General features: G+C 39.5%; 8 long non-coding RNA genes across 9 annotated transcripts in view; 5 read left to right on the top strand and 3 right to left on the bottom strand.

Moving 5' to 3' along the window:
• LOC141547173 (uncharacterized) overlaps positions 1-824 on the top strand; it is a 4,590-nt gene extending 3,766 nt beyond the window's left edge. The window contains exon 3 of the long non-coding RNA XR_012483531.1: positions 1-824. This exon is cut by the window's left edge and continues 6 nt beyond it. This is a non-coding gene — a long non-coding RNA (uncharacterized LOC141547173).
• A 1,536-nt stretch (positions 825-2,360) lies between these two features.
• Positions 2,361-6,688, top strand: LOC141547168 (uncharacterized). 2 transcript variants are annotated; one of them, XR_012483527.1, is made up of 3 exons: positions 2,361-2,383; positions 5,327-5,434; positions 6,120-6,688. It is a non-coding gene; the product is annotated as an uncharacterized LOC141547168 (long non-coding RNA). The 2 variants fall into 2 exon arrangements; XR_012483526.1 differs by having other exon boundaries at positions 2,375-2,427; positions 6,147-6,688.
• Positions 6,689-8,484: 1,796 nt separating this feature from the next.
• LOC141547167 (uncharacterized) lies at positions 8,485-12,812 on the top strand. The gene is made up of 3 exons (XR_012483525.1): positions 8,485-8,507; positions 11,451-11,558; positions 12,244-12,812. It is a non-coding gene; the product is annotated as an uncharacterized LOC141547167 (long non-coding RNA).
• A 1,796-nt stretch (positions 12,813-14,608) lies between these two features.
• Positions 14,609-19,201, top strand: LOC141547169 (uncharacterized). Its single transcript, XR_012483528.1, has 3 exons — positions 14,609-14,631; positions 17,578-17,685; positions 18,370-19,201. It is a non-coding gene; the product is annotated as an uncharacterized LOC141547169 (long non-coding RNA).
• On the bottom strand, positions 16,788-40,361 carry LOC141547166 (uncharacterized). The gene is made up of 4 exons (XR_012483524.1): positions 39,832-40,361; positions 39,505-39,628; positions 18,360-18,520; positions 16,788-17,100 (listed from the first exon to the last, which is right to left on the bottom strand). It is a non-coding gene; the product is annotated as an uncharacterized LOC141547166 (long non-coding RNA).
• Positions 40,362-42,611: 2,250 nt separating this feature from the next.
• LOC141547171 (uncharacterized) lies at positions 42,612-46,484 on the bottom strand. Its single transcript, XR_012483529.1, has 4 exons — positions 45,955-46,484; positions 45,628-45,751; positions 44,188-44,348; positions 42,612-42,929 (listed from the first exon to the last, which is right to left on the bottom strand). It is a non-coding gene; the product is annotated as an uncharacterized LOC141547171 (long non-coding RNA).
• A 2,250-nt stretch (positions 46,485-48,734) lies between these two features.
• LOC141547172 (uncharacterized) lies at positions 48,735-52,607 on the bottom strand. The gene is made up of 4 exons (XR_012483530.1): positions 52,078-52,607; positions 51,751-51,874; positions 50,311-50,471; positions 48,735-49,052 (listed from the first exon to the last, which is right to left on the bottom strand). It is a non-coding gene; the product is annotated as an uncharacterized LOC141547172 (long non-coding RNA).
• Positions 52,608-52,680: 73 nt separating this feature from the next.
• LOC141547165 (uncharacterized) lies at positions 52,681-56,924 on the top strand. Its single transcript, XR_012483523.1, has 3 exons — positions 52,681-52,706; positions 55,569-55,676; positions 56,356-56,924. It is a non-coding gene; the product is annotated as an uncharacterized LOC141547165 (long non-coding RNA).
• The last annotated feature ends 15,165 nt before the right edge of the window (positions 56,925-72,089 follow it).

Genomic DNA, 72,089 nt, shown 5'->3' with positions numbered 1-72,089 from the left:
ACCATCTCCCGAATTCTATAGATCATCTCCTCAAATGCTACCCCTAAGGCTCAGACCAAGTCTTGTGGGAACAGCCAGACTCTCCCATCCTTGGGCCAGGGAGATGCATGTCCTGTTATTTCGGGTTCGGTACCTGTGTTCCAGGCTTCAGGGAAGAAACGAGATCTTTCAACATTTTGGCTTCTGATATTGTCACCCCACCAACCACAAAGAGGATCTGGAGTGGATGGTCACCGGGATGAGGGCGGCCCACCTCTAACAGTCACCACAACAAGGATGGGGTCAGCCCTCAGAAGGGAATGCCAGGTTAATGTTGCTACAAATGAACTATATAAAATCCAAGAGAAAATATATGACTCATTAATGATCAAATACAGATCTTACATTAGGACACAATGTTGCTAGATTTTCACTGTGGAATCACAATTTTAGAACTGGAAATGTAGTTTCCTAGTGGTCATGGAGCTCAACTATCTCATTTAACATGTGAGAAAACTGAGGCTCAGGGAGTTTAAAGTGATAATATAAAGTCATGAAAGTAAGAAATAAACAGCAGAGCAAAATACCACTTGTTTAATGTTACTTTATTACAGTGTCTTTCCCCTACCCCATCCCACCACTTTTTTTTTTTTAAGAGTAAATATGTTTAGTTATAGGTTAGAAGATTGGAGTATGGAAATATACACACACATATATGGACACCCATACACCCATATATAATGAACACTTAGAGGTAACACGATAGTATTAACAGGATCTGTTTGAATCTTGTCTCTGCCACTTACAACTTGTATGCGCTTGAACAATATATTAACTATACTAAACCTCCTTGTGTCTCAGTGACTTTCTTTGTAAAATATGGAAGTAGAAACCCTGCAATATTGCTGCCAGCTCAAAATCCACGATGCTGTGACTCTACTTGAAAACAAATAGTTCTCAGAGGCTTATCCTCTGTGGAGCAAACATGATTGTATCATTCCCAATTTACAGAGGAGGAAATTGAGGCAAACACAGATTAAGTGACTTGCCCAGAGTCCTACAGCTGGTGTTTGAAATCAGTTGCTGATTCAAGGGAGGTCCAACAGTGTTATCCACTGAACCAGCCAGCTGCCTATAATTTTAGAAAAAGTCTTCATCTATATGTAATTGAATTTAACAAGCATTTATGAAACCTCTAATATGAGCAAGTCATCTTTTTTCTGGGAACCAGCCATAGGATGAGGAAAAAGAAAATAGTTTCCGAACTAAAAGAATTTGCTTTTGTTTGTTTGTTTGCTTTTAAGTGTAGGCTCTCTATTTCCCAGATTATTTGTACTTCTAGTATATATATAGTGCTAGTCAGCAACCAGGCCCTACCTTGATCTCCTATTAACACTGACTGCAGGAGGGAAGCTGCAGGTACATTATCTCTATGTAGATGCTTTACCTTCATGAACAGGTTAAATCCCGTTTTAAGTCGATCCCGAGGCTTAAGATGCGTTCAATATCGCCAGCATCTGGTCACAACTGGTTCAGTATCTGCTCTGCTTCAGCAGTGGCTTATAGGATGCCTGAAAAGGTAAAATGTTACAGCATAAGTGAAAGATATGTGTCCAATTGATCTACTAGAATAACCATCCACAAAATGCAATTTTGGGGGGGCGTGGGGGAAGAGGGGAAGAAAGAGAAGTCAACAATTTCCCAAGCCAGATAGAAAGCAACCATTTTAGCTTCTATAATATTGAAGAATAAAATATAATAGTTTAATACTGACGTGAAGGCAGTCTCAATCTATGACAGCAGCCCTTGGTATCATGCTGATGAGGGCCCAAATGGATCTCTCTCTCCAGTAATTTATTTACTGATTTACCTAACCCTCCATTGACTCCTTCATTATCTATGTATAATTTAAGGCAGCTATTCATTCTCTTCTGCCTATAAATCTCTTTTCTACCTATAAATCTCGTTTCTTCTCCTAAATCACTTTTTTAACTATATATATCTCTTTTCTACCTATGTATCGCTTTTTTCATATAAATCTCTTTTCTAACTATAAATAACTTTTTTTTCCCTATAAATATCTTTTCTACCTATAAACTTTTCTACTATAAATCTATCTTTTCACTTATCTACCCATCATTATCTATTTAACTATGCATCAAGTGTATCTATTGAATCTATTTGTTTACCCTATCTATCCCATCTATCTATCAGCACTTATCTATGTATCTAGTCTATTAGTCTATTTGTCCACTCATCCATTCTTCTATTCACATACTACTCCCTTGGCTGTCAGGATCCAACTGGGTTGTTGGGGAGAGAACATCCCCTTTAAGTCAGAAAACCTTGGGTGTTCTCAGGCGTGTCACAATGGGCATGACACAATGAGGTTTCCATGGAGAAGGTAAGCAAAGCAAATGCTCATCAGATGAGGGTAGTGCTCACCTGGTATGTGGGTTTTTTTTCTTTTTAAAATTGTTTGAGGAAAGCTTTTTATTTACAAAACATATGAAGGGGTAAGTTTTTAACACTGACCCTTGCAAAACCTTCTCTTCCAACTTTTCCCCTCCTTCCTTCCACCTCTTCCCCTAGATGACAGGGAAGATGACAGGGGATTCACATGTTAAATATATGAAAATATATGCTTAATCCAATGTATGTAAAAATATTTATACAATTATCTTGCTTATGCATAGATTGTCTTCCTAGTTCTTTTTGTTGACATCATTTTCCCCAATAGAATATAAACTTTGCGGGCAAGACCATTTTGTTTTTACCTTTATGTCTCCAGGGTCTAGTGAAATATACGACCCCTAGTAAGTATGTAATATATGTTTGCTCCTTGTTTAATTGAGCTTTGCTGATTGAGTAGTCTAAGGAAGATGGATGAGGTGGGCTACCAGATGAATGATATGGTCACAAAGGACACAGGGACCAGAAACTGGGGACATGAGTAGAAGCACCAGCGGGAAAGGGAGCCAAGCCCACATATTGCTCTTGGGATGGAGCCTAGGGTTTGGCTGCAAAGCAGAAGGAGCTAGGGCCACGGTTAAGACCCCAGACCGCTTCATCCGGTACCTTTCATCATGTAGAATTTGGAAAACACCCCATTGAACGCTGCAGATCTAGAATCCCCTTGTTAATTAGGCCAGGGTTGTCTGTACAAGACAAGATCTGTTTCAATCTCGCCTCTATTTTGCTGACCTGTTGCCTCAGTTTCTTTAACTGAGAGAGTGGATATTAGCACCTACCTCCCAGTGATGTTCAGGAGAGAATATGTGTAAAGTGCTTAGCACAGTGCTTGGTACATAGGAGTTTAATAAATGCTTGTTTCCTTAATAAATATTGGTAAATCGGAAGTGATTCGAAGTGGAAAAATGGCAGAGCTACCAAGGAAAAACTCCAACAGTTCTTGCCCTCAAGAAGGTGGTTTTCTGTAGATGAGACCCTCCAAGCCCAAGCCCAGAAGTGGAAAGCCCAAGATGGAGGATGAGAAGGTGCTGTCAGAGAGCAATCCAGACCTCCTCCTCTTCCACCCCCTGGGAGGATTCCCAAGGCCAAGCTAAGGACTAGCTCTGGAAGCCGGCTTGACTGGCTTGTCCAGGGTCTTCTGGGGCCCTTCAGCCAATTAAGGCTGCATCCTGCTTGGGAGTTAGTTTGGTTTCATTTTCTTGCCAGAGCCTGTACATCAATTCCCAAGAGGTATTGTTCCAGCTTTATCAATCAGTGCAAACATCTTTTGTGGCTAACCTGACCTTTGCCACTATCTATGGAATCAAATCAGACGGGGTTTTCCCATCTCCAATCTTGCCGTCTCCAGAGCACCCATTTGCTTTTCTAGCACTCTTACTATCCCCCTTCTTCATCCAGGGGATTTAGGTTCCCAGCTTCTGAAGAAAGGTTAGATTTTCAGAAACAGAAGTTTGACATTTCAGTCATATAGATTATAATGAGCACAAGTCAGGCAGAAGAAACTTCAAAGGGGGAATGGGGGGCTCTAGCACAAGCCTGTGGGGACACCAATTATTTTCTGGCTCAGCCTTCCCCTAGAGCTGAGGGGAAGCACCTGGATGCAAATCTCTAAGCCAGTCCCTTGTCATTCTGAATTGCCCTTCTGGTGTAGAATGGCTGCTCTGCTCCTCCAGGAAGATCCAAAAGACTTCAGCAGGGCCAGTTCCGAGCTTCTCTGGAACTTCTCTGGCTAGAACACAACAGCCCTGCTGCTTGTTAACCCCCACTACCTCTTTGCTCCCAGATTTTCAGACGGTCCCCAGCCTCTGATGGCAAAGGGCCTGCTTACAGTTTTTTCACAATCTCAAAGAAGAACAAATCTGCCTCCCTCTCTTATTCCCAAACCCAGATAGGATAGCCAGCTTTACCCATCAGCAGTATGGGCTAGCTGCAAATAAGGGAAAAATGTTGTTTACCCAATAAGTTTGCCAACAAGTATTTCTTTAGGATTAACCAGCTGGCAAATATAATCATCAGATAGTAAAGAAGAAACTGGGAAATATCACTAATCATGTGGGAGCTGAAAGAATGACAACTTGAAACTTTTGGAAACAGAAAAAAAACATTTTTTATTTTTAAAAACACATCAAACTCAGAAACATCATCTCTCCCCTTCCCCCCACCAGTACAATAAACTCCAAAGTATAGATATCAAAACTCCCCAACAATCAAACTCAGAAACATCCTCTCTCCCCTTCCCCCCACCAGTGCAATAAACTCCAAAGTATAGATCAAAACTCCCCAACAACAATCTAAATCCCGTTTCAAGTAGATTTCCAAAGACATGTTTTCAATATCGCCAGAATCTGGTCACTCTGGCTTCAGTATCTCCTTTGCTTCAGTACTGGCTTATAGGTTGCCTGAAAAGATAAAATGTTAAAGCATAAGTGAAAGATATGTGTCCATTTGATATACTGGAAAAACCATCCACAAACTGCAATATTTTGGGTGGGGGTTGTATGTATATTTTAATCCAGCTATTCATTCTCTTCTGCCTATAAATCTCTTTTCTACTTCTAAATCCCTTTTTTTAATCTAAAAATCTCTTTTCTACCTATAAATGGCTTTTCTTCCTATAGAGCTGTTTGCTACCTATAAATCACTTTTCTTCCTATAAATCACTTTTCTACCTATAAACTTTTCTACTATAAATCTATCTTTTCACTTATCTATCCATCATTATCTTTTTAACTATGCATTAAGTGTATCTATTCAATCTATTTGCTTATCTTCTCTATCCCATTCATCCATCACCAGGAATCTATGTATCTAGTCTATCAGTCTATTAGTCCACTCATGCATTCTTCTATTCACATACTACTCCCTTTGCTGTCAGGATCCAACTGGGTTGTTGGGAAGAGAACATCACCTTGAAGTCAGAAAACTTTGGGTGTTCTCCGGCATGTCACAATGAGCATCACACAATGAGGTCTCCATGGCCAAGGTAAGCAAGTCAACTGCTCATCTGATGAGGATTGTGCTCAGGCTTTATGCGCAAGTCTTCTTTTAACAATATTTTTTAGGAAACCTCTTTATTTAGAAAACATATGGACTTCCGGACAAAGGAGTAGTGGCAGTAGTAGGAGGTGGAGGCGTAGAAGAAGTAGGAGTAGTATGAGTAGTAACAGTAATAGGAAGAGGAATAAAAGTAGTGATAGAAGTAGTAAAAAGAGTAGTAATGATAAAAGTAATAGTAATGGTAGTAGTACTAATAATAATAGGAGTAGGAATAATAGTAGTAGAAGAAGTAGTAATAGCAACAGTAATAATGATAGGAATAGGAGTGACACTAGTAGGAGTAGGAGTAGCAGTAGCAGTAGGAGTAATAGTAATAGAAATAGTAAAAGTGGTAGTAGAAATAATAGTAGTAGTGGTAGTAAAAGGAGTATTAATAGGAATAGGAGCAATGATAGTACTAGTAGCAGGAGGAAGAGATCTAGAAGGAATAATAACAATAATAAGAGTGGCAGTAATTGTAGTAGTGGGTGGAAGAGTAATAGTAGTAATCGTAGGAGTAATACTAATAGGAGTAGGAAGAGGAGTAATAGTAGAAATAGTAGTAATAATAATAGGCGTAAGAGTACAAGTAATAATAGTAGTAGTAAGAGAATTATCTGACCTTTACACAGTGCTTCACCATCTCCCGAATTCTATAGATCATCTCCTCAAATGCTACCCCTAAGGCTCAGACCAAGTCTTGTGGGAACAGCCAGACTCTCCCATCCTTGGGCCAGGGAGATGCATGTCCTGTTATTTCGGGTTCGGTACCTGTGTTCCAGGCTTCAGGGAAGAAACGAGATCTTTCAACATTTTGGCTTCTGATATTGTCACCCCACCAACCACAAAGAGGATCTGGAGTGGATGGTCACCGGGATGAGGGCGGCCCACCTCTAACAGTCACCACAACAAGGATGGGGTCAGCCCTCAGAAGGGAATGCCAGGTTAATGTTGCTACAAATGAACTATATAAAATCCAAGAGAAAATATATGACTCATTAATGATCAAATACAGATCTTACATTAGGACACAATGTTGCTAGATTTTCACTGTGGAATCACAATTTTAGAACTGGAAATGTAGTTTCCTAGTGGTCATGGAGCTCAACTATCTCATTTAACATGTGAGAAAACTGAGGCTCAGGGAGTTTAAAGTGATAATATAAAGTCATGAAAGTAAGAAATAAACAGCAGAGCAAAATACCACTTGTTTAATGTTACTTTATTACAGTGTCTTTCCCCTACCCCATCCCACCACTTTTTTTTTTTTAAGAGTAAATATGTTTAGTTATAGGTTAGAAGATTGGAGTATGGAAATATACACACACATATATGGACACCCATACACCCATATATAATGAACACTTAGAGGTAACACGATAGTATTAACAGGATCTGTTTGAATCTTGTCTCTGCCACTTACAACTTGTATGCGCTTGAACAATATATTAACTATACTAAACCTCCTTGTGTCTCAGTGACTTTCTTTGTAAAATATGGAAGTAGAAACCCTGAAATATTGCTGCCAGCTCAAAATCCACGATGCTGTGACTCTACTTGAAAACAAATAGTTCTCAGAGCCTTATCCTCTGTGGAGCAAACATGATTGTATCATTCCCAATTTACAGAGGAGGAAATTGAGGCAAACACAGATTAAGTGACTTGCCCAGAGTCCTACAGCTGGTGTTTGAAATCAGTTGCTGATTCAAGGGAGGTCCAACAGTGTTATCCACTGAACCAGCCAGCTGCCTATAATTTTAGAAAAAGTCTTCATCTATATGTAATTGAATTTAACAAGCATTTATGAAACCTCTAATATGAGCAAGTCATCTTTTTTCTGGGAACCAGCCATAGGATGAGGAAAAAGAAAATAGTTTCCGAACTAAAAGAATTTGCTTTTGTTTGTTTGTTTGCTTTTAAGTGTAGGCTCTCTATTTCCCAGATTATTTGTACTTCTAGTATATATATAGGGCTAGTCAGCAACCAGGCCCTACCTTGATCTCCTATTAACACTGACTGCAGGAGGGAAGCTGCAGGTACATTATCTCTATGTAGATGCTTTACCTTCATGAACAGGTTAAATCCCGTTTTAAGTCGATCCCGAGGCTTAAGATGCGTTCAATATCGCCAGCATCTGGTCACAACTGGTTCAGTATCTGCTCTGCTTCAGCAGTGGCTTATAGGATGCCTGAAAAGGTAAAATGTTACAGCATAAGTGAAAGATATGTGTCCAATTGATCTACTAGAATAACCATCCACAAAATGCAATTTTGGGGGGGCGTGGGGGAAGAGGGGAAGAAAGAGAAGTCAACAATTTCCCAAGCCAGATAGAAAGCAACCATTTTAGCTTCTATAATATTGAAGAATAAAATATAATAGTTTAATACTGACGTGAAGGCAGTCTCAATCTATGACAGCAGCCCTTGGTATCATGCTGATGAGGGCCCAAATGGATCTCTCTCTCCAGTAATTTATTTACTGATTTACCTAACCCTCCATTGACTCCTTCATTATCTATGTATAATTTAAGGCAGCTATTCATTCTCTTCTGCCTATAAATCTCTTTTCTACCTATAAATCTCGTTTCTTCTCCTAAATCACTTTTTTTACTATATATATCTCTTTTCTACCTATGTATCGCTTTTTTCATATAAATCTCTTTTCTAACTATAAATCACTTTTTTTTCCCATAAATATCTTTGATAGCTATAAACTTTTCTACTATAAATCTATCTTTTCACTTATCTACCGATCATTATCTATTTAACTATGCATCAAGTGTATCTATTGAATCTATTTGTTTACCCTATCTATCCCATCTATCTATCAGCACTTATCTATGTATCTAGTCTATTAGTCTATTTGTCCACTCATCTATTCTTCTATTCACATACTACTCCCTTGGCTGTCAGGATCCAACTGGGTTGTTGGGGAGAGAACATCCCCTTTAAGTCAGAAAACCTTGGGTGTTCTCAGGCGTGTCACAATGGGCATGACACAATGAGGTCTCCATGGAGAAGGTAAGCAAAGCAAATGCTCATCAGATGAGGGTAGTGCTCACCTGGTATGTGGGTTTTTTTCTTTTTAAAAATTGTTTGAGTAAAGCTTTTTATTTACAAAACATATGAAGGGGTAAGTTTTTAACACTGACCCTTGCAAAACCTTCTCTTCCAACTTTTCCCCTCCTTCCTTCCACCTCTTCCCCTAGATGACAGGGAAGATGACAGGGGATTCACATGTTAAATATATGAAAATATATGCTTAATCCAATGTATGTAAAAATATTTATACAATTATCTTGCTTATGCATAGATTGTCTTCCTAGTTCTTTTTGTTGACATCATTTTCCCCAATAGAATATAAACTTTGCGGGCAAGACCATTTTGTTTTTACCTTTATGTCTCCAGGGTCTAGTGAAATATACGACCCCTAGTAAGTATGTAATATATGTTTGCTCCTTGTTTAATTGAGCTTTGCTGATTGAGTAGTCTAAGGAAGATGGATGAGGTGGGCTACCAGATGAATGATATGGTCACAAAGGACACAGGGACCAGAAACTGGGGACATGAGTAGAAGCACCAGCGGGAAAGGGAGCCAAGCCCACATATTGCTCTTGGGATGGAGCCTAGGGTTTGGCTGCAAAGCAGAAGGAGCTAGGGCCACGGTTAAGACCCCAGACCGCTTCATCCGGTACCTTTCATCATGTAGAATTTGGAAAACACCCCATTGAACGCTGCAGATCTAGAATCCCCTTGTTAATTAGGCCAGGGTTGTCTGTACAAGACAAGATCTGTTTCAATCTCGCCTCTATTTTGCTGACCTGTTGCCTCAGTTTCTTTAACTGAGAGAGTGGATATTAGCACCTACCTCCCAGTGATGTTCAGGAGAGAATATGTGTAAAGTGCTTAGCACAGTGCTTGGTACATAGGAGTTTAATAAATGCTTGTTTCCTTAATAAATATTGGTAAATCGGAAGTGATTCGAAGTGGAAAAATGGCAGAGCTACCAAGGAAAAACTCCAACAGTTCTTGCCCTCAAGAAGGTGGTTTTCTGTAGATGAGACCCTCCAAGCCCAAGCCCAGAAGTGGAAAGCCCAAGATGGAGGATGAGAAGGTGCTGTCAGAGAGCAATCCAGACCTCCTCCTCTTCCACCCCCTGGGAGGATTCCCAAGGCCAAGCTAAGGACTAGCTCTGGAAGCCGGCTTGACTGGCTTGTCCAGGGTCTTCTGGGGCCCTTCAGCCAATTAAGGCTGCATCCTGCTTGGGAGTTAGTTTGGTTTCATTTTCTTGCCAGAGCCTGTACATCAATTCCCAAGAGGTATTGTTCCAGCTTTATCAATCAGTGCAAACATCTTTTGTGGCTAACCTGACCTTTGCCACTATCTATGGAATCAAATCAGACGGGGTTTTCCCATCTCCAATCTTGCCGTCTCCAGAGCACCCATTTGCTTTTCTAGCACTCTTACTATCCCCCTTCTTCATCCAGGGGATTTAGGTTCCCAGCTTCTGAAGAAAGGTTAGATTTTCAGAAACAGAAGTTTGACATTTCAGTCATATAGATTATAATGAGCACAAGTCAGGCAGAAGAAACTTCAAAGGGGGAATGGGGGGCTCTAGCACAAGCCTGTGGGGACACCAATTATTTTCTGGCTCAGCCTTCCCCTAGAGCTGAGGGGAAGCACCTGGATGCAAATCTCTAAGCCAGTCCCTTGTCATTCTGAATTGCCCTTCTGGTGTAGAATGGCTGCTCTGCTCCTCCAGGAAGATCCAAAAGACTTCAGCAGGGCCAGTTCCGAGCTTCTCTGGAACTTCTCTGGCTAGAACACAACAGCCCTGCTGCTTGTTAACCCCCACTACCTCTTTGCTCCCAGATTTTCAGACGGTCCCCAGCCTCTGATGGCAAAGGGCCTGCTTACAGTTTTTTCACAATCTCAAAGAAGAACAAATCTGCCTCCCTCTCTTATTCCCAAACCCAGATAGGATAGCCAGCTTTACCCATCAGCAGTATGGGCTAGCTGCAAATAAGGGAAAAATGTTGTTTACCCAATAAGTTTGCCAACAAGTATTTCTTTAGGATTAACCAGCTGGCAAATATAATCATCAGATAGTAAAGAAGAAACTGGGAAATATCACTAATCATGTGGGAGCTGAAAGAATGACAACTTGAAACTTTTGGAAACAGAAAAAAAACATTTTTTATTTTTAAAAACACATCAAACTCAGAAACATCATCTCTCCCCTTCCCCCCACCAGTACAATAAACTCCAAAGTATAGATATCAAAACTCCCCAACAATCAAACTCAGAAACATCCTCTCTCCCCTTCCCCCCACCAGTGCAATAAACTCCAAAGTATAGATCAAAACTCCCCAACAACAATCTAAATCCCGTTTCAAGTAGATTTCCAAAGACATGTTTTCAATATCGCCAGAATCTGGTCACTCTGGCTTCAGTATCTCCTTTGCTTCAGTACTGGCTTATAGGTTGCCTGAAAAGATAAAATGTTAAAGCATAAGTGAAAGATATGTGTCCATTTGATATACTGGAAAAACCATCCACAAACTGCAATATTTTGGGTGGGGGTTGTATGTATATTTTAATCCAGCTATTCATTCTCTTCTGCCTATAAATCTCTTTTCTACTTCTAAATCCCTTTTTTTAATCTAAAAATCTCTTTTCTACCTATAAATGGCTTTTCTTCCTATAGAGCTGTTTGCTACCTATAAATCACTTTTCTTCCTATAAATCACTTTTCTACCTATAAACTTTTCTACTATAAATCTATCTTTTCACTTATCTATCCATCATTATCTTTTTAACTATGCATTAAGTGTATCTATTCAATCTATTTGCTTATCTTCTCTATCCCATTCATCCATCACCAGGAATCTATGTATCTAGTCTATCAGTCTATTAGTCCACTCATGCATTCTTCTATTCACATACTACTCCCTTTGCTGTCAGGATCCAACTGGGTTGTTGGGAAGAGAACATCACCTTGAAGTCAGAAAACTTTGGGTGTTCTCCGGCATGTCACAATGAGCATCACACAATGAGGTCTCCATGGCCAAGGTAAGCAAGTCAACTGCTCATCTGATGAGGATTGTGCTCAGGCTTTATGCGCAAGTCTTCTTTTAACAATATTTTTTAGGAAACCTCTTTATTTAGAAAACATATGGACTTCCGGACAAAGGAGTAGTGGCAGTAGTAGGAGGTGGAGGCGTAGAAGAAGTAGGAGTAGTATGAGTAGTAACAGTAATAGGAAGAGGAATAAAAGTAGTGATAGAAGTAGTAAAAAGAGTAGTAATGATAAAAGTAATAGTAATGGTAGTAGTACTAATAATAATAGGAGTAGGAATAATAGTAGTAGAAGAAGTAGTAATAGCAACAGTAATAATGATAGGAATAGGAGTGACACTAGTAGGAGTAGGAGTAGCAGTAGCAGTAGGAGTAATAGTAATAGAAATAGTAAAAGTGGTAGTAGAAATAATAGTAGTAGTGGTAGTAAAAGGAGTATTAATAGGAATAGGAGCAATGATAGTACTAGTAGCAGGAGGAAGAGATCTAGAAGGAATAATAACAATAATAAGAGTGGCAGTAATTGTAGTAGTGGGTGGAAGAGTAATAGTAGTAATCGTAGGAGTAATACTAATAGGAGTAGGAAGAGGAGTAATAGTAGAAATAGTAGTAATAATAATAGGCGTAAGAGTACAAGTAATAATAGTAGTAGTAAGAGAATTATCTGACCTTTACACAGTGCTTCACCATCTCCCGAATTCTATAGATCATCTCCTCAAATGCTACCCCTAAGGCTCAGACCAAGTCTTGTGGGAACAGCCAGACTCTCCCATCCTTGGGCCAGGGAGATGCATGTCCTGTTATTTCGGGTTCGGTACCTGTGTTCCAGGCTTCAGGGAAGAAACGAGATCTTTCAACATTTTGGCTTCTGATATTGTCACCCCACCAACCACAAAGAGGATCTGGAGTGGATGGTCACCGGGATGAGGGCGGCCCACCTCTAACAGTCACCACAACAAGGATGGGGTCAGCCCTCAGAAGGGAATGCCAGGTTAATGTTGCTACAAATGAACTATATAAAATCCAAGAGAAAATATATGACTCATTAATGATCAAATACAGATCTTACATTAGGACACAATGTTGCTAGATTTTCACTGTGGAATCACAATTTTAGAACTGGAAATGTAGTTTCCTAGTGGTCATGGAGCTCAACTATCTCATTTAACATGTGAGAAAACTGAGGCTCAGGGAGTTTAAAGTGATAATATAAAGTCATGAAAGTAAGAAATAAACAGCAGAGCAAAATACCACTTGTTTAATGTTACTTTATTACAGTGTCTTTCCCCTACCCCATCCCACCACTTTTTTTTTTTTAAGAGTAAATATGTTTAGTTATAGGTTAGAAGATTGGAGTATGGAAATATACACACACATATATGGACACCCATACACCCATATATAATGAACACTTAGAGGTAACACGATAGTATTAACAGGATCTGTTTGAATCTTGTCTCTGCCACTTACAACTTGTATGCGCTTGAACAATATATTAACTATACTAAACCTCCTTGTGTCTCAGTGACTTTCTTTGTAAAATATGGAAGTAGAAACCCTGAAATATTGCTGCCAGCTCAAAATCCACGATGCTGTGACTCTACTTGAAAACAAATAGTTCTCAGAGCCTTATCCTCTGTGGAGCAAACATGATTGTATCATTCCCAATTTACAGAGGAGGAAATTGAGGCAAACACAGATTAAGTGACTTGCCCAGAGTCCTACAGCTGGTGTTTGAAATCAGTTGCTGATTCAAGGGAGGTCCAACAGTGTTATCCACTGAACCAGCCAGCTGCCTATAATTTTAGAAAAAGTCTTCATCTATATGTAATTGAATTTAACAAGCATTTATGAAACCTCTAATATGAGCAAGTCATCTTTTTTCTGGGAACCAGCCATAGGATGAGGAAAAAGAAAATAGTTTCCGAACTAAAAGAATTTGCTTTTGTTTGTTTGTTTGCTTTTAAGTGTAGGCTCTCTATTTCCCAGATTATTTGTACTTCCAGTATATATATAGTGCTAGTCAGCAACCAGGCCCTACCTTGATCTCCTATTAACACTGACTGCAGGAGGGAAGCTGCAGGTACATTATCTCTATGTAGATGCTTTACCTTCATGAACAGGTTAAATCCCGTTTTAAGTCGATCCCGAGGCTTAAGATGCGTTCAATATCGCCAGCATCTGGTCACAACTGGTTCAGTATCTGCTCTGCTTCAGCAGTGGCTTATAGGATGCCTGAAAAGGTAAAATGTTACAGCATAAGTGAAAGATATGTGTCCAATTGATCTACTAGAATAACCATCCACAAAATGCAATTTTGGGGGGGCGTGGGGGAAGAGGGGAAGAAAGAGAAGTCAACAATTTCCCAAGCCAGATAGAAAGCAACCATTTTAGCTTCTATAATATTGAAGAATAAAATATAATAGTTTAATACTGACGTGAAGGCAGTCTCAATCTATGACAGCAGCCCTTGGTATCATGCTGATGAGGGCCCAAATGGATCTCTCTCTCCAGTAATTTATTTACTGATTTACCTAACCCTCCATTGACTCCTTCATTATCTATGTATAATTTAAGGCAGCTATTCATTCTCTTCTGCCTATAAATCTCTTTTCTACCTATAAATCTCGTTTCTTCTCCTAAATCACTTTTTTTACTATATATATCTCTTTTCTACCTATGTATCGCTTTTTTCATATAAATCTCTTTTCTAACTATAAATCACTTTTTTTTCCCATAAATATCTTTGATAGCTATAAACTTTTCTACTATAAATCTATCTTTTCACTTATCTACCGATCATTATCTATTTAACTATGCATCAAGTGTATCTATTGAATCTATTTGTTTACCCTATCTATCCCATCTATCTATCAGCACTTATCTATGTATCTAGTCTATTAGTCTATTTGTCCACTCATCTATTCTTCTATTCACATACTACTCCCTTGGCTGTCAGGATCCAACTGGGTTGTTGGGGAGAGAACATCCCCTTTAAGTCAGAAAACCTTGGGTGTTCTCAGGCGTGTCACAATGGGCATGACACAATGAGGTCTCCATGGAGAAGGTAAGCAAAGCAAATGCTCATCAGATGAGGGTAGTGCTCACCTGGTATGTGGGTTTTTTTCTTTTTAAAAATTGTTTGAGTAAAGCTTTTTATTTACAAAACATATGAAGGGGTAAGTTTTTAACACTGACCCTTGCAAAACCTTCTCTTCCAACTTTTCCCCTCCTTCCTTCCACCTCTTCCCCTAGATGACAGGGAAGATGACAGGGGATTCACATGTTAAATATATGAAAATATATGCATAATCCAATGTATGTAAAAATATTTATACAATTATCTTGCTTATGCATAGATTGTCTTCCTAGTTCTTTTTGTTGACATCATTTTCCCCAATAGAATATAAACTTTGCGGGCAAGACCATTTTGTTTTTACCTTTATGTCTCCAGGGTCTAGTGAAATATACGACCCCTAGTGAGTATGTAATATATGTTTGCTCCTTGTTTAATTGAGCTTTGCTGATTGAGTAGTCTAAGGAAGATGGATGAGGTGGGCTACCAGATGAATGATATGGTCACAAAGGACACAGGGACCAGAAACTGGGGACATGAGTAGAAGCACCAGCGGGAAAGGGAGCCAAGCCCACATATTGCTCTTAGGATGGAGCCTAGGGTTTGGCTGCAAAGCAGAAGGAGCTAGGGCCACGGTTAAGACCCCAGACCGCTTCATCCGGTACCTTTCATCATGTAGAATTTGGAAAACACCCCATTGAACGCTGCAGATCTAGAATCCCCTTGTTAATTAGGCCAGGGTTGTCTGTACAAGACAAGATCTGTTTCAATCTCGCCTCTATTTTGCTGACCTGTTGCCTCAGTTTCTTTAACTGAGAGAGTGGATATTAGCACCTACCTCCCAGTGATGTTCAGGAGAGAATATGTGTAAAGTGCTTAGCACAGTGCTTGGTACATAGGAGTTTAATAAATGCTTGTTTCCTTAATAAATATTGGTAAATCGGAAGTGATTCGAAGTGGAAAAATGGCAGAGCTACCAAGGAAAAACTCCAACAGTTCTTGCCCTCAAGAAGGTGGTTTTCTGTAGATGAGACCCTCCAAGCCCAAGCCCAGAAGTGGAAAGCCCAAGATGGAGGATGAGAAGGTGCTGTCAGAGAGCAATCCAGACCTCCTCCTCTTCCACCCCCTGGGAGGATTCCCAAGGCCAAGCTAAGGACTAGCTCTGGAAGCCGGCTTGACTGGCTTGTCCAGGGTCTTCTGGGGCCCTTCAGCCAATTAAGGCTGCATCCTGCTTGGGAGTTAGTTTGGTTTCATTTTCTTGCCAGAGCCTGTACATCAATTCCCAAGAGGTATTGTTCCAGCTTTATCAATCAGTGCAAACATCTTTTGTGGCTAACCTGACCTTTGCCACTATCTATGGAATCAAATCAGACGGGGTTTTCCCATCTCCAATCTTGCTGTCTCCAGAGCACCCATTTGCTTTTCTAGCACTCTTACTATCCCCCTTCTTCATCCAGGGGATTTAGGTTCCCAGCTTCTGAAGAAAGGTTAGATTTTCAGAAACAGAAGTTTGACATTTCAGTCATATAGATTATAATGAGCACAAGTCAGGCAGAAGAAACTTCAAAGGGGGAATGGGGGGCTCTAGCACAAGCCTGTGGGGACACCAATTATTTTCTGGCTCAGCCTTCCCCTAGAGCTGAGGGGAAGCACCTGGATGCAAATCTCTAAGCCAGTCCCTTGTCATTCTGAATTGCCCTTCTGGTGTAGAATGGCTGCTCTGCTCCTCCAGGAAGATCCAAAAGACTTCAGCAGGGCCAGTTCCGAGCTTCTCTGGAACTTCTCTGGCTAGAACACAACAGCCCTGCTGCTTGTTAACCCCCACTACCTCTTTGCTCCCAGATTTTCAGACGGTCCCCAGCCTCTGATGGCAAAGGGCCTGCTTACAGTTTTTTCACAATCTCAAAGAAGAACAAATCTGCCTCCCTCTCTTATTCCCAAACCTAGATAGGATAGCCAGCTTTACCCATCAGCAGTATGGGCTAGCTGCAAATAAGGGAAAAATGTTGTTTACCCAATAAGTTTGCCAACAAGTATTTCTTTAGGATTAACCAGCTGGCAAATATAATCATCAGATAGTAAAGAAGAAACTGGGAAATATCACTAATCATGTGGGAGCTGAAAGAATGACAACTTGAAACTTTTGGAAACAGAAAAAAAAAACATTTTTTATTTTTAAAAACACATCAAACTCAGAAACATCATCTCTCCCCTTCCCCCCACCAGTACAATAAACTCCAAAGTATAGATATCAAAACTCCCCAACAATCAAACTCAGAAACATCCTCTCTCCCCTTCCCCCCACCAGTGCAATAAACTCCAAAGTATAGATCAAAACTCCCCAACAACAATCTAAATCCCGTTTCAAGTAGATTTCCAAAGACATGTTTTCAATATCGCCAGAATCTGGTCACTCTGGCTTCAGTATCTCCTTTGCTTCAGTATTGGCTTATAGGTTGCCTGAAAAGATAAAATGTGAAAGCATAAGTGAAAGATATGTGTCCATTTGATATACTGGAAAAACCATCCACGAACTGCAATATTTTGGGGGGGGGGTTGTATGTATATTTTAATCCATCTATTCATTCTCTTCTGCCTATAAATCTCTTTTCTACTTCTAAATCCCTTTTTTTAATCTAAATATCTCTTTTCTACCTATAAATGGCTTTTCTTCCTATAGAGCTGTTTGCTACCTATAAATCACTTTTCTTCCTATAAATCACTTTTCTACCTATAAACTTTTCTACTATAAATCTATCTTTTCACTTATCTATCCATCATTATCTTTTTAACTATGCATTAAGTGTATCTATTCAATCTATTTGTTTATCTTCTCTATCCCATTCATCCATCACCAGGAATCTATGTATCTAGTCTACCAGTCTATTAGTCCACTCATCCATTCTTCTATTCACATACTACTCCCTTTGCTGTCAGGATCCAACTGGGTTGTTGGGAAGAGAACATCACCTTTAAGTCAGAAAACTTTGGGTGTTCTCCGGCATGTCACAATGAGCATCACACAATGAGGTCTCCATGGCCAAGGTAAGCAAGTCAACTGCTCATCTGATGAGGATTGTGCTCAGGCTTTATGCGCAAGTCTTCTTTTAACAATATTTTTTAGGAAACCTCTTTATTTAGAAAACATATGGACTTCCGGACAAAGGAGTAGTGGCAGTAGTAGGAGGTGGAGGCGTAGAAGAAGTAGGAGTAGTATGAGTAGTAACAGTAATAGGAAGAGGAATAAAAGTAGTGATAGAAGTAGTAAAAAGAGTAGTAATGATAAAAGTAATAGTAATGGTAGTAGTATTAATAATAATAGGAGTAGGAATAATAGTAGTAGAAGAAGTAGTAATAGCAACAGTAATAATGATAGGAATAGGAGTGACACTAGTAGGAGTAGGAGTAGGAGTAGCAGTACTAGTAGGAGTAATAGAAATAGTAAAAGTGGTAGTAGAAATAATAGTAGTAGTGGTAGTAAAAGGAGTATTAATAGGAATAGGAGCAATGATAGTACTAGTAGCAGGAGGAAGAGATCTAGAAGGAATAATAACAATAATAAGAGTGGCAGTAATTGTAGTAGTTGGTGGAAGAGTAATAGTAGTAATCGTAGGAGTAATACTAATAGGAGTAGGAAGAGGAGTAATAGTAGAAATAGTAGTAATAATAATAGGGTAAGAGTACAAGTAATAATGGTAGTAGTAAGAGAATTATCTGACCTTTACACAGTGCTTCACCATCTCCCGAATTCTATAGATCATCTCCTCAAATGCTACCCCTAAGGCTCAGACCAAGTCTTGTGGGAACAGCCAGACTCTCCCATCCTTGGGCCAGGGAGATGCATGTCCTGTTATTTCGGGTTCGGTACCTGTGTTCCAGGCTTCAGGGAAGAAACGAGATCTTTCAACATTTTGGCTTCTGATATTGTCACCCCACCAACCACAAAGAGGATCTGGAGTGGATGGTCACCGGGATGAGGGCGGCCCACCTCTAACAGTCACCACAACAAGGATGGGGTCAGCCCTCAGAAGGGAATGCCAGGTTAATGTTGCTACAAATGAACTATATAAAATCCAAGAGAAAATATATGACTCATTAATGATCAAATACAGATCTTACATTAGGACACAATGTTGCTAGATTTTCACTGTGGAATCACAATTTTAGAACTGGAAATGTAGTTTCCTAGTGGTCATGGAGCTCAACTATCTCATTTAACATGTGAGGAAACTGAGGCTCAGGGAGTTTAAAGTGATAATATAAAGTCATGAAAGTAAGAAATAAACAGCAGAGCAAAATACCACTTGTTTAATGTTACTTTATTACAGTGTCTTTCCCCTACCCCATCCCACCACTTTTTTTTTTTTTTAAGAGTAAATATGTTTAGTTATAGGTTAGAAGATTGGAGTATGGAAATATACACACACATATATGGACACCCATACACCCATATATAATGAACACTTAGAGGTAACACGATAGTATTAACAGGATCTGTTTGAATCTTGTCTCTGCCACTTACAACTTGTATGCGCTTGAACAATATATTAACTATACTAAACCTCCTTGTGTCTCAGTGACTTTCTTTGTAAAATATGGAAGTAGAAACCCTGAAATATTGCTGCCAGCTCAAAATCCACGATGCTGTGACTCTACTTGAAAACAAATAGTTCTCAGAGCCTTATCCTCTGTGGAGCAAACATGATTGTATCATTCCCAATTTACAGAGGAGGAAATTGAGGCAAACACAGATTAAGTGACTTGCCCAGAGTCCTACAGCTGGTGTTTGAAATCAGTTGCTGATTCAAGGGAGGTCCAACAGTGTTATCCACTGAACCAGCCAGCTGCCTATAATTTTAGAAAAAGTCTTCATCTATATGTAATTGAATTTAACAAGCATTTATGAAACCTCTAATATGAGCAAGTCATCTTTTTTCTGGGAACCAGCCATAGGATGAGGAAAAAGAAAATAGTTTCCGAACTAAAAGAATTTGCTTTTGTTTGTTTGTTTGCTTTTAAGTGTAGGCTCTCTATTTCCCAGATTATTTGTACTTCTAGTTTATATATAGGGCTAGTCAGCAACTAGGCCCTACCTTGATCTCCTATTAACACTGACTGCAGGAGGGAAGCTGCAGGTACATTATCTCTATGTAGATGCTTTACCTTCATGAACAGGTTAAATCCCGTTTTAAGTCGATCCCGTGGCTTAAGATGCGTTCAATATCGCCAGCATCTGGTCACAACTGGTTCAGTATCTCCTCTGCTTCAGCAGTGGCTTATAGGATGCCTGAAAAGGTAAAATGTTACAGCATAAGTGAAAGATATGTGTCCAATTGATCTACTAGAATAACCATCCACAAAATGCAATTTTGGGGGGGCGTGGGGGAAGAGGGGAAGAAAGAGAAGTCAACAATTTCCCAAGCCAGATAGAAAGCAACCATTTTAGCTTCTATAATATTGAAGAATAAAATACTGACGTGAAGGCAGTCTCAATCTATGACAGCAGCCCTTGGTATCATGCTGATGAGGGCCCAAATGGATCTCTCTCTCCAGTAATTTATTTACTGATTTACCTAACCCTCCATTGACTCCTTCATTATCTATGTATAATTTAAGGCAGCTATTCATTCTCTTCTGCCTATAAATCTCTTTTCTACCTATAAATCTTGTTTCTTCTTCTAAATCACTTTTTTAGCTATATATCTCTTTTCTACCTATGTATCGCTTTTTTCATATAAATCTCTTTTCTAACTATAAATCACTTTTTTTTCCTATAAATATCTTTTCTACCTATAAACTTTTCTACTATAAATCTATCTTTTCACTTATCTACCCATCATTATCTATTTAACTATGCATCGAGTGTATCTATTGGATCTATTTGTTTACCCTATCTATCCCATCTATCTATCAGCACTTATCTATGTATCTAGTCTATTAGTCTATTTGTCCACTCATCCATTCTTCTATTCACATACTACTCCCTTGGCTGTCAGGATCCAACTGGGTTGTTGGGGAGAGAACCTCACCTTTAAGTCAGAAAACCTTGGGTGTTCTCAGGCGTGTCACAATGGGCATGACACAATGAGGTCTCCATGGAGAAGGTAAGCAAAGCAAATGCTTATCAGATGAGGATAGTGCTCACCTGGTATTGTTAGGATTACTAGGTGAGAACTCACGTTGTCTGGACAGTGACAAGGTGAGAATTCAGGTTGTCTGGACAATTACAAGGTGAGAACTCAGGTTTACTTTATAGAAGGAGCAAGCTCATTGGATGAAGTGGTTCTTCCGAGAAGCCCTTGCATTATCCCACGCCCATTCTCTGGGAGGATAAAGGAGGCAACAGTGGGCCTGGAAAGTCAGTCTGCCTGGAGAAGGATAAGAGCTGCAGGAGATTCAGAGCCAGGATTCAAGGAGAAGACTCTGCACTACATCTGGCTTGATGCAGCTCTCTGCAGGAAGGGAAGTCACTTCTCTGGACAAGAGTTAACAGCAACTCCCTGGAGACAACAGTTCACTACAGGAAGAAGAATCTGTCTGAGAGATTTGAGTAGACACAGCAGATCTCTTCCCAGAGAGCGATCCAGCAGCTTCTGGAGACGACAGCACGCTACATTTGGCGTCCACACGTGGGGCAAGGACTTTTGCTTATCCTGACAAGAGGAGCTAGACCAGACCTTCGCAATTTGGCGCCCGAACAGGGACAGACAGGGTCCTGATTCCAGTGGAAATGCCTCCCATCCAGATCTCAGTCTCTCTGAGCCAGAACTGTGAGTAACGAGGAAACTTTGTTAAAGATTAAGTGAGCGTGCTAATAGATAAATAAGGAACTTAACTTGTTAAGGGCTAAACCAGGAATCTCTTATAGCTGAAATGGGGCAGATGTTAGCTATATTCAATCCCTGGACCTCAGCCGACTCATCCCCAGCCCCAGAAGCAACCTCAGCTCCACCCCCATTCAGGAGTGGTACTATAGAGAGTATAATCAAGATAATTGAGGAGCAGAGTTTACTTGTAACATGAGTACAGATTGCTAAACTCTTGGCTGCATTAAGACGCACATCCCCTTGGTTCTTAGAGGAAGAAAAGATAGATGTAGATAAATGGAAGCTAGTGGGATTTGAAATGAAAGAATTTTATGCAAAAAATGGGCCTCGTTCAATTTCTGCAGAAGTATTTTATATCTACAACATAGTTCAATTAACCTTAAACTATCAAGCAAGTTGTTGGAGAAGGAAAAGTTTTAAAAAGGAACAGAGGAGGAAGTGTGAGGAAAAAAGGAAAGATCAAGATCTTGCCCTAGAGCAAGAGGATTTAAATGAGGAATTATGGTATGATTCTCTTGAAGAAGCTTCAACCCTGCCTAGAGAACAGATTATTGGCAGGCCCACATCCACCCCACCTTCAGAGGTGGAGGAAGAAGGAGGGGAAGAGGCAGAAACACAAACAGAATTGCCTGTGAAGCAGCCTAAGCCTATGACAAGATTAGAAAAAGCATTGGTTAAAGCTAAGAGAGAAGGACAGGATATAAGTGATTTTATACATGCATATCCTGTGATTGAAAATATTGACTCTGTAGGTCAAAAAAGGAGAAGATATGCACCTTTAGATTTGAATAAAATTAAAGATTTGAAAAAAGGTTGTACCCTTTATGGGGCTACATCAGCTTATGTTAAAATGTTACTAGATGGTTTGTCTTATGAAGTCCTAACCCCAAATGATTGGAAATCCATAGCAAGGACATGCCTGGAACCTGGAGAAAATTTATTATGGCTTGTGGAATTTCATGAATTATGTAAAATTCAAGACAGATGCAATTTGGAAATAGGAGTTAACACACAATTCACTTTTGAGCACTTGGCTGGTGAAGGTTGGTATGGAGAGAATTCAGAACAGATTAATTATACCATGATAATATATGAGCAAATTGCTAAGGCTGCAATAAAAGCTTGGGGTGTCCTTCCTGGACAGAAAGATCGTGGAGAGGCTTTCACTAAAATACAGCAAGGTCCCAATGAACCTTTTGCAGATTTTGTGGGACATTTGCAAACTGCTGTCAAAAGAACTATTGGAGAAAATTCAGCTACAGAAATAATGACCAGACATCTGGCTAAGGAAAATGCCAATGAGATTTGCAAAAGAATTATATGGGGATTAGACAAAGATGCTCCTTTAGAGGAGATCATAAGACGCTGTGCTACAGTGGGAACAAATGCTTTTTACACCCGGACAATGATGAACGTGGAAAGACAGGGTCCCTCCTGGCAAGGGCCTTCTAGAGAAACTCGGCGATGTTTTCAATGTGGAAAAATTGGGCATCTAAGAGCTCAGTGTAGATATGGAGATACAGTGAGAAGACAGGGTGAGAGAAGACCTAAAACTCCATGTCCAAAATGTCACAAGGGCCTCCACTGGGCCTCCGAATGTAGATTGACACAGGGAAATGACAGGTGGGGCCCAGCTTCAGCCCCCGAAGTGGGGCATGATGGCAGCCGAGGTTACATCCAGAGAATTTTAAGACATGATCAATCAGCCAAAAGGCAATCAGATGGAAGAAAGGGATTGAAATTAGGAAAAATAGAGTTGTGTGCAGTAGAGACTACCGAGATACTCCCTGGAGAAGTGAAATCTGTTCCTGTTGAGCCTATGGATCCTTTGCCTCCAGGCACAGTAGGCTTGACCATTTCACCTTCTGAGAGTGCCTACAAAACAGTGTCCATCCATACACTGATGTGGGAAACTGGAGAACGTGTATCTAATATCCCAGTCACTAACACAGGCAGACAACGTGTGATTTATCAACCAGGAGAAGTAGTAGCATCAGGCATATTGTTACGTACCCCTAATAAGCAACCTCGTGATAGTCGCCTAGATTTTGACTCCAATGAACAAAATCCAGGAATATATTGGACAGCAGCTGTGACAGCTGACCGACCTATGCTTACTATTTATATAAACGGAATACCATTTGAAGGATCGGTAGACACGGGTGCAGATCGTACAGTTATTAGAGGTGCCAATTGGCCCGGTCACTGGCCAAAGATTAAAGCAGACATGTCTGCTATATGTCTGGGGTGGGAGGATCAATAGCCCCAGAAGTTAGTGCTAGGCCTTTGAGATAGGTATTTGAAGGAGAAACAGGAGCTTTTACTCCTTTTGTGGTTGAAAAAATCCCCATCAATCTGTGGGGAAGAGACATTTTACAGCAGATAGGATTACAAATAAGCACTTCAGCTTTTTAGGCAGGGCTGCTGTTGAAGGCCTACCTGCACTTTCACCAGTTCCTATTCAGTGGAAGACTGATTCACCAGTGTGGGTAGAACAGTGGCCCTTAAGAAGTGATAAAATTCAGGCCTTATTAGACATAGTGCAAGAACAACTTGACCAAGGACACTTGCGGCCTTCTCTAAGTCCTTGGAATTCCCCAGTATTTGTGGTGAAAAAGAAATCTGGAAAATGGAGGATGTTAACTGATCTAAGAAGAGTAAATGAACAGATGGAAACTATGGGAACTCTTCAGCCTGGACTTCCATCTCCTACTCAGTTGCCAAGAGAATGGCCTCTATGGGTTATAGACATTAAGGATTGTTTCTATTCTATCCCTCTAGATAAGGAGGGTATGAAAAGATGTGCTTTTTCAGTGCCTAGTGTTAATTTGGCCGAGCCTTATAAAAGATATGAATGGACAGTTTTGCCACAGGGAATGAAAAACAGCCCTACTATGTGCCAAATGTATGTTGCTGCTGCTCTTGCTCCAGTAAGAAAAGCCTTTCCAAAAGTAATATTGTTACATTATATGGATGATATTTTGGGATGTGTACCTGAGGAACAAATGTTAGAAGCATGTCTACAAAGGACCATGGAAACATTAAAGTACTACAAACTGCATATAGCTACAGAAAAAATTCAAAGACAGGCTCCTTTTCAATATTTAGGATATCAAGTATATCCTAAGACACTCACAGTACAAAAGCTTTCTTTAAGAACAGAGAAGTTGAACACCTTAAATGACTTTCAAAAATCAATAGGAGATATCCAATGGATGCGTCCAGTGTTAGGCTTAACTACCAATCAACTACAACCTCTATATGACATTTTAAGGGGAGACAGTGCTTTAAATTCACCACGCCAGCTTACAAAAGAAGCACAAAATGTGGTTGAAAGAGTCACTCAAAAACCCTTGGAAATATCAGTTTTTGCTACAAAAGAGGCACCCACAGCAGTCCTTCATCAAGGAGACAGAGTGATTGAGTGAATGAACCTCCCAGCACAACCAGAACAAAGCCTTACACCTTACCCAGTGCTTGTGGCTAGGATTTTATTAAAGGCTATTAAGAGAGTAACACAATTATCTGGAATAAGTCCTGAAAAAATATACACATTCTATACTAACGCACAAATTAATGTATGCTGTGAGACCATCCCAGAATGGAAAATTTTATTGGCCACCGCTCCAAATTTTGCACATGGATCTCCATTAAAGATTACCCGGCTACTACATAATTGGCGATGGATCTTTGAAGAAAAGGTTTCCAAGGTTCCTCTTAAAGGACCAACAATCTTTACAGACGCCTCCAAAGAAAATATTTGTGCTGTATACTCTCATGATTTAACCATAAAGAGAGTAATCAGGACTCCTTTTCAATCCACTCAACAGAATGAATTATTTGCTATCATGCTAGCTCTTACTTATTACCCAGGAGACGTAAATATAATTACTGATTCAGCTTATTCTGTAGGTGTAGTACAAAGAATTGCCACAGCCCAAATAAAATTTGCAGCCTCTAATATTTATCAGCTCTTTAAGGAACTTCAAGAGCAAGTGAGAAAACATCCAGGCAAGATTTATATCTTGCATGTCCACTCACATAGTGGACTTCCAGGTCCCATTTTTGTTGGAAATTCAAAGGCAGATAGCCTTCTAACGATGTTAGCCAGTAGTCCTTTATTTCAGGAAGCACAAGAATCTCATTCTAAATATCATCAGGCTGCTCGAGCTTTACGTTTACAATTTGGAATCACAAGAGAGGAAGCTAGGAGCATAGTAAAAAGCTGTACAGCTTGTCTTCCTTGCCATGCTCCTACACTCCCTCCAGTGAAGAATCCTCGTGGTTTGAGACCCAATGAAATCTGGCAAATGGATGTGACCCATTATAAATCTTTTGGTCGTCTATCTTTTATCCATGTCGTGGTAGACACCTTTTCAGGATTCACATTTGCAGTGCCAGCAGCAAAAGAGACAGCCCGAGTGGTCACTGAATTCCTTATACAAGCATTTGCAATTATGGGTGTGCCACAAGCAATAAAAACAGACAATGGACCTGCATATACGTCCAAACATTTTACACACTTTTGTGCACAGTATAAGATTTTACATACCACGGGCATACCCTTTAATCCTCAAGGGCAGGCAAGAGTAGAGAGAAGAAACAGAGATATTAAGACACTCCTCCAAAAACGAAAGGGGGAGCCACAGGTAACCCTAGAGAACTTCTAAATTTAGTTCTCTATACCATTAATTTTCTAATTTTTGACAAAGATGCACTGGCTGCGGCAGACAGGTTTTATAACCCACCAGAAGGGCAGTGTCCAGTGCGAGCAGCTCCACTGTCCTTAGATAATCGCCAGGTGATGTGGAGAGATCCAGAAAGTGGTGAATGGAAGGGACCAGGTAGGTTAACTGCCTGGGGGAGAGGGTTTGCTTGTATTTCTTCAGCAGGAGAAGGAATCAGATGGGTGCCAACGAGTCATATTCGCCTTGTCCATCAGAGAGAGACAGAAAAAGAGAAAGACCTCAAAATAAAGGAGAAGATCTAAGAAACATCTTACACCGAAAGAGCATGGCTAATAAAAAGACTGTTAAAGAAGTTTAAAACCAGCAGGAATCATTGGACTTCCTCACACAAGATGAGACTAATGGACAATGGATTTATGGACATTTATAAATTTTCAATTTATGATTATTTGATTATGTTATATACTTCTAGCATGTGTTATGTTACAATGTTACTATGTGCTTATGTAATTTATGTAATTATCTGTAATACTTCCCATATTGATGGCTTTAGGTTTCAAGGTCATGACTGTCCTATGTTCTAAATCAAAAGAAAGGGGGAGATGTTAGGATTACTAGGTGAGAACTCACGTTGTCTGGACAGTGACAAGGTGAGAATTCAGGTTGTCTAGACAATTACAAGGTGAGAACTCAGGATGCCTTGATAGAAGGAGCAAGCTCATTGGCTAAAGTGGTTCTTCCCAGAAGCCCTTGCATTATGCCACGCCCTTTCTCTGGGAGGATAAAAGAGGCAACAGTGGGCCTGGAAAGTCAGTCTGCCTGGAGAAGGATAAGAGCTGGAAGAGATTCAGAGCCAGGATTCAAGGAGAAGACTCTGCACTAAGTCTGGCTTGATGCAGCTCTCTGCAGGAAGGGGAGTCACTTCTCTGGACAAGAGTTAACAGCAACTACCTGGAGACAACAGTTCACTACAGGAAGAAGAATCTGTCTGAGAGATGTGAGTAGACACAGCAGATCTCTTCCCAGAGAGTGATCCAGCAGCTTCTGGAGACGACAACACGCTACATGGTATTATGGAGTTTTTTCTTTTAAAAAATTATTTGAGGAAAGCTTTTTATTTACAAAACATATGAAGGGGTAAGTTTTTAACACTGACCCTTGCAAAACCTTCTCTTCCAACTTTTCCCCTCTTTCCTTCCACCTCTTCCCCTAGATGACAGGTAATTACATGTTAAATATGTGAAAATATATGTTTAATCCAATGTATGTAAAAATATTTGTACAATTATCTTGCTTATGCATAGATTGTCTTCCTAGTTCTTTTTGTTGACATCATTTTCCCCAATAGAATATAAACTTTGCGGGCAAGACCATTTTGTTTTTACCTTTATGTCTCCAGGGTCTAGTGAAATATATGACCCCTAGTAAGTATGTAATGTATGTTTGCTCCTTGTTTAATTGAGCTTTGCTGATTGAGTAGTCTAAGGAAGATGGATGAGGTGAGCTACCAGATGAATGATATGGTCACAAAAGACACAGGGACCAGAAACTGGGGACATGAATAGAAGCGCCAGCGGGAAAGGGAGCCAAGCCCACATATTGCTCTTGGGATGGAGCCTAGGGTTTGGCTGAAAAGCAGAAGGAGCTAGGGCCACGGTTAAGGCCCCAGACCGCTTCATCAGGTACCTTTCATCATGTAGAATTTGGAAAACACCCCATTGAACGCTGCAGATCTAGAATCCCCTTGTTAATTAGGCCAGGGTTGTCTGTACAAGACAAGATCTGTTTCAATCTCGCCTCTATTTTGCTGACCTGTTGCCTCAGTTAGCACCTACCTCCCAGTGATGTTAAGGAGAGAATATGTGTAAAGTGCTTAGCACAGTGCTTAGTACAAAAGAGTTTAATAAATGCTTGTTTCCTTAATAAATATTGGTAAATCGGAAGTGATTCGAAGTGGAAAAATGGCAGAGCTACCAAGGAAAAACTCCAACAGTTCTTGCCCTCAAGAAGGTGGTTTTCTGTAGATGAGACCCTCCAAGCCCAAGCCCAGAAGTGGAAAGCCCAAGATGGAGGATGAGAAGGTGCTGTCAGAGAGCAATCCAGACCTCCTCCTCTTCCACCCCCTGGGAGGATTCCCAAGGCCAAGCTAAGGACTAGCTCTGGAAGCCGGCTTGACTGGCTTGTCCAGGGTCTTCTGGGGTCCTTCAGCCAATTAAGGCTGCATCCTGCTTGGGAGTTAGTTTGGTTTCATTTTCTTGCCAGGGCCTGTACATCAATTCCCAAGAGGTATTGTTCCAGCTTTATCAATCAGTGCAAACATCCTTTGTGGCTAACCTGACGTTTGCCACTATCTATGGAATCAAATCAGATGGGGTTTTCCCATCTCCAATCTAGCTGTCTCCAGAGCACCCATTTGCTTTTCTAGCACTCTTACTATCCCTCTTCTTCATCCAGGGGATTTAGGTTCCCAGCTTCTGTAGAAAGGTTATTTTCAGAAACAGAAGTTTGACATTTCACTCATATAGATTATAATGAGCACAAGTCAGGCAGAAGAAACTTCAAAGGGGGAATGGGGGGCTCTAGCACAAGCCTGTGGGGACACCAATTATTTTCTGGCTCAGCCTTCCCCTAGAGCTGAGGGGAAGCACCTGGATGCAAATCTCTAAGCCAGTCCCTTGTCATTCTGAATTGCCCTCCTGGTGGAGAATGGCTGCTCTGCTCCTCCAGGAAGATCCAAAAGACTTCAGCAGGGCCAGTTCCGAGCTTCTCTGGAACTTCTCTGGCTAGAACACAACAGCCCTGCTGCTTGTTAACCCTCACTACCTCTTTGTTCCCAGACTTTCAGATGGTCCCCAGCCTCTGATGGCAAAGGTCCTACTTACAGTTTTTTCACAATCTCAAAGAAGAACAAATCTGCCTGCCTCTCTTATTCCCAAACCCAGATAGGATAGCCAGCTTAGCCCATAGCTTTACCCATCAGCAGTATGGGCTAGCTGGAAATAAGGGAAAAAGGTAGTTTACCCAATAAGTTTGCCAAGAAGTATTTCTTTAGGATTAACGAGCTGGCAAATGTAATCACCAGATAGTACAGAAGAAACTGGGAAATATCACTAATCATGTTGGAGCTGAAAGAATGACAACTTGACACTTTTGGAAACAGAAAAAAAAAAAAAAACATTTTTTATTTTTAAAACCACATCAAACTCAGAAACATCATCTCTCCCCTTCTGCCCACCAGTACAATAAACTCCAAAGTATAGATATCAAAACTCCCCAACAATCAAACTCAGAAACATCATCTCTTCCCTTCCCCCCACCAGTGCAATAAACTCCAAAGTGTAGATCAAAACTCCCCAACAACAATCTAAATCCCATTTTAAGTAGATCGTAGCAATATCGCCAGAATCTGGTCACTCTGACTTCAGTATATCCTTTGCTTCAGTATTGGCTTATAGGTTGCCTGAAAAGGTAAAATGTTACAGCATAAGTGAAAGATATGTGTCCATTTCATATACTGGAAAAACCATCCACAAACTGCAATATTTTGGGGGGGGGGTGTATGTATATTTTAATCCAGCTATTCATTCTCTTCTGCCTATAAATCTCTTTTCTACTTCTAAATCCCTTTTTTTAATCTAAAAATTTCTTTTCTACCTATAAATCACTTTTCTACCTATAAACTTTTCTACTATAAATCTATCTTTTCACTTATCTATCCATCATTATCTTTTTAACTATGCATTAAGTGTATCTATTCAATCTATTTGTTTATCTTCTCTATCCCATCCATCCATCACCAATAATCTATGTATCTAGTCTATCAGTCTATTAGTCCACTCATCCATTCTTCTATTCACGTACTACTTCCTTTGCTGTCAGGATCCAACTGGGTGGTTGGGGAGAGAACATCACCTTTAAGTCAGAAAACCTTGGGTGTTCTCAGGCGTGTCACAATGGGCATGACACAATGAGGTCTCCATGGCCAAGGTAAGCAAGTCAACTGCTCATCTGATGAGGATTGTGCTCAGGCTTTATGCGGAAGTTTTCTTTTAACAATATTTTTTAGGAAACCTCTTTATGTAGAAAACATATGAAGGGGCAAGTTTACAACACTGAGCCTTGCGAAACCTCATGTTCCAACATTCCCCCTCCTTCCTTCCACCTCCTTCCCTAAATGACCAGTCATTACATGTTATATATGTGAAAATATAGGATAAATCCAATGTATATGAAAATATTTATGCAATTATCTTGCTTATGCAATGATTTTCTTCCTACTTTTTTTTTGTTGACATCATTTTCCGCAATAATATATAAACTTTGAGGGCAAGACCATTTTGTTTTTATCTTTATGTCTCCAGGGTCTAGTGTAATATCTGACCCCTAGTAAGTATATGTAATATATGTTTGCTCCTTGTTTAATTGTGCTTTGCTTATTGAGTAGTCTAAGGCCTGATGGATGAGGTGGACTACCAAAGAATGATACAGTCACAAAAGACACAGGGACCAGAATCTGGGGACATGAGTAGAAGCAGCCAGCGGGAAAGGGAGCTAAGCCCACATATTGCTCTTGGGATGGAGCCTAGGGCCAAGTTTATGTCCCCGGACCTCTTCATCAGGTACCTTTCATCTTGGACAATTTGAACACTGCAGATCTTGGATCCTTTTGTTAATTAGGCCAGGGTTGTCTGTACAAGACACATCCAATCTTAGGCCAAGGTTATCATGTTAGATCCATAGGATAGTAAGTCTGGAAGAGGTCACGAGCAACATGCCCTGAGAACAACATCTGCTTAATACACCAATAAATCTAATGTTGCAACAACTGGGGGAAGAGATTGAAGCTCACATTAAACAGAAGCATTTGCTTTGAGAAATTGTAGGGTAAAGACCCTTTTCAATGAAATAAAACGATGTGTTCCAATCGTCAAGCAGCCGAGTTCCCTGAATAAATCCAACCAATTTAAATCCAAGGCTAGGAACAGGCCAGGATGTCTGCTAAACTTTGCATGTATCCCAATTGGATCCTCCTCTCAAACCTGGAAGTGGAGGTATTCTTTTTTTCCCCCTTTCAAAAATGAGCTAGCTGGGCCCCCTCTCCCTTGGTGACAAGGCCAGTGAGCCTGAGGCCACATCTGGCTTCAGGCCTGGGATCTGTCTGCTGCACTGGGCATTTGATGAATGCTTGGTGACTAAAACCCAAGAACATTACCATTGCCTCACTGGCTCAGACCTCCAACTTACCCCTCCCCTCAGTAACCTGTCTCTGCCCCGTGAAGCCCAAGAGTGTGCCATGAACACTGGAGCGGCTACATCTCCTGGTAAGCAATGCACAATGAAGGAAAAGCACTCAGCGCCTTCCCATGCTAGTATCCCGGCAGCCGGGGAGCTCCTTCTCTGATCAGTGAGCATGGGTAAGATTTAGAGCCTTCCAGGTTGAGGAAGGGGCTCTAAGCTGTTTGCAGATACCCTCCTTAAAGGGTGCCAGAGTGACTCCCTACAATTATTGACCATTCTTCTATGCTTCATGATTGTCCTGAGTAATGGAATTTTTGAGTTTGCAGACTAAGAGGGATTAGAGCTTGGTGCTGTGGGATGCAAGGCCTCCCTTTGTTTGTCTGTGTGTGCCTTACATCCCAGGGAGTGCATTCGGTGGATCTATGAGAAATTATTCTGTCTGTATTAATAAATACACCCAGGCTTTTAAAGAAGTAATTGGCAACAGAGAAGCAACAAGTGCCTCTGGCATTGCCCACAGAAATAGAACTGGTTCTTCACCAGCTCCAAGGTGGAGGCTGATAGTTCTGTATGGGTTCCTCACAGAACCACAGTTCAAGTAACCAAGGAGTAGGCCTGGGGAGACTCAGCCAGGTCTATTCCTCCTTCAGTTTCCCAAGGAATTCAGAGCAACTTCAGCTTGGAACAGAGTGTCCTCATAAAGAATGGAGACATTTCCAGGAGTGGAGAGAGGGGGAAAATTCCAAGTTCCTAGTGCACAGGTTCTCAACCTGGGATATATCACGTTTATTTTCAAAACTAATTTTAATAATGAATGTCGAAAACTGTCTTTACCTGTATTTGGAAAAAATAAAATACTATTGAGAAAAAAACATTTTAAAACAGCATTTCAGTAATAGTGATTCCCTCGTTATCCTGTTCCTTTGTTTTAAGCATTTAAAAACGTCTATTCCTAGAAGAGGCATTCAGCAGTAAGTCAAAAAAGTCCATGATCCAAAAAAGTTAAGAAAGAAAAGATGATTAAAAGAAGTCAGGACTCGACTTTAGACTCTGTCTACTACTGTGTGCCTGTAGTTGTCTGTATTTGAAACAAAAATTGTTAGTCTTAAAAATGAAAAGGGAGAACTCACCCCTAATGAAGAGGAAATTAGAACAATAGTTAGGAGCTACTTTGCCCAACTTTACGGCAATAAATTCGATAACTTAAATGAAGTGGAAGAATACCTTCAAAAATAAGCTTGCCCAGACTAACAGAGGAAGAAGGAAATAGTCTGAATAGTCCCATTTCAGAAAAAGCAATAGAAGAAGCTATTAACCAACTCCCTAAGAAAAAATAATCCCCAGCACCAGATGGATTTACATGTGAATTCTACCAAAAATTTAAAAAACAACTCCAATGTTATAGAAACTATTTGAAAAAATAGGGATTGAAGGAGTCCTACCAAATTCCTTTTATGACACAGACATGGTACTGATACCTAAACCAGGTAGGCTGAAAACAGAGAAACAAAATTATAGACCAATCTCCCTAATGATGCTAAAATCTTAAATAAAATATTATCCAAAAGACTACAGAAAACCCTCCCCAGGATGATAAACTATGGCCAAGTGGGATTTATACCAGGAATGCAGGGCTGGTTCAATATTAGGAACACTATTTGTATAATCAACTATATCAATAACCAAATTAACAAAAACCATATGATCATCTCAATAGATGAAGAAAAAGCATTTCATAAAATCCAACATCCATTCCTACTACAAACCTTTGAGAGTACAGGAATAAATGGACTATTCCTTAAAATCATGATTATATATTTAAAACTGTCAGTAAACATCATATGTAATGGTGATACACTGGAACCTTTCCCAGTAAGATAAGGAGTGAAACAAAGGTTGCTCACTATCACCATTACTATTCCATATTGTATTAGAAATGCTAGCCTGGGCAATAAGAGCCCAGAGAGATTCCAGGAATTAGAGTAGCTAATGAGGAAATCAAACTATCACTCTTTGCAGATGACATGATGGTATACTTAGAGAACCCCTAAGACTCTGCTAAAAAGCTATTAGAATTAATTCAGAACTTTAGCAAAGTTTCAAGATACAAAATAAATCCACCTAAATCCTCAGCATTTTTACATATTACCAACACAATCCAACAGCAAGAGATACAAAGAGAAATTCCATTCCAAACAAATGTTGAGAGTATAAAGTATTTGGGAATCCATCTACCAAAGAATAGTCAGGAATTATATGAGAAAAATTACAAAACACTTGCCACAAAAATGAAGTCAGATTTAAATAATTGGAAAGACATTCAGTGCTCTTGGATAAGCAGAGCGAATATTATCAAGATGACAATACTCTCTAAATTAATCTATTTATTTAGTGCTACACCAATCAGAAACTATTTTAATGACCTAGAAAAAATAACAACAACATTCATAGGAAAGAACAAAAGGTTGAGAATTGCAAGGGAAGTAATGAGAAAAAAAAATAATCAAATGAAGGTAGCCTAGCTGTACCTGATCTAAAGTATATTATAAAGCAGCAGTCACCAAAACCATTGGGTGTTGGCTAATAAATAGACTAGTTGATCAGTGGAATAGGTTAGCTTCACAGGGCAAGATATTGAATAAAAATAGCAATCTAGTTTTTGACAAACCCAAAGATCCCAGATTTTGGAATACGTATTCATTATTTGACAGAAACTGCTGGGAAAACTGGAAATTATTATGGTAGAAACTAGGCATGGACCCACACTTAACAGCAAATAGGGAGAAAAGATCAAAATGGGTCCATGAGTTAGGAATAAAGAATGAGATCATAAATAAATTAGAGGAACAAAGGATAGTTTATCTCTCAGACTTGTGGAGGAAATATAACTTGCGCAGATTAACAGAGGAAGAAGTAAGAAGTCTAAATAGTCCCATTTCGGAAAAAGAAATAGAACAATTTATCAACCAACACCCTAAGAAAAAATCCTCAGGAAGAGATGGATTGACATATGAATTCTACCAAACATTTAAAGAACAACTAACTCTAATACTATATAAACTATTTGAAAAAAAAATGAATTGAAGGAGGCCTACCAAATTCCTTTTATGCCCCAGACATGGTACTGATACCTAAAACCAGGTAGATTGTAAACAGAGAAAGAAAACTAAAGACCATTTTCCTTCTTGAATATTGATGCTAAAATCTTAAATAAGATATTAGCAAAAAGACTTCAGAGAATCATCCCCAGGATAATACACTACGATCAAGCAGGATTTATACCAGCAGTGCTGGGTTGGTTTAATATTGGGAAAACTATTAGTATAATTGTCCATATTAATAATCAAATTACTAAAAACCATATGATCTTCTCAATAGATGCAGAAAAAGCATTTGATCAAATCCAACATCCATTCCTACAAAAAAAGACTTGAGAGTATAGGAATAAATGAACTATTCCTTAAAATGATAAGGAACCTATATTTAAAACCGTCAGCAAATATCTTAGGAACTTTTCCCTGTAAGATAAGGAGTGAAACAAGGTTTCCCACTATCACCATTACTATTCAATATAGTACTACAAACGCTAGCCTCGGCAAAAAGAGCCGAGAAAGAGATTCAAAAATTAAGAGTAGGAAATGAGGAAATAAAACTATCAATCTTTGCAGATGACATTATGGTATACTTAGAGAACCCCAAAGACTCTGCTAAAAAAGCTATTATAAACAATTCAGAACTTTAGCAAAATTGCAGGATACAAAATAAATCCACAGAAATCCTCAGCATTTTTATACATTAGCAACACAATCCAACAGCAAGAGACACAAAGAGAAATTCCATTCAAAATAACTGTCGATAGTACAAAATATTTGGGAATATATCTAACAAAGGAAAGTCAGGAGCAAAATTACGAAACACTTGCCAGAAAAATGAAGTCAGATTTAAATAATTAGAAAGACGTTCAATGCTTTTGGATAGGCCGAGAGAATATAATGAAGATGACAATACTCCCTAAACTAATCTATTTATTCAGTGCTATACCAATCTGACTCCCAAGGAACTTTTTTAAAGACCTAGAAAAAATAACAACAGAATTCATATGGAACAACAGAAGTTCAAGAATTTCAAGGTAAGTAATGAAAAAAAAAAGGAAGGTGGTCTAGCTGTCTAGCTGTACCTGATATAGAACTATATTATAAAGCAACAGTCACCAAAACCATTTGGTATTGCTTAAGAAATAGACTAGTTGTTCAGTGGAGTAGCATAGGTTCACAGGGCAAGATAGTGAATAAAAATAGCAATCTAGTGTTTGACAAACCCAGAGATCCCAACTTTTGGCATAAGAATTCATTATTTGACAAAAACTGCTGGAAAAACTGGAAATTAGTATGGGAGAAACTAGGCATGGACCCACACTTAAGATCAAAATGGGTCCATGATTTAGGCATAAAGAACGAGGTCATAAATAAATTAGAGGAACATAGGATAGTTTACATCTCAGACTTGTGGAGGAGGAAGGATTATGTGACCAAAGGAGACCTAGAGATCATTATTGATCACAAAATAGAAAATTTAGGTTACATCAAATTAAAAAGTTATCACAGGGGGGGAAAACTAATGCCAGGAAGATTAGAAGGGAAGTAACCAATTGGGAAAACATTTTTACAGTTAAAGGTTCTGAGAAAGGCCTCACTTCCAAGATATAGAGAGAATTGATGCTAATTTATAAGAAAACAAGCCATTCTCAAATTGAAAAAGGGTGAAAGGATATGGACAATTTTCAGATGATGAAATTAAAACTATTTCCACTCACAAGTTCCAAATCACAAGTGTGAGATACCACTACACACCTGTCACATTCGTTAAGATGACAGGAAAAAACAATGATGAATGTTGGAGGGGCTGTGAGAAAATTGGGAAAATGATGCCTTGCTGGTGGAGTTGTGAAAGAATCCAACCATTCTGCAGAGCAATCTGGAATTATGCCCCAAAAGTTATCAAAATCTGCCAATCCGTTGACCTAGCAGTGCTACTACGGGGCTTATATCCCAAAGAAATCCTAAAGAAGGGAAAATGACTTGTATGTGCCAAAATGTTTGTGGCAGCACTTTTTGTAGTGGCTAGAAACTGGACAATGAACGGATGTCCATCAATTGGAGAATGGTTGGGTAAATTATGGTATAAGAATGTTATGCAATATTCTTGTTCTGTAAGAAATGACCAACAGGAGGAAAACAGAGAGGCTTGGAGAGACTTACATCAACTGATGCTGAGTCAAACGAGCAGAACTAGGAGATCATTATACACTTCAACAATGATACTGTATGAGGTTGTGTTCGAATGGAAGTGGATATCTTCAACATAGACAATAGCTAATACAAGTCCACTTGATCAATGATGGAGAGAATCAGCTACACCCAGAACCTGAACACTGGGATATGTAAAGTGAGAGCATTTTGTTTGTTTGCTTTTTATTTTTCTTCACAGATTATTTTTACCTTCCGAATACAATTCTTCCTTTGCAATAACAACAACAATAAAATTTGGTTCTGCACATATATATTGTACCAAGAATATACTATAAGATATTTAAATATGTATGGCAATGCCTGCCCTCTATGGGAGGGCCTAGTGGGGAAGTACGGGAATAATTCAGAACAGAAAGGAGTACAAGGGATAATGTTGTAAAGAAAAATATGCCAGTGTACTGTCAAAAAAATGTGCTATAATCAAAAATCAATAAAAAATAATGATAACTTGCTGGCATTTGTACTATTTTATAATTATAATCTCATTTGACTCTCACAACAACTTAGGCAATAGAGATTATTGTAAACAACGTTTCACTATTGAGCAAACTGAGAGCAGATGTAAAATGACTTGTTTAAGGTCAAAATATATAGTAAGTTTTGGAAGAAAAATTGGAACTCTAAGTCTTCCTGCCTTGAAGCCCCTGCCCTCTATCAGCTGTACAATCTCACTTTCACCCTTTCTGGTATTGTAATAGTTAAGTTGTCGGCTCCCTTCTAGGAGAAGAAATTGGTCATGGCACTAGAAAAATTTAACAGTACTCACAGTAGGAGTAATAATAGTAATAGAAGTAAGAGTAGCAATAGTAGTAGTAGTAGTAGTAGTAGTAGTAGTAGTACTAGTGGTAGTGCTAGTAGTAATTATAGTAATAGTAGGGACCAAGGAGTAGTTTTAGTAGTAGGAGGTGGAGGAGTAGAAGAAGTAGGAGTAGTATGAGTAGTAACAGGAATAGGAGTAGGAATAATAGTAGTAGAAGTAGTAGTAATAGCAACAGTAATGATGATAGGAATAGGAGTTACACTATAGTAGGAGTAGGAGTAGGAGTAGGAGGAGTAGTAGTAGTAGTAATAGTAATAATAAAAGTGGTAGTAGAAATAATAGTAGTAGTGGTAGTAAAAGGAGTATTAATAGGAATAGGAGCAATGATAGTACTAGTAGCAGGAGGAAGAGATCTACAAGGAATAATAACAGTAATAAGAGTGGCAGTAATTGTAGTAGTTGGTGGAAGAGTAATAGTAGTAATCATAGGAGTAATACTAATAGGAGTAGGAAGAGGAGTAATAGTAGAAATAGTAGTAATAATAATAGGGGTAAGAGTACAAGTAATAATAGTAGTAATAAGAGAATTATCTGACCTTTACACAGTGCTTCACCATCTCCCGAATTCTATAGATCATCTCCTCAAATGCTACCCCTAAGGCTCAGACCAAGTCTTGTGGGAACAGCCAGACTCTCCCATCCTTGGGCCAGGGAGATGCATGTCCTGTTATTTCGGGTTCGGTACCTGTGTTCCAGGCTTCAGGGAAGAAACGAGATCTTTCAACATTTTGGCTTCTGATATCGTCACCCCACCAACCACAAAGAGGATCTGGAGTGGATGGTCACCGGGATGAGGGCGGCCCACCTCTAACAGTCACCACAACAAGGATGGGGTCAGCCCTCAGAAGGGAATGCCAGGTTAATGTTGCTACAAATGAACTATATAAAATCCAAGAGAAAATATATGACTCATTAATGATCAAATACAGATCTTACATTAGGACACAATGTTGCTAGATTTTCACTGTGGAATCACAATTTTAGAACTGGAAATGTAGTTTCCTAGTGGTCATGGAGCTCAACTATCTCATTTAACATGTGAGGAAACTGAGGCTCAGGGAGTTTAAAGTGATAATATAAAGTCATGAAAGTAAGAAATAAACAGCAGAGCAAAATACCACTTGTTTAATGTTACTTTATTACAGTGTCTTTCCCCTACCCCATCCCACCACTTTTTTTTTTTTTTAAGAGTAAATATGTTTAGTTATAGGTTAGAAGATTGGAGTATGGAAATATACACACACATATATGGACACCCATACACCCATATATAATGAACACTTAGAGGTAACACGATAGTATTAACAGGATCTGTTTGAATCTTGTCTCTGCCACTTACAACTTGTATGCGCTTGAACAATATATTAACTATACTAAACCTCCTTGTGTCTCAGTGACTTTCTTTGTAAAATATGGAAGTAGAAACCCTGAAATATTGCTGCCAGCTCAAAATCCACGATGCTGTGACTCTACTTGAAAACAAATAGTTCTCAGAGGCTTATCCTCTGTGGAGCAAACATGATTGTATCATTCCCAATTTACAGAGGAGGAAATTGAGGCAAACACAGATTAAGTGACTTGCCCAGAGTCCTACAGCTGGTGTTTGAAATCAGTTGCTGATTCAAGGGAGGTCCAACAGTGTTATCCACTGAACCAGCCAGCTGCCTATAATTTTAGAAAAAGTCTTCATCTATATGTAATTGAATTTAACAAGCATTTATGAAACCTCTAATATGAGCAAGTCATCTTTTTTCTGGGAACCAGCCATAGGATGAGGAAAAAGAAAATAGTTTCCGAACTAAAAGAATTTGCTTTTGTTTGTTTGTTTGCTTTTAAGTGTAGGCTCTCTATTTCCCAGATTATTTGTACTTCTAGTATATATATATAGGGCTAGTCAGCAACCAGGCCCTACCTTGATCTCCTATTAACACTGACTGCAGGAGGGAAGCTGCAGGTACATTATCTCTATGTAGATGCTTTACCTTCATGAACAGGTTAAATCCCGTTTTAAGTCGATCCCGAGGCTTAAGATGCGTTCAATATCGCCAGCATCTGGTCACAACTGGTTCAGTATCTCCTCTGCTTCAGCAGTGGCTTATAGGATGCCTGAAAAGGTAAAATGTTACAGCATAAGTGAAAGATATGTGTCCAATTGATCTACTAGAATAACCATCCACAAAATGCAATTTTGGGGGGGCGTGGGGGAAGAGGGGAAGAAAGAGAAGTCAACAATTTCCCAAGCCAGATAGAAAGCAACCATTTTAGCTTCTATAATATTGAAGAATAAAATATAATAGTTTAATACTGACGTGAAGGCAGTCTCAATCTATGACAGCAGCCCTTGGTATCATGCTGATGAGGGCCCAAATGGATCTCTCTCTCCAGTAATTTATTTACTGATTTACCTAACCCTCCATTGACTCCTTCATTATCTATGTATAATTTAAGGCAGCTATTCATTCTCTTCTGCCTATAAATCTCTTTTCTACCTATAAATCTCGTTTCTTCTCCTAAATCACTTTTTTAACTATATATATCTCTTTTCTACCTATGTATCGCTTTTTTCATATAAATCTCTTTTCTAACTATAAATCACTTTTTTTTCCTATAAATATCTTTTCTACCTATAAACTTTTCTACTATAAATCTATCTTTTCACTTATCTACCGATCATTATCTATTTAACTATGCATCAAGTGTATCTATTGAATCTATTTGTTTACCCTATCTATCCCATCTATCTATCAGCACTTATCTATGTATCTAGTCTATTAGTCTATTTGTCCACTCATCTATTCTTCTATTCACATACTACTCCCTTGGCTGTCAGGATCCAACTGGGTTGTTGGGGCGAGAACATCCCCTTTAAGTCAGAAAACCTTGGGTGTTCTCAGGCGTGTCACAATGGGCATGACACAATGAGGTCTCCATGGAGAAGGTAAGCAAAGCAAATGCTCATCAGATGAGGGTAGTGCTCACCTGGTATGTGGGTTTTTTTTCTTTTTAAAAATTGTTTGAGGAAAGCTTTTTATTTACAAAACATATGAAGGGGTAAGTTTTTAACACTGACCCTTGCAAAACCTTCTCTTCCAACTTTTCCCCTCCTTCCTTCCACCTCTTCCCCTAGATGACAGGGAAGATGACAGGGGATTCACATGTTAAATATATGAAAATATATGCTTAATCCAATGTATGTAAAAATATTTATACAATTATCTTGCTTATGCATAGATTGTCTTCCTAGTTCTTTTTGTTGACATCATTTTCCCCAATAGAATATAAACTTTGCGGGCAAGACCATTTTGTTTTTACCTTTATGTCTCCAGGGTCTAGTGAAATATACGACCCCTAGTAAGTATGTAATATATGTTTGCTCCTTGTTTAATTGAGCTTTGCTGATTGAGTAGTCTAAGGAAGATGGATGAGGTGGGCTACCAGATGAATGATATGGTCACAAAGGACACAGGGACCAGAAACTGGGGACATGAGTAGAAGCACCAGCGGGAAAGGGAGCCAAGCCCACATATTGCTCTTGGGATGGAGCCTAGGGTTTGGCTGCAAAGCAGAAGGAGCTAGGGCCACGGTTAAGACCCCAGACCGCTTCATCCGGTACCTTTCATCATGTAGAATTTGGAAAACACCCCACTGAACGCTGCAGATCTAGAATCCCCTTGTTAATTAGGCCAGGGTTGTCTGTACAAGACAAGATCTGTTTCAATCTCGCCTCTATTTTGCTGACCTGTTGCCTCAGTTTCTTTAACTGAGAGAGTGGATATTAGCACCTACCTCCCAGTGATGTTCAGGAGAGAATATGTGTAAAGTGCTTAGCACAGTGCTTGGTACATAGGAGTTTAATAAATGCTTGTTTCCTTAATAAATATTGGTAAATCGGAAGTGATTCGAAGTGGAAAAATGGCAGAGCTACCAAGGAAAAACTCCAACAGTTCTTGCCCTCAAGAAGGTGGTTTTCTGTAGATGAGACCCTCCAAGCCCAAGCCCAGAAGTGGAAAGCCCAAGATGGAGGATGAGAAGGTGCTGTCAGAGAGCAATCCAGACCTCCTCCTCTTCCACCCCCTGGGAGGATTCCCAAGGCCAAGCTAAGGACTAGCTCTGGAAGCCGGCTTGACTGGCTTGTCCAGGGTCTTCTGGGGCCCTTCAGCCAATTAAGGCTGCATCCTGCTTGGGAGTTAGTTTGGTTTCATTTTCTTGCCAGAGCCTGTACATCAATTCCCAAGAGGTATTGTTCCAGCTTTATCAATCAGTGCAAACATCTTTTGTGGCTAACCTGACCTTTGCCACTATCTATGGAATCAAATCAGACGGGGTTTTCCCATCTCCAATCTTGCCGTCTCCAGAGCACCCATTTGCTTTTCTAGCACTCTTACTATCCCCCTTCTTCATCCAGGGGATTTAGGTTCCCAGCTTCTGAAGAAAGGTTAGATTTTCAGAAACCGAAGTTTGACATTTCAGTCATATAGATTATAATGAGCACAAGTCAGGCAGAAGAAACTTCAAAGGGGGAATGGGGGGCTCTAGCACAAGCCTGTGGGGACACCAATTATTTTCTGGCTCAGCCTTCCCCTAGAGCTGAGGGGAAGCACCTGGATGCAAATCTCTAAGCCAGTCCCTTGTCATTCTGAATTGCCCTTCTGGTGTAGAATGGCTGCTCTGCTCCTCCAGGAAGATCCAAAAGACTTCAGCAGGGCCAGTTCCGAGCTTCTCTGGAACTTCTCTGGCTAGAACACAACAGCCCTGCTGCTTGTTAACCCCCACTACCTCTTTGCTCCCAGATTTTCAGACGGTCCCCAGCCTCTGATGGCAAAGGGCCTGCTTACAGTTTTTTCACAATCTCAAAGAAGAACAAATCTGCCTCCCTCTCTTATTCCCAAACCCAGATAGGATAGCCAGCTTTACCCATCAGCAGTATGGGCTAGCTGCAAATAAGGGAAAAATGTTGTTTACCCAATAAGTTTGCCAACAAGTATTTCTTTAGGATTAACCAGCTGGCAAATATAATCATCAGATAGTAAAGAAGAAACTGGGAAATATCACTAATCATGTGGGAGCTGAAAGAATGACAACTTGAAACTTTTGGAAACAGAAAAAAAAACATTTTTTATTTTTAAAAACACATCAAACTCAGAAACATCATCTCTCCCCTTCCCCCCACCAGTACAATAAACTCCAAAGTATAGATATCAAAACTCCCCAACAATCAAACTCAGAAACATCCTCTCTCCCCTTCCCCCCACCAGTGCAATAAACTCCAAAGTATAGATCAAAACTCCCCAACAACAATCTAAATCCCGTTTCAAGTAGATTTCCAAAGACATGTTTTCAATATCGCCAGAATCTGGTCACTCTGGCTTCAGTATCTCCTTTGCTTCAGTATTGGCTTATAGGTTGCCTGAAAAGAAAAAATGTGAAAGCATAAGTGAAAGATATGTGTCCATTTGATATACTGGAAAAACCATCCACGAACTGCAATATTTTGGGGGGGGTTGTATGTATATTTTAATCCAGCTATTCATTCTCTTCTGCCTATAAATCTCTTTTCTACTTCTAAATCCCTTTTTTTAATCTAAATATCTCTTTTCTACCTATAAATGGCTTTTCTTCCTATAGAGCTGTTTGCTACCTATAAATCACTTTTCTTCCTATAAATCACTTTTCTACCTATAAACTTTTCTACTATAAATCTATCTTTTCACTTATCTATCCATCATTATCTTTTTAACTATGCATTAAGTGTATCTATTCAATCTATTTGTTTATCTTCTCTATCCCATTCATCCATCACCAGGAATCTATGTATCTAGTCTATCAGTCTATTAGTCCACTCATGCATTCTTCTATTCACATACTACTCCCTTTGCTGTCAGGATGCAACTGGGTTGTTGGGAAGAGAACATCACCTTGAAGTCAGAAAACTTTGGGTGTTCTCCGGCATGTCACAATGAGCATCACACAATGAGGTCTCCATGGCCAAGGTAAGCAAGTCAACTGCTCATCTGATGAGGATTGTGCTCAGGCTTTATGCGCAAGTCTTCTTTTAACAATATTTTTTAGGAAACCTCTTTATTTAGAAAACATATGGACTTCCGGACAAAGGAGTAGTGGCAGTAGTAGGAGGTGGAGGCGTAGAAGAAGTAGGAGTAGTATGAGTAGTAACAGTAATAGGAAGAGGAATAAAAGTAGTGATAGAAGTAGTAAAAAGAGTAGTAATGATAAAAGTAATAGTAATGGTAGTAGTACTAATAATAATAGGAGTAGGAATAATAGTAGTAGAAGAAGTAGTAATAGCAACAGTAATAATGATAGGAATAGGAGTGACACTAGTAGGAGTAGGAGTAGCAGTAGCAGTAGGAGTAATAGTAATAGAAATAGTAAAAGTGGTAGTAGAAATAATAGTAGTAGTGGTAGTAAAAGGAGTATTAATAGGAATAGGAGCAATGATAGTACTAGTAGCAGGAGGAAGAGATCTAGAAGGAATAATAACAATAATAAGAGTGGCAGTAATTGTAGTAGTGGGTGGAAGAGTAATAGTAGTAATCGTAGGAGTAATACTAATAGGAGTAGGAAGAGGAGTAATAGTAGAAATAGTAGTAATAATAATAGGGGTAAGAGTACAAGTAATAATGGTAGTAGTAAGAGAATTATCTGACCTTTACACAGTGCTTCACCATCTCCCGAATTCTATAGATCATCTCCTCAAATGCTACCCCTAAGGCTCAGACCAAGTCTTGTGGGAACAGCCAGACTCTCCCATCCTTGGGCCAGGGAGATGCATGTCCTGTTATTTCGGGTTCGGTACCTGTGTTCCAGGCTTCAGGGAAGAAACGAGATCTTTCAACATTTTGGCTTCTGATATTGTCACCCCACCAACCACAAAGAGGATCTGGAGTGGATGGTCACCGGGATGAGGGCGGCCCACCTCTAACAGTCACCACAACAAGGATGGGGTCAGCCCTCAGAAGGGAATGCCAGGTTAATGTTGCTACAAATGAACTATATAAAATCCAAGAGAAAATATATGACTCATTAATGATCAAATACAGATCTTACATTAGGACACAATGTTGCTAGATTTTCACTGTGGAATCACAATTTTAGAACTGGAAATGTAGTTTCCTAGTGGTCATGGAGGTCAACTATCTCATTTAACATGTGAGGAAACTGAGGCTCAGGGAGTTTAAAGTGATAATATAAAGTCATGAAAGTAAGAAATAAACAGCAGAGCAAAATACCACTTGTTTAATGTTACTTTATTACAGTGTCTTTCCCCTACCCCATCCCACCACTTTTTTTTTTAAGAGTAAATATGTTTAGTTATAGGTTAGAAGATTGGAGTATGGAAATATACACACACATATATGGACACCCATACACCCATATATAATGAACACTTAGAGGTAACACGATAGTATTAACAGGATCTGTTTGAATCTTGTCTCTGCCACTTACAACTTGTATGCGCTTGAACAATATATTAACTATACTAAACCTCCTTGTGTCTCAGTGACTTTCTTTGTAAAATATGGAAGTAGAAACCCTGAAATATTGCTGCCAGCTCAAAATCCACGATGCTGTGACTCTACTTGAAAACAAATAGTTCTCAGAGGCTTATCCTCTGTGGAGCAAACATGATTGTATCATTCCCAATTTACAGAGGAGGAAATTGAGGCAAACACAGATTAAGTGACTTGCCCAGAGTCCTACAGCTGGTGTTTGAAATCAGTTGCTGATTCAAGGGAGGTCCAACAGTGTTATCCACTGAACCAGCCAGCTGCCTATAATTTTAGAAAAAGTCTTCATCTATATGTAATTGAATTTAACAAGCATTTATGAAACCTCTAATATGAGCAAGTCATCTTTTTTCTGGGAACCAGCCATAGGATGAGGAAAAAGAAAAGAGTTTCTGAACTAAAAGAATTTGCTTTTGTTTGTTTGTTTGCTTTTAAGTGTAGGCTCTTTATTTCCCAGATTATTTGTACTTCTAGTTTACATATAGGGCTAGTCAGCAACCAGGCCCTACCTTGATCTCCTATTAACACTGACTGCAGGAGGGAAGCTGCAGGTACATTATCTCTATGTAGATGCTTTACCTTCATGAACAGGTTAAATCCCGTTTTAAGTCGATCCCGAGGCTTAAGATGCGTTCAATATCGCCAGCATCTGGTCACAACTGGTTCAGTATCTCCTCTGCTTCAGCAGTGGCTTATAGGATGCCTGAAAAGGTAAAATGTTACAGCATAAGTGAAAGATATGTGTCCAATTGATCTACTAGAATAACCATCCACAAAATGCAATTTTGGGGGGGCGTGGGGGAAGAGGGGAAGAAAGAGAAGTCAACAATTTCCCAAGCCAGATAGAAAGCAACCATTTTAGCTTCTATAATATTGAAGACTAAAATATAATAGTTTAATACTGACGTGAAGGCAGTCTCAATCTATGACAGCAGCCCTTGGTATCATGCTGATGAGGGCCCAAATGGATCTCTCTCTCCAGTAATTTATTTACTGATTTACCTAACCCTCCATTGACTCCTTCATTATCTATGTATAATTTAAGGCAGCTATTCATTCTCTTCTGCCTATACATCTCTTTTCTACCTATAAATCTCGTTTCTTCTCCTAAATCACTTTTTTAACTATATATATCTCTTTTCTACCTATGTATCGCTTTTTTCATATAAATCTCTTTTCTAACTATAAATCACTTTTTTTTCCTATAAATATCTTTTCTACCTATAAACTTTTCTACTATAAATCTATCTTTTCACTTATCTACCCATCATTATCTATTTAACTATGCATCAAGTGTATCTATTGAATCTATTTGTTTACCCTATCTATCCCATCTATCTATCAGCACTTATCTATGTATCTAGTCTATTAGTCTATTTGTCCACTCATCTATTCTTCTATTCACATACTACTCCCTTGGCTGTCAGGATCCAACTGGGTTGTTGGGGAGAGAACATCCCCTTTAAGTCAGAAAACCTTGGGTGTTCTCAGGCGTGTCACAATGGGCATGACACAATGAGGTCTCCATGGAGAAGGTAAGCAAAGCAAATGCTCATCAGATGAGGGTAGTGCTCACCTGGTATGTCGGTTTTTTTTCTTTTTAAAAATTGTTTGAGGAAAGCTTTTTATTTACAAAACATATGAAGGGGTAAGTTTTTAACACTGACCCTTGCAAAACCTTCTCTTCCAACTTTTCCCCTCCTTCCTTCCACCTCTTCCCCTAGATGACAGGGAAGATGACAGGGGATTCACATGTTAAATATATGAAAATATATGCTTAATCCAATGTATGTAAAAATATTTATACAATTATCTTGCTTATGCATAGATTGTCTTCCTAGTTCTTTTTGTTGACATCATTTTCCCCAATAGAATATAAACTTTGCGGGCAAGACCATTTTGTTTTTACCTTTATGTCTCCAGGGTCTAGTGAAATATACGACCCCTAGTAAGTATGTAATATATGTTTGCTCCTTGTTTAATTGAGCTTTGCTGATTGAGTAGTCTAAGGAAGATGGATGAGGTGGGCTACCAGATGAATGATATGGTCACAAAGGACACAGGGACCAGAAACTGGGGACATGAGTAGAAGCACCAGCGGGAAAGGGAGCCAAGCCCACATATTGCTCTTGGGATGGAGCCTAGGGTTTGGCTGCAAAGCAGAAGGAGCTAGGGCCACGGTTAAGACCCCAGACCGCTTCATCCGGTACCTTTCATCATGTAGAATTTGGAAAACACCCCATTGAACGCTGCAGATCTAGAATCCCCTTGTTAATTAGGCCAGGGTTGTCTGTACAAGACAAGATCTGTTTCAATCTCGCCTCTATTTTGCTGACCTGTTGCCTCAGTTTCTTTAACTGAGAGAGTGGATATTAGCACCTACCTCCCAGTGATGTTCAGGAGAGAATATGTGTAAAGTGCTTAGCACAGTGCTTGGTACATAGGAGTTTAATAAATGCTTGTTTCCTTAATAAATATTGGTAAATCGGAAGTGATTCGAAGTGGAAAAATGGCAGAGCTACCAAGGAAAAACTCCAACAGTTCTTGCCCTCAAGAAGGTGGTTTTCTGTAGATGAGACCCTCCAAGCCCAAGCCCAGAAGTGGAAAGTCCAAGATGGAGGATGAGAAGGTGCTGTCAGAGAGCAATCCAGACCTCCTCCTCTTCCACCCCCTGGGAGGATTCCCAAGGCCAAGCTAAGGACTAGCTCTGGAAGCCGGCTTGACTGGCTTGTCCAGGGTCTTCTGGGGCCCTTCAGCCAATTAAGGCTGCATCCTGCTTGGGAGTTAGTTTGGTTTCATTTTCTTGCCAGAGCCTGTACATCAATTCCCAAGAGGTATTGTTCCAGCTTTATCAATCAGTGCAAACATCTTTTGTGGCTAACCTGACCTTTGCCACTATCTATGGAATCAAATCAGACGGGGTTTTCCCATCTCCAATCTTGCCGTCTCCAGAGCACCCATTTGCTTTTCTAGCACTCTTACTATCCCCCTTCTTCATCCAGGGGATTTAGGTTCCCAGCTTCTGAAGAAAGGTTAGATTTTCAGAAACCGAAGTTTGACATTTCAGTCATATAGATTATAATGAGCACAAGTCAGGCAGAAGAAACTTCAAAGGGGGAATGGGGGGCTCTAGCACAAGCCTGTGGGGACACCAATTATTTTCTGGCTCAGCCTTCCCCTAGAGCTGAGGGGAAGCACCTGGATGCAAATCTCTAAGCCAGTCCCTTGTCATTCTGAATTGCCCTTCTGGTGTAGAATGGCTGCTCTGCTCCTCCAGGAAGATCCAAAAGACTTCAGCAGGGCCAGTTCCGAGCTTCTCTGGAACTTCTCTGGCTAGAACACAACAGCCCTGCTGCTTGTTAACCCCCACTACCTCTTTGCTCCCAGATTTTCAGACGGTCCCCAGCCTCTGATGGCAAAGGGCCTGCTTACAGTTTTTTCACAATCTCAAAGAAGAACAAATCTGCCTCCCTCTCTTATTCCCAAACCCAGATAGGATAGCCAGCTTTACCCATCAGCAGTATGGGCTAGCTGCAAATAAGGGAAAAATGTTGTTTACCCAATAAGTTTGCCAACAAGTATTTCTTTAGGATTAACCAGCTGGCAAATATAATCATCAGATAGTAAAGAAGAAACTGGGAAATATCACTAATCATGTGGGAGCTGAAAGAATGACAACTTGAAACTTTTGGAAACAGAAAAAAAAACATTTTTTATTTTTAAAAACACATCAAACTCAGAAACATCATCTCTCCCCTTCCCCCCACCAGTACAATAAACTCCAAAGTATAGATATCAAAACTCCCCAACAATCAAACTCAGAAACATCCTCTCTCCCCTTCCCCCCACCAGTGCAATAAACTCCAAAGTATAGATCAAAACTCCCCAACAACAATCTAAATCCCGTTTCAAGTAGATTTCCAAAGACATGTTTTCAATATCGCCAGAATCTGGTCACTCTGGCTTCAGTATCTCCTTTGCTTCAGTATTGGCTTATAGGTTGCCTGAAAAGAAAAAATGTGAAAGCATAAGTGAAAGATATGTGTCCATTTGATATACTGGAAAAACCATCCACGAACTGCAATATTTTGGGGGGGGTTGTATGTATATTTTAATCCAGCTATTCATTCTCTTCTGCCTATAAATCTCTTTTCTACTTCTAAATCCCTTTTTTTAATCTAAATATCTCTTTTCTACCTATAAATGGCTTTTCTTCCTATAGAGCTGTTTGCTACCTATAAATCACTTTTCTTCCTATAAATCACTTTTCTACCTATAAACTTTTCTACTATAAATCTATCTTTTCACTTATCTATCCATCATTATCTTTTTAACTATGCATTAAGTGTATCTATTCAATCTATTTGTTTATCTTCTCTATCCCATTCATCCATCACCAGGAATCTATGTATCTAGTCTATCAGTCTATTAGTCCACTCATGCATTCTTCTATTCACATACTACTCCCTTTGCTGTCAGGATGCAACTGGGTTGTTGGGAAGAGAACATCACCTTGAAGTCAGAAAACTTTGGGTGTTCTCCGGCATGTCACAATGAGCATCACACAATGAGGTCTCCATGGCCAAGGTAAGCAAGTCAACTGCTCATCTGATGAGGATTGTGCTCAGGCTTTATGCGCAAGTCTTCTTTTAACAATATTTTTTAGGAAACCTCTTTATTTAGAAAACATATGGACTTCCGGACAAAGGAGTAGTGGCAGTAGTAGGAGGTGGAGGCGTAGAAGAAGTAGGAGTAGTATGAGTAGTAACAGTAATAGGAAGAGGAATAAAAGTAGTGATAGAAGTAGTAAAAAGAGTAGTAATGATAAAAGTAATAGTAATGGTAGTAGTACTAATAATAATAGGAGTAGGAATAATAGTAGTAGAAGAAGTAGTAATAGCAACAGTAATAATGATAGGAATAGGAGTGACACTAGTAGGAGTAGGAGTAGCAGTAGCAGTAGGAGTAATAGTAATAGAAATAGTAAAAGTGGTAGTAGAAATAATAGTAGTAGTGGTAGTAAAAGGAGTATTAATAGGAATAGGAGCAATGATAGTACTAGTAGCAGGAGGAAGAGATCTAGAAGGAATAATAACAATAATAAGAGTGGCAGTAATTGTAGTAGTGGGTGGAAGAGTAATAGTAGTAATCGTAGGAGTAATACTAATAGGAGTAGGAAGAGGAGTAATAGTAGAAATAGTAGTAATAATAATAGGGGTAAGAGTACAAGTAATAATGGTAGTAGTAAGAGAATTATCTGACCTTTACACAGTGCTTCACCATCTCCCGAATTCTATAGATCATCTCCTCAAATGCTACCCCTAAGGCTCAGACCAAGTCTTGTGGGAACAGCCAGACTCTCCCATCCTTGGGCCAGGGAGATGCATGTCCTGTTATTTCGGGTTCGGTACCTGTGTTCCAGGCTTCAGGGAAGAAACGAGATCTTTCAACATTTTGGCTTCTGATATTGTCACCCCACCAACCACAAAGAGGATCTGGAGTGGATGGTCACCGGGATGAGGGCGGCCCACCTCTAACAGTCACCACAACAAGGATGGGGTCAGCCCTCAGAAGGGAATGCCAGGTTAATGTTGCTACAAATGAACTATATAAAATCCAAGAGAAAATATATGACTCATTAATGATCAAATACAGATCTTACATTAGGACACAATGTTGCTAGATTTTCACTGTGGAATCACAATTTTAGAACTGGAAATGTAGTTTCCTAGTGGTCATGGAGGTCAACTATCTCATTTAACATGTGAGGAAACTGAGGCTCAGGGAGTTTAAAGTGATAATATAAAGTCATGAAAGTAAGAAATAAACAGCAGAGCAAAATACCACTTGTTTAATGTTACTTTATTACAGTGTCTTTCCCCTACCCCATCCCACCACTTTTTTTTTTAAGAGTAAATATGTTTAGTTATAGGTTAGAAGATTGGAGTATGGAAATATACACACACATATATGGACACCCATACACCCATATATAATGAACACTTAGAGGTAACACGATAGTATTAACAGGATCTGTTTGAATCTTGTCTCTGCCACTTACAACTTGTATGCGCTTGAACAATATATTAACTATACTAAACCTCCTTGTGTCTCAGTGACTTTCTTTGTAAAATATGGAAGTAGAAACCCTGAAATATTGCTGCCAGCTCAAAATCCACGATGCTGTGACTCTACTTGAAAACAAATAGTTCTCAGAGGCTTATCCTCTGTGGAGCAAACATGATTGTATCATTCCCAATTTACAGAGGAGGAAATTGAGGCAAACACAGATTAAGTGACTTGCCCAGAGTCCTACAGCTGGTGTTTGAAATCAGTTGCTGATTCAAGGGAGGTCCAACAGTGTTATCCACTGAACCAGCCAGCTGCCTATAATTTTAGAAAAAGTCTTCATCTATATGTAATTGAATTTAACAAGCATTTATGAAACCTCTAATATGAGCAAGTCATCTTTTTTCTGGGAACCAGCCATAGGATGAGGAAAAAGAAAAGAGTTTCCGAACTAAAAGAATTTGCTTTTGTTTGTTTGTTTGCTTTTAAGTGTAGGCTCTTTATTTCCCAGATTATTTGTACTTCTAGTTTACATATAGGGCTAGTCAGCAACCAGGCCCTACCTTGATCTCCTATTAACACTGACTGCAGGAGGGAAGCTGCAGGTACATTATCTCTATGTAGATGCTTTACCTTCATGAACAGGTTAAATCCCGTTTTAAGTCGATCCCGAGGCTTAAGATGCGTTCAATATCGCCAGCATCTGGTCACAACTGGTTCAGTATCTCCTCTGCTTCAGCAGTGGCTTATAGGATGCCTGAAAAGGTAAAATGTTACAGCATAAGTGAAAGATATGTGTCCAATTGATCTACTAGAATAACCATCCACAAAATGCAATTTTGGGGGGGCGTGGGGGAAGAGGGGAAGAAAGAGAAGTCAACAATTTCCCAAGCCAGATAGAAAGCAACCATTTTAGCTTCTATAATATTGAAGAATAAAATATAATAGTTTAATACTGACGTGAAGGCAGTCTCAATCTATGACAGCAGCCCTTGGTATCATGCTGATGAGGGCCCAAATGGATCTCTCTCTCCAGTAATTTATTTACTGATTTACCTAACCCTCCATTGACTCCTTCATTATCTATGTATAATTTAAGGCAGCTATTCATTCTCTTCTGCCTATACATCTCTTTTCTACCTATAAATCTCGTTTCTTCTCCTAAATCACTTTTTTAACTATATATATCTCTTTTCTACCTATGTATCGCTTTTTTCATATAAATCTCTTTTCTAACTATAAATCACTTTTTTTTCCTATAAATATCTTTTCTACCTATAAACTTTTCTACTATAAATCTATCTTTTCACTTATCTACCCATCATTATCTATTTAACTATGCATCAAGTGTATCTATTGAATCTATTTGTTTACCCTATCTATCCCATCTATCTATCAGCACTTATCTATGTATCTAGTCTATTAGTCTATTTGTCCACTCATCTATTCTTCTATTCACATACTACTCCCTTGGCTGTCAGGATCCAACTGGGTTGTTGGGGAGAGAACATCCCCTTTAAGTCAGAAAACCTTGGGTGTTCTCAGGCGTGTCACAATGGGCATGACACAATGAGGTCTCCATGGAGAAGGTAAGCAAAGCAAATGCTCATCAGATGAGGGTAGTGCTCACCTGGTATGTGGGTTTTTTTTCTTTTTAAAAATTGTTTGAGGAAAGCTTTTTATTTACAAAACATATGAAGGGGTAAGTTTTTAACACTGACCCTTGCAAAACCTTCTCTTCCAACTTTTCCCCTCCTTCCTTCCACCTCTTCCCCTAGATGACAGGGAAGATGACAGGGGATTCACATGTTAAATATATGAAAATATATGCTTAATCCAATGTATGTAAAAATATTTATACAATTATCTTGCTTATGCATAGATTGTCTTCCTAGTTCTTTTTGTTGACATCATTTTCCCCAATAGAATATAAACTTTGCGGGCAAGACCATTTTGTTTTTACCTTTATGTCTCCAGGGTCTAGTGAAATATACGACCCCTAGTAAGTATGTAATATATGTTTGCTCCTTGTTTAATTGAGCTTTGCTGATTGAGTAGTCTAAGGAAGATGGATGAGGTGGGCTACCAGATGAATGATATGGTCACAAAGGACACAGGGACCAGAAACTGGGGACATGAGTAGAAGCACCAGCGGGAAAGGGAGCCAAGCCCACATATTGCTCTTGGGATGGAGCCTAGGGTTTGGCTGCAAAGCAGAAGGAGCTAGGGCCACGGTTAAGACCCCAGACCGCTTCATCCGGTACCTTTCATCATGTAGAATTTGGAAAACACCCCATTGAACGCTGCAGATCTAGAATCCCCTTGTTAATTAGGCCAGGGTTGTCTGTACAAGACAAGATCTGTTTCAATCTCGCCTCTATTTTGCTGACCTGTTGCCTCAGTTTCTTTAACTGAGAGAGTGGATATTAGCACCTACCTCCCAGTGATGTTCAGGAGAGAATATGTGTAAAGTGCTTAGCACAGTGCTTGGTACATAGGAGTTTAATAAATGCTTGTTTCCTTAATAAATATTGGTAAATCGGAAGTGATTCGAAGTGGAAAAATGGCAGAGCTACCAAGGAAAAACTCCAACAGTTCTTGCCCTCAAGAAGGTGGTTTTCTGTAGATGAGACCCTCCAAGCCCAAGCCCAGAAGTGGAAAGCCCAAGATGGAGGATGAGAAGGTGCTGTCAGAGAGCAATCCAGACCTCCTCCTCTTCCACCCCCTGGGAGGATTCCCAAGGCCAAGCTAAGGACTAGCTCTGGAAGCCGGCTTGACTGGCTTGTCCAGGGTCTTCTGGGGCCCTTCAGCCAATTAAGGCTGCATCCTGCTTGGGAGTTAGTTTGGTTTCATTTTCTTGCCAGAGCCTGTACATCAATTCCCAAGAGGTATTGTTCCAGCTTTATCAATCAGTGCAAACATCTTTTGTGGCTAACCTGACGTTTGCCACTATCTATGGAATCAAATCAGACGGGGTTTTCCCATCTCCAATCTTGCCGTCTCCAGAGCACCCATTTGCTTTTCTAGCACTCTTACTATCCCCCTTCTTCATCCAGGGGATTTAGGTTCCCAGCTTCTGAAGAAAGGTTAGATTTTCAGAAACAGAAGTTTGACATTTCAGTCATATAGATTATAATGAGCACAAGTCAGGCAGAAGAAACTTCAAAGGGGGAATGGGGGGCTCTAGCACAAGCCTGTGGGGACACCAATTATTTTCTGGCTCAGCCTTCCCCTAGAGCTGAGGGGAAGCACCTGGATGCAAATCTCTAAGCCAGTCCCTTGTCATTCTGAATTGCCCTTCTGGTGTAGAATGGCTGCTCTGCTCCTCCAGGAAGATCCAAAAGACTTCAGCAGGGCCAGTTCCGAGCTTCTCTGGAACTTCTCTGGCTAGAACACAACAGCCCTGCTGCTTGTTAACCCCCACTACCTCTTTGCTCCCAGATTTTCAGACGGTCCCCAGCCTCTGATGGCAAAGGGCCTGCTTACAGTTTTTTCACAATCTCAAAGAAGAACAAATCTGCCTCAATCTCTTATTCCCAAACCCAGATAGGATAGCCAGCTTTACCCATCAGCAGTATGGGCTAGCTGCAAATAAGGGAAAAATGTTGTTTACCCAATAAGTTTGCCAACAAGTATTTCTTTAGGATTAACCAGCTGGCAAATATAATCATCAGATAGTAAAGAAGAAACTGGGAAATATCACTAATCATGTGGGAGCTGAAAGAATGACAACTTGAAACTTTTGGAAACAGAAAAAAAACATTTTTTATTTTTCAAACACATCAAACTCAGAAACATCCTCTCTCCCCTTCCCCCCACCAGTGCAATAAACTCCAAAGTATAGATCAAAACTCCCCAACAACAATCTAAATCCCGTTTCAAGTAGATTTCCAAAGACATGTTTTCAATATCGCCAGAATCTGGTCACTCTGGCTTCAGTATCTCCTTTGCTTCAGTACTGTCTTATAGGTTGCCTGAAAAGATAAAATGTTAAAGCATAAGTGAAAGATATGTGTCCATTTGATATACTGGAAAAACCATCCACAAACTGCAATATTTTGGGTGGGGGTTGTATGTATATTTTAATCCAGCTATTCATTCTCTTCTGCCTATAAATCTCTTTTCTACTTCTAAATCCCTTTTTTTAATCTAAAAATCTCTTTTCTACCTATAAATGGCTTTTCTTCCTATAGAGCTGTTTGCTACCTATAAATCACTTTTCTTCCTATAAATCACTTTTCTACCTATAAACTTTTCTACTATAAATCTATCTTTTCACTTATGTATCCATCATTATCTTTTTAACTATGCATCAAGTGTATCTATTCAATCTATTTGTTTATCTTCTCTATCCCATTCATCCATCACCAGGAATCTATGTATCTAGTCTATCAGTCTATTAGTCCACTCATGCATTCTTCTATTCACATACTACTCCCTTTTCCTGTCAGGATCCAACTGGGTTGTTGGGAAGAGAACATCACCTTGAAGTCAGAAAACTTTGGGTGTTCTCCGGCATGTCACAATGAGCATCACACAATGAGGTCTCCATGGCCAAGGTAAGCAAGTCAACTGCTCATCTGATGAGGATTGTGCTCAGGCTTTATGCGCAAGTCTTCTTTTAACAATATTTTTTAGGAAACCTCTTTATTTAGAAAACATATGGACTTCCGGACAAAGGAGTAGTGGCAGTAGTAGGAGGTGGAGGCGTAGAAGAAGTAGGAGTAGTATGAGTAGTAACAGTAATAGGAAGAGGAATAAAAGTAGTGATAGAAGTAGTAAAAAGAGTAGTAATGATAAAAGTAATAGTAATGGTAGTAGTACTAATAATAATAGGAGTAGGAATAATAGTAGTAGAAGAAGTAGTAATAGCAACAGTAATAATGATAGGAATAGGAGTGACACTAGTAGGAGTAGGAGTAGCAGTATCAGTAGGAGTAATAGTAATAGTAAAAGTAGTAGTAGAAATAATAGTAGTAGTGGTAGTAAAAGGAGTATTAATAGGAATAGGAGCAATGATAGTACTAGTAGCAGGAGGAAGAGATCTAGAAGGAATAATAACAATAATAAGAGTGGCAGTAATTGTAGTAGTTGGTGGAAGAGTAATAGTAGTAATCGTAGGAGTAATACTAATAGGAGTAGGAAGAGGAGTAATAGTAGAAATAGTAGTAATAATAATAGGGGTAAGAGTACAAGTAATAATAGTAGTAGTAAGAGAATTATCTGACCTTTACACAGTGCTTCACCATCTCCCGAATTCTATAGATCATCTCCTCAAATGCTACCCCTAAGGCTCAGACCAAGTCTTGTGGGAACAGCCAGACTCTCCCATCCTTGGGCCAGGGAGATGCATGTCCTGTTATTTCGGGTTCGGTACCTGTGTTCCAGGCTTCAGGGAAGAAACGAGATCTTTCAACATTTTGGCTTCTGATATTGTCACCCCACCAACCACAAAGAGGATCTGGAGTGGATGGTCACCGGGATGAGGGCGGCCCACCTCTAACAGTCACCACAACAAGGATGGGGTCAGCCCTCAGAAGGGAATGCCAGGTTAATGTTGCTACAAATGAACTATATAAAATCCAAGAGAAAATATATGACTCATTAATGATCAAATACAGATCTTACATTAGGACACAATGTTGCTAGATTTTCACTGTGGAATCACAATTTTAGAACTGGAAATGTAGTTTCCTAGTGGTCATGGAGCTCAACTATCTCATTTAACATGTGAGGAAACTGAGGCTCAGGGAGTTTAAAGTGATAATATAAAGTCATGAAAGTAAGAAATAAACAGCAGAGCAAAATACCACTTGTTTAATGTTACTTTATTACAGTGTCTTTCCCCTACCCCATCCCACCACTTTTTTTTTTTTTAAGAGTAAATATGTTTAGTTATAGGTTAGAAGATTGGAGTATGGAAATATACATACACACATATATGGACACCCATACACCCATATATAATGAACACTTAGAGGTAACACGATAGTATTAACAGGATCTGTTTGAATCTTGTCTCTGCCACTTACAACTTGTATGCGCTTGAACAATATATTAACTATACTAAACCTCCTTGTGTCTCAGTGACTTTCTTTGTAAAATTTGGAAGTAGAAACCCTGAAATATTGCTGCCAGCTCAAAATCCACGATGCTGTGACTCTACTTGAAAACAAATAGTTCTCAGAGGCTTATCCTCTGTGGAGCAAACATGATTGTATCATTCCCAATTTACAGAGGAGGAAATTGAGGCAAACACAGATTAAGTGACTTGCCCAGAGTCCTACAGCTGGTGTTTGAAATCAGTTGCTGATTCAAGGGAGGTCCAACAGTGTTATCCACTGAACCAGCCAGCTGCCTATAATTTTAGAAAAAGTCTTCATCTATATGTAATTGAATTTAACAAGCATTTATGAAACCTCTAATATGAGCAAGTCATCTTTTTTCTGGGAACCAGCCATAGGATGAGGAAAAAGAAAATAGTTTCCGAACTAAAAGAATTTGCTTTTGTTTGTTTGTTTGCTTTTAAGTGTAGGCTCTCTATTTCCCAGATTATTTGTACTTCTAGTATATATATATAGGGCTAGTCAGCAACCAGGCCCTACCTTGATCTCCTATTAACACTGACTGCAGGAGGGAAGCTGCAGGTACATTATCTCTATGTAGATGCTTTCCCTTCATGAACAGGTTAAATCCCGTTTTAAGTCGATCCCGAGGCTTAAGATGCGTTCAATATCGCCAGCATCTGGTCACAACTGGTTCAGTATCTCCTCTGCTTCAGCAGTGGCTTATAGGATGCCTGAAAAGGTAAAATGTTACAGCATAAGTGAAAGATATGTGTCCAATTGATCTACTAGAATAACCATCCACAAAATGCAATTTTGGGGGGGCGTGGGGGAAGAGGGGAAGAAAGAGAAGTCAACAATTTCCCAAGCCAGATAGAAAGCAACCATTTTAGCTTCTATAATATTGAAGAATAAAATATAATAGTTTAATACTGACGTGAAGGCAGTCTCAATCTATGACAGCAGCCCTTGGTATCATGCTGATGAGGGCCCAAATGGATCTCTCTCTCCAGTAATTTATTTACTGATTTACCTAACCCTCCATTGACTCCTTCATTATCTATGTATAATTTAAGGCAGCTATTCATTCTCTTCTGCCTATAAATCTCTTTTCTACCTATAAATCTCGTTTCTTCTCCTAAATCACTTTTTTAACTATATATATCTCTTTTCTACCTATGTATCGCTTTTTTCATATAAATCTCTTTTCTAACTATAAATCACTTTTTTTTTCCTATAAATATCTTTTCTACCTATAAACTTTTCTACTATAAATCTATCTTTTCACTTATCTACTGATCATTATCTATTTAACTATGCATCAAGTGTATCTATTGAATCTATTTGTTTACCCTATCTATCCCATCTATCTATCAGCACTTATCTATGTATCTAGTCTATTAGTCTATTTGTCCACTCATCTATTCTTCTATTCACATACTACTCCCTTGGCTGTCAGGATCCAACTGGGTTGTTGGGGAGAGAACATCCCCTTTAAGTCAGAAAACCTTGGGTGTTCTCAGGCGTGTCACAATGGGCATGACACAATGAGGTCTCCATGGAGAAGGTAAGCAAAGCAAATGCTCATCAGATGAGGGTAGTGCTCACCTGGTATGTGGGTTTTTTTTCTTTTTAAAAATTGTTTGAGGAAAGCTTTTTATTTACAAAACATATGAAGGGGTAAGTTTTTAACACTTACCCTTGCAAAACCTTCTCTTCCAACTTTTCCCCTCCTTCCTTCCACCTCTTCCCCTAGATGACAGGGAAGATGACAGGGGATTCACATGTTAAATATATGAAAATATATGCTTAATCCAATGTATGTAAAAATATTTATACAATTATCTTGCTTATGCATAGATTGTCTTCCTAGTTCTTTTTGTTGACATCATTTTCCCCAATAGAATATAAACTTTGCGGGCAAGACCATTTTGTTTTTACCTTTATGTCTCCAGGGTCTAGTGAAATATACGACCCCTAGTAAGTATGTAATATATGTTTGCTCCTTGTTTAATTGAGCTTTGCTGATTGAGTAGTCTAAGGAAGATGGATGAGGTGGGCTACCAGATGAATGATATGGTCACAAAGGACACAGGGACCAGAAACTGGGGACATGAGTAGAAGCACCAGCGGGAAAGGGAGCCAAGCCCACATATTGCTCTTGGGATGGAGCCTAGGGTTTGGCTGCAAAGCAGAAGGAGCTAGGGCCACGGTTAAGACCCCAGACCGCTTCATCCGGTACCTTTCATCATGTAGAATTTGGAAAACACCCTATTGAACGCTGCAGATCTAGAATCCCCTTGTTAATTAGGCCAGGGTTGTCTGTACAAGACAAGATCTGTTTCAATCTCGCCTCTATTTTGCTGACCTGTTGCCTCAGTTTCTTTAACTGAGAGAGTGGATATTAGCACCTACCTCCCAGTGATGTTCAGGAGAGAATATGTGTAAAGTGCTTGGCACAGTGCTTGGTACATAGGAGTTTAATAAATGCTTGTTTCCTTAATAAATATTGGTAAATCGGAAGTGATTCGAAGTGGAAAAATGGCAGAGCTACCAAGGAAAAACTCCAACAGTTCTTGCCCTCAAGAAGGTGGTTTTCTGTAGATGAGACCCTCCAAGCCCAAGCCCAGAAGTGGAAAGCCCAAGATGGAGGATGAGAAGGTGCTGTCAGAGAGCAATCCAGACCTCCTCCTCTTCCACCCCCTGGGAGGATTCCCAAGGCCAAGCTAAGGACTAGCTCTGGAAGCCGGCTTGACTGGCTTGTCCAGGGTCTTCTGGGGCCCTTCAGCCAATTAAGGCTGCATCCTGCTTGGGAGTTAGTTTGGTTTCATTTTCTTGCCAGAGCCTGTACATCAATTCCCAAGAGGTATTGTTCCAGCTTTATCAATCAGTGCAAACATCTTTTGTGGCTAACCTGACCTTTGCCACTATCTATGGAATCAAATCAGACGGGGTTTTCCCATCTCCAATCTTGCCGTCTCCAGAGCACCCATTTGCTTTTCTAGCACTCTTACTATCCCCCTTCTTCATCCAGGGGATTTAGGTTCCCAGCTTCTGAAGAAAGGTTAGATTTTCAGAAACCGAAGTTTGACATTTCAGTCATATAGATTATAATGAGCACAAGTCAGGCAGAAGAAACTTCAAAGGGGGAATGGGGGGCTCTAGCACAAGCCTGTGGGGACACCAATTATTTTCTGGCTCAGCCTTCCCCTAGAGCTGAGGGGAAGCACCTGGATGCAAATCTCTAAGCCAGTCCCTTGTCATTCTGAATTGCCCTCCTGGTGTAGAATGGCTGCTCTGCTCCTCCAGGAAGATCCAGAAGACTTCAGCAGGGCCAGTTCCGAGCTTCTCTGGAACTTCTCTGGCTAGAACACAACAGCCCTGCTGCTTGTTAACCCCCACTACCTCTTTGCTCCCAGATTTTCAGGCGGTCCCCAGCCTCTGATGGCAAAGGGCCTGCTTACAGTTTTTTCACAATCTCAAAGAAGAACAAATCTGCCTCCCTCTCTTATTCCCAAACCCAGATAGGATAGCCAGCTTTACCCATCAGCAGTATGGGCTAGCTGCAAATAAGGGAAAAATGTTGTTTACCCAATAAGTTTGCCAACAAGTATTTCTTTAGGATTAACCAGCTGGCAAATATAATCATCAGATAGTAAAGAAGAAACTGGGAAATATCACTAATCATGTGGGAGCTGAAAGAATGACAACTTGAAACTTTTGGAAACAGAAAAAAAACTTTTTATTTTTAAAAACACATCAAACTCAGAAACATCATCTCTCCCCTTCCCCCCACCAGTACAATAAACTCCAAAGTATAGATATCAAAACTCCCCAACAATCAAACTCAGAAACATCCTCTCTCCCCTTCCCCCCACCAGTGCAATAAATTCCAAAGTATAGATCAAAACTCCCCAACAACAATCTAAATCCCGTTTCAAGTAGATTTCCAAAGACATGTTTTCAATATCGCCAGAATCTGGTCACTCTGGCTTCAGTATCTCCTTTGCTTCAGTATTGGCTTATAGGTTGCCTGAAAAGATAAAATGTTAAAGCATAAGTGAAAGATATGTGTCCATTTGATATACTGGAAAAACCATCCACGAACTGCAATATTTGGGGGGGGGGTTGTATGTATATTTTAATCCAGCTATTCATTCTCTTCTGCCTATAAATCTCTTTTCTACTTCTAAATCCCTTTTTTTAATCTAAATATCTCTTTTCTACCTATAAATGGCTTTTCTTCCTATAGAGCTATTTGCTACCTATAAATCACTTTTCTTCCTATAAATCACTTTTCTACCTATAAACTTTTCTACTATAAATCTATCTTTTCACTTATCTATCCATCATTATCATTTTAACTATGCATTAAGTGTATCTATTCAATCTATTTGTTTATCTTCTCTATCCCATTCATCCATCACCAGGAATCTATGTATCTAGTCTATCAGTCTATTAGTCCACTCATGCATTCTTCTATTCACATACTACTCCCTTTTCCTGTCAGGATCCAACTGGGTTGTTGGGAAGAGAACATCACCTTTAAGTCAGAAAACTTTGGGTGTTCTCCGGCATGTCACAATGAGCATCACACAATGAGGTCTCCATGGACAAGGTAAGCAAGTCAATTGCTCATCTGATGAGGATTGTGCTCAGGCTTTATGCGCAAGTCTTCTTTTAACAATATTTTTTAGGAAACCTCTTTATTTAGAAAACATATGGACTTCCGGACAAAGGAGTAGTGGCAGTAGTAGGACGTGGAGGCGTAGAAGAAGTAGGAGTAGTATGAGTAGTAACAGTAATAGGAAGAGGAATAAAAGTAGTGATAGAAGTAGTAAAAAGAGTAGTAATGATAAAAGTAATAGTAATGGTAGTAGTACTAATAATAATAGGAGTAGGAATAATAGTAGTAGAAGAAGTAGTAATAGCAACAGTAATAATGATAGGAATAGGAGTGACACTAGTAGGAGTAGGAGTAGCAGTAGCAGTAGGAGTAATAGTAATAGTAAAAGTGGTAGTAGAAATAATAGTAGTGGTAGTAAAAGGAGTATTAATAGTAATAGGAGCAATGATAGTACTAGTAGCAGGAGGAAGAGATCTAGAAGGAATAATAACAATAATAAGAGTGGCAGTAATTGTAGTAGTTGGTGGAAGAGTAATAGTAGTAATCGTAGGAGTAATACTAATAGGAGTAGGAAGAGGAGTAATAGTAGAAATAGTAGTAATAATAATAGGCGTAAGAGTACAAGTAATAATAGTAGTAGTAAGAGAATTATCTGACCTTTACACAGTGCTTCACCATCTCCCGAATTCTATAGATCATCTCCTCAAATGCTACCCCTAAGGCTCAGACCAAGTCTTGTGGGAACAGCCAGACTCTCCCATCCTTGGGCCAGGGAGATGCATGTCCTGTTATTTCGGGTTCGGTACCTGTGTTCCAGGCTTCAGGGAAGAAACGAGATCTTTCAACATTTTGGCTTCTGATATCGTCACCCCACCAACCACAAAGAGGATCTGGAGTGGATGGTCACCGGGATGAGGGCGGCTCACCTCTAACAGTCACCACAACAAGGATGGGGTCAGCCCTCAGAAAAGAATGCCAGGTTAATGTTGCTACAAATGAACTATATAAAATCCAAGAGAAAATATATGACTCATTAATGATCAAATACAGATCTTACATTAGGACACAATGTTGCTAGATTTTCACTGTGGAATCACAATTTTAGAACTGGAAATGTAGTTTCCTAGTGGTCATGGAGCTCAACTATCTCATTTAACATGTGAGAAAACTGAGGCTCAGGGAGTTTAAAGTGATAATATAAAGTCATGAAAGTAAGAAATAAACAGCAGAGCAAAATACCACTTGTTTAATGTTACTTTATTACAGTGTCTTTCCCCTACCCCATCCCACCACTTTTTTTTTTTTAAGAGTAAATATGTTTAGTTATAGGTTAGAAGATTGGAGTATGGAAATATACACACACATATATGGACACCCATACACCCATATATAATGAACACTTAGAGGTAACACGATAGTATTAACAGGATCTGTTTGAATCTTGTCTCTGCCACTTACAACTTGTATGCGCTTGAACAATATATTAACTATACTAAACCTCCTTGTGTCTCAGTGACTTTCTTTGTAAAATATGGAAGTAGAAACCCTGAAATATTGCTGCCAGCTCAAAATCCACGATGCTGTGACTCTACTTGAAAACAAATAGTTCTCAGAGGCTTATCCTCTGTGGAGCAAACATGATTGTATCATTCCCAATTTACAGAGGAGGAAATTGAGGCAAACACAGATTAAGTGACTTGCCCAGAGTCCTACAGCTGGTGTTTGAAATCAGTTGCTGATTCAAGGGAGGTCCAACAGTGTTATCCACTGAACCAGCCAGCTGCCTATAATTTTAGAAAAAGTCTTCATCTATATGTAATTGAATTTAACAAGCATTTATGAAACCTCTAATATGAGCAAGTCATCTTTTTTCTGGGAACCAGCCATAGGATGAGGAAAAAGAAAAGAGTTTCCGAACTAAAAGAATTTGCTTTTGTTTGTTTGTTTGCTTTTAAGTGTAGGCTCTCTATTTCCCAGATTATTTGTACTTCTAGTTTATATATAGGGCTAGTCAGCAACCAGGCCCTACCTTGATCTCCTATTAACACTGACTGCAGGAGGGAAGCTGCAGGTACATTATCTCTATGTAGATGCTTTCCCTTCATGAACAGGTTAAATCCCGTTTTAAGTCGATCCCGAGGCTTAAGATGCGTTCAATATCGCCAGCATCTGGTCACAACTGGTTCAGTATCTCCTCTGCTTCAGCAGTGGCTTATAGGATGCCTGAAAAGGTAAAATGTTACAGCATAAGTGAAAGATATGTGTCCAATTGATCTACTAGAATAACCATCCACAAAATGCAATTTTGGGGGGGCGTGGGGGAAGAGGGGAAGAAAGAGAAGTCAACAATTTCCCAAGCCAGATAGAAAACAACCATTTTAGCTTCTATAATATTGAAGACTAAAATATAATAGTTTAATACTGACGTGAAGGCAGTCTCAATCTATGACAGCAGCCCTTGGTATCATGCTGATGAGGGCCCAAATGGATCTCTCTCTCCAGTAATTTATTTACTGATTTACCTAACCCTCCATTGACTCCTTCATTATCTATGTATAATTTAAGGCAGCTATTCATTCTCTTCTGCCTATAAATCTCTTTTCTACCTATAAATCTCGTTTCTTCTCCTAAATCACTTTTTTAACTATATATATCTCTTTTCTACCTATGTATCGCTTTTTTCATATAAATCTCTTTTCTAACTATAAATCACTTTTTTTTTCCTATAAATATCTTTTCTACCTATAAACTTTTCTACTATAAATCTATCTTTTCACTTATCTACTGATCATTATCTATTTAACTATGCATCAAGTGTATCTATTGAATCTATTTGTTTACCCTATCTATCCCATCTATCTATCAGCACTTATCTATGTATCTAGTCTATTAGTCTATTTGTCCACTCATCTATTCTTCTATTCACATACTACTCCCTTGGCTGTCAGGATCCAACTGGGTTGTTGGGGAGAGAACATCCCCTTTAAGTCAGAAAACCTTGGGTGTTCTCAGGCGTGTCACAATGGGCATGACACAATGAGGTCTCCATGGAGAAGGTAAGCAAAGCAAATGCTCATCAGATGAGGGTAGTGCTCACCTGGTATGTGGGTTTTTTTTCTTTTTAAAAATTGTTTGAGGAAAGCTTTTTATTTACAAAACATATGAAGGGGTAAGTTTTTAACACTGACCCTTGCAAAACCTTCTCTTCCAACTTTTCCCCTCCTTCCTTCCACCTCTTCCCCTAGATGACAGGGAAGATGACAGGGGATTCACATGTTAAATATATGAAAATATATGCTTAATCCAATGTATGTAAAAATATTTATACAATTATCTTGCTTATGCATAGATTGTCTTCCTAGTTCTTTTTGTTGACATCATTTTCCCCAATAGAATATAAACTTTGCGGGCAAGACCATTTTGTTTTTACCTTTATGTCTCCAGGGTCTAGTGAAATATACGACCCCTAGTAAGTATGTAATAGATGTTTGCTCCTTGTTTAATTGAGCTTTGCTGATTGAGTAGTCTAAGGAAGATGGATGAGGTGGGCTACCAGATGAATGATATGGTCACAAAGGACACAGGGACCAGAAACTGGGGACATGAGTAGAAGCACCAGCGGGAAAGGGAGCCAAGCCCACATATTGCTCTTGGGATGGAGCCTAGGGTTTGGCTGCAAAGCAGAAGGAGCTAGGGCCACGGTTAAGACCCCAGACCGCTTCATCCGGTACCTTTCATCATGTAGAATTTGGAAAACACCCCATTGAACGCTGCAGATCTAGAATCCCCTTGTTAATTAGGCCAGGGTTGTCTGTACAAGACAAGATCTGTTTCAATCTCGCCTCTATTTTGCTGACCTGTTGCCTCAGTTTCTTTAACTGAGAGAGTGGATATTAGCACCTACCTCCCAGTGATGTTCAGGAGAGAATATGTGTAAAGTGCTTAGCACAGTGCTTGGTACATAGGAGTTTAATAAATGCTTGTTTCCTTAATAAATATTGGTAAATCGGAAGTGATTCGAAGTGGAAAAATGGCAGAGCTACCAAGGAAAAACTCCAACAGTTCTTGCCCTCAAGAAGGTGGTTTTCTGTAGATGAGACCCTCCAAGCCCAAGCCCAGAAGTGGAAAGCCCAAGATGGAGGATGAGAAGGTGCTGTCAGAGAGCAATCCAGACCTCCTCCTCTTCCACCCCCTGGGAGGATTCCCAAGGCCAAGCTAAGGACTAGCTCTGGAAGCCGGCTTGACTGGCTTGTCCAGGGTCTTCTGGGGCCCTTCAGCCAATTAAGGCTGCATCCTGCTTGGGAGTTAGTTTGGTTTCATTTTCTTGCCAGAGCCTGTACATCAATTCCCAAGAGGTATTGTTCCAGCTTTATCAATCAGTGCAAACATCTTTTGTGGCTAACCTGACCTTTGCCACTATCTATGGAATCAAATCAGATGGGGTTTTCCCATCTCCAATCTTGCCGTCTCCAGAGCACCCATTTGCTTTTCTAGCACTCTTACTATCCCCCTTCTTCATCCAGGGGATTTAGGTTCCCAGCTTCTGAAGAAAGGTTAGATTTTCAGAAACAGAAGTTTGACATTTCAGTCATATAGATTATAATGAGCACTAGTCAGGCAGAAGAAACTTCAAAGGGGGAATGGGGGGCTCTAGCACAAGCCTGTGGGGACACCAATTATTTTCTGGCTCAGCCTTCCCCTAGAGCTGAGGGGAAGCACCTGGATGCAAATCTCTAAGCCAGTCCCTTGTCATTCTGAATTGCCCTCCTGGTGTAGAATGGCTGCTCTGCTCCTCCAGGAAGATCCAGAAGACTTCAGCAGGGCCAGTTCCGAGCTTCTCTGGAACTTCTCTGGCTAGAACACAACAGCCCTGCTGCTTGTTAACCCCCACTACCTCTTTGCTCCCAGATTTTCAGACGGTCCCCAGCCTCTGATGGCAAAGGGCCTGCTTACAGTTTTTTCACAATCTCAAAGAAGAACAAATCTGCCTCCCTCTCTTATTCCCAAACCCAGATAGGATAGCCAGCTTTACCCATCAGCAGTATGGGCTAGCTGCAAATAAGGGAAAAATGTTGTTTACCCAATAAGTTTGCCAACAAGTATTTCTTTAGGATTAACCAGCTGGCAAATATAATCATCAGATAGTAAAGAAGAAACTGGGAAATATCACTAATCATGTGGGAGCTGAAAGAATGACAACTTGAAACTTTTGGAAACAGAAAAAAACATTTTTTTTATTTTTAAAAACACATCAAACTCAGAAACATCATCTCTCCCCTTCCCCCCACCAGTACAATAAACTCCAAAGTATAGATATCAAAACTCCCCAACAATCAAACTCAGAAACATCCTCTCTCCCCTTCCCCCCACCAGTGCAATAAACTCCAAAGTATAGATCAAAACTCCCCAACAACAATCTAAATCCCGTTTCAAGTAGATTTCCAAAGACATGTTTTCAATATCGCCAGAATCTGGTCACTCTGGCTTCAGTATCTCCTTTGCTTCAGTACTGGCTTATAGGTTGCCTGAAAAGATAAAATGTTAAAGCATAAGTGAAAGATATGTGTCCATTTGATATACTGGAAAAACCATCCACAAACTGCAATATTTTGGGTGGGGGTTGTATGTATATTTTAATCCAGCTATTCATTCTCTTCTGCCTATAAATCTCTTTTCTACTTCTAAATCCCTTTTTTTAATCTAAAAATCTCTTTTCTACCTATAAATGGCTTTTCTTCCTATAGAGCTGTTTGCTACCTATAAATCACTTTTCTTCCTATAAATCACCTTTCTACCTATAAACTTTTCTACTATAAATCTATCTTTTCACTTATCTATCCATCATTATCTTTTTAACTATGCATTAAGTGTATCTATTCAATCTATTTGCTTATCTTCTCTATCCCATTCATCCATCACCAGGAATCTATGTATCTAGTCTATCAGTCTATTAGTCCACTCATGCATTCTTCTATTCACATACTACTCCCTTTTCCTGTCAGGATCCAACTGGGTTGTTGGGAAGAGAACATCACCTTTAAGTCAGAAAACTTTGGGTGTTCTCCGGCATGTCACAATGAGCATCACACAATGAGGTCTCCATGGACAAGGTAAGCAAGTCAATTGCTCATCTGATGAGGATTGTGCTCAGGCTTTATGCGCAAGTCTTCTTTTAACAATATTTTTTAGGAAACCTCTTTATTTAGAAAACATATGGACTTCCGGACAAAGGAGTAGTGGCAGTAGTAGGACGTGGAGGCGTAGAAGAAGTAGGAGTAGTATGAGTAGTAACAGTAATAGGAAGAGGAATAAAAGTAGTGATAGAAGTAGTAAAAAGAGTAGTAATGATAAAAGTAATAGTAATGGTAGTAGTACTAATAATAATAGGAGTAGGAATAATAGTAGTAGAAGAAGTAGTAATAGCAACAGTAATAATGATAGGAATAGGAGTGACACTAGTAGGAGTAGGAGTAGCAGTAGCAGTAGGAGTAATAGTAATAGTAAAAGTGGTAGTAGAAATAATAGTAGTGGTAGTAAAAGGAGTATTAATAGTAATAGGAGCAATGATAGTACTAGTAGCAGGAGGAAGAGATCTAGAAGGAATAATAACAATAATAAGAGTGGCAGTAATTGTAGTAGTTGGTGGAAGAGTAATAGTAGTAATCGTAGGAGTAATACTAATAGGAGTAGGAAGAGGAGTAATAGTAGAAATAGTAGTAATAATAATAGGCGTAAGAGTACAAGTAATAATAGTAGTAGTAAGAGAATTATCTGACCTTTACACAGTGCTTCACCATCTCCCGAATTCTATAGATCATCTCCTCAAATGCTACCCCTAAGGCTCAGACCAAGTCTTGTGGGAACAGCCAGACTCTCCCATCCTTGGGCCAGGGAGATGCATGTCCTGTTATTTCGGGTTCGGTACCTGTGTTCCAGGCTTCAGGGAAGAAACGAGATCTTTCAACATTTTGGCTTCTGATATCGTCACCCCACCAACCACAAAGAGGATCTGGAGTGGATGGTCACCGGGATGAGGGAGGCTCACCTCTAACAGTCACCACAACAAGGATGGGGTCAGCCCTCAGAAAAGAATGCCAGGTTAATGTTGCTACAAATGAACTATATAAAATCCAAGAGAAAATATATGACTCATTAATGATCAAATACAGATCTTACATTAGGACACAATGTTGCTAGATTTTCACTGTGGAATCACAATTTTAGAACTGGAAATGTAGTTTCCTAGTGGTCATGGAGCTCAACTATCTCATTTAACATGTGAGAAAACTGAGGCTCAGGGAGTTTAAAGTGATAATATAAAGTCATGAAAGTAAGAAATAAACAGCAGAGCAAAATACCACTTGTTTAATGTTACTTTATTACAGTGTCTTTCCCCTACCCCATCCCACCACTTTTTTTTTTTTAAGAGTAAATATGTTTAGTTATAGGTTAGAAGATTGGAGTATGGAAATATACACACACATATATGGACACCCATACACCCATATATAATGAACACTTAGAGGTAACACGATAGTATTAACAGGATCTGTTTGAATCTTGTCTCTGCCACTTACAACTTGTATGCGCTTGAACAATATATTAACTATACTAAACCTCCTTGTGTCTCAGTGACTTTCTTTGTAAAATATGGAAGTAGAAACCCTGAAATATTGCTGCCAGCTCAAAATCCACGATGCTGTGACTCTACTTGAAAACAAATAGTTCTCAGAGGCTTATCCTCTGTGGAGCAAACATGATTGTATCATTCCCAATTTACAGAGGAGGAAATTGAGGCAAACACAGATTAAGTGACTTGCCCAGAGTCCTACAGCTGGTGTTTGAAATCAGTTGCTGATTCAAGGGAGGTCCAACAGTGTTATCCACTGAACCAGCCAGCTGCCTATAATTTTAGAAAAAGTCTTCATCTATATGTAATTGAATTTAACAAGCATTTATGAAACCTCTAATATGAGCAAGTCATCTTTTTTCTGGGAACCAGCCATAGGATGAGGAAAAAGAAAAGAGTTTCCGAACTAAAAGAATTTGCTTTTGTTTGTTTGTTTGCTTTTAAGTGTAGGCTCTCTATTTCCCAGATTATTTGTACTTCTAGTTTATATATAGGGCTAGTCAGCAACCAGGCCCTACCTTGATCTCCTATTAACACTGACTGCAGGAGGGAAGCTGCAGGTACATTATCTCTATGTAGATGCTTTCCCTTCATGAACAGGTTAAATCCCGTTTTAAGTCGATCCCGAGGCTTAAGATGCGTTCAATATCGCCAGCATCTGGTCACAACTGGTTCAGTATCTCCTCTGCTTCAGCAGTGGCTTATAGGATGCCTGAAAAGGTAAAATGTTACAGCATAAGTGAAAGATATGTGTCCAATTGATCTACTAGAATAACCATCCACAAAATGCAATTTTGGGGGGGCGTGGGGGAAGAGGGGAAGAAAGAGAAGTCAACAATTTCCCAAGCCAGATAGAAAACAACCATTTTAGCTTCTATAATATTGAAGACTAAAATATAATAGTTTAATACTGACGTGAAGGCAGTCTCAATCTATGACAGCAGCCCTTGGTATCATGCTGATGAGGGCCCAAATGGATCTCTCTCTCCAGTAATTTATTTACTGATTTACCTAACCCTCCATTGACTCCTTCATTATCTATGTATAATTTAAGGCAGCTATTCATTCTCTTCTGCCTATAAATCTCTTTTCTACCTATAAATCTCGTTTCTTCTCCTAAATCACTTTTTTAACTATATATATCTCTTTTCTACCTATGTATCGCTTTTTTCATATAAATCTCTTTTCTAACTATAAATCACTTTTTTTTTCCTATAAATATCTTTTCTACCTATAAACTTTTCTACTATAAATCTATCTTTTCACTTATCTACTGATCATTATCTATTTAACTATGCATCAAGTGTATCTATTGAATCTATTTGTTTACCCTATCTATCCCATCTATCTATCAGCACTTATCTATGTATCTAGTCTATTAGTCTATTTGTCCACTCATCTATTCTTCTATTCACATACTACTCCCTTGGCTGTCAGGATCCAACTGGGTTGTTGGGGAGAGAACATCCCCTTTAAGTCAGAAAACCTTGGGTGTTCTCAGGCGTGTCACAATGGGCATGACACAATGAGGTCTCCATGGAGAAGGTAAGCAAAGCAAATGCTCATCAGATGAGGGTAGTGCTCACCTGGTATGTGGGTTTTTTTTCTTTTTAAAAATTGTTTGAGGAAAGCTTTTTATTTACAAAACATATGAAGGGGTAAGTTTTTAACACTGACCCTTGCAAAACCTTCTCTTCCAACTTTTCCCCTCCTTCCTTCCACCTCTTCCCCTAGATGACAGGGAAGATGACAGGGGATTCACATGTTAAATATATGAAAATATATGCTTAATCCAATGTATGTAAAAATATTTATACAATTATCTTGCTTATGCATAGATTGTCTTCCTAGTTCTTTTTGTTGACATCATTTTCCCCAATAGAATATAAACTTTGCGGGCAAGACCATTTTGTTTTTACCTTTATGTCTCCAGGGTCTAGTGAAATATACGACCCCTAGTAAGTATGTAATAGATGTTTGCTCCTTGTTTAATTGAGCTTTGCTGATTGAGTAGTCTAAGGAAGATGGATGAGGTGGGCTACCAGATGAATGATATGGTCACAAAGGACACAGGGACCAGAAACTGGGGACATGAGTAGAAGCACCAGCGGGAAAGGGAGCCAAGCCCACATATTGCTCTTGGGATGGAGCCTAGGGTTTGGCTGCAAAGCAGAAGGAGCTAGGGCCACGGTTAAGACCCCAGACCGCTTCATCCGGTACCTTTCATCATGTAGAATTTGGAAAACACCCCATTGAACGCTGCAGATCTAGAATCCCCTTGTTAATTAGGCCAGGGTTGTCTGTACAAGACAAGATCTGTTTCAATCTCGCCTCTATTTTGCTGACCTGTTGCCTCAGTTTCTTTAACTGAGAGAGTGGATATTAGCACCTACCTCCCAGTGATGTTCAGGAGAGAATATGTGTAAAGTGCTTAGCACAGTGCTTGGTACATAGGAGTTTAATAAATGCTTGTTTCCTTAATAAATATTGGTAAATCGGAAGTGATTCGAAGTGGAAAAATGGCAGAGCTACCAAGGAAAAACTCCAACAGTTCTTGCCCTCAAGAAGGTGGTTTTCTGTAGATGAGACCCTCCAAGCCCAAGCCCAGAAGTGGAAAGCCCAAGATGGAGGATGAGAAGGTGCTGTCAGA

The sequence above is a fragment of the Sminthopsis crassicaudata genome, chromosome 6, assembly GCF_048593235.1.
Source record: "Sminthopsis crassicaudata isolate SCR6 chromosome 6, ASM4859323v1, whole genome shotgun sequence".
NCBI lineage: Eukaryota > Metazoa > Chordata > Mammalia > Dasyuromorphia > Dasyuridae > Sminthopsis > Sminthopsis crassicaudata.
This window is presented reverse-complemented; position numbering and strand designations above follow the sequence as displayed.